The following is a 54,784-nucleotide window of genomic DNA, read 5'->3' as shown; positions in this document are numbered from 1 at the left end:
GGGACCTGGTTGCCAAGCGAGACCCCTGGAAGTTCCTAGAGGCGGGGCTAAGGTTAGAGCCTGTCACACAGGTTCACGGAAGCCTGGGAGTATCATGCTCATCAAATGCGTTAATACCCTTGCTAGAGCCCTGTCCACAGGCCATCATACTTAAAACTCTGAGTCTACAAACCTGTGCGATAAACTCTTTTCCATTGATTCAGTCCTTTAGGTCTTTACTTTTCCCTTTCATTGTTTTATTGATGTTGCTCTGCTAGAGGAAAGCTATTGAAAAGTATTTAATTAGGTCCTTCTGTCTGGAAACCTTGCTGAACTTTAATATCTGTAAGTTCGTTATTTTGGACTTAAACATAAATAATATTTCCTGTGCATTTTTGTTATTATACTATTCATGAGTCGTTTATTTTTCTTCTTGTTTGTGCAGGGCCTCCTAACTATAAGTCAGATAAGAAAGAAGGTATTCTTGTCTTGGTTAATAATAATCACCAAGGTTCCCATGTTAGCTGTAGTTTGTGGCTTTTATCAAGTCCTGTTTTGAATCTGCTTTGTGAAGACATTTTATCAGTAGTTTTGATAAATATTATACAATGTATATGAAACTATTAAGTTCATAATAGTTTACTCCAACTTGATTTATGATGTCATGTCTGTAAGAAACAGACTCTCCTGTCCAAACCTAAAGAATAGATTAAGAAACAAAAGGTATAGCCAAAAGAAGCAAGGAATGTGTTTTTCCTGTCCCCCGAGGCCAGGTAGGGCGGAAGGCAGATTGCTTTTTAGCAAAGAAAGCATGTGGAGAATCAGTACAGTGAACTCATTTTATAGAATTATTCTCTGAACCTTGTGTTCCCACCATCTTCATCTATTTGTCCCCTTACAACTTACATCTAAATCTGTCTGTCTCCTTGATATAGGACAGATGTGGCTGGACACCAGAAGTCAGGTTTATTTTAGCTGCAGCAGTCCAGAGGAGGCTAATGCCTAAAAAGCTTTGGACCCTGAATCTGAAAATTCTTTTAGACTTATACTCAGTGGGGTGGTTACATGTCACTGGGTGGGTACATAACAGTTACTCTTTGTCCCACATTTTTAGGCTAGACAGAGGTTTCACAAATTTTGTCTGCAAACCTGGCATTTATAAGAAAGAGGAAGCTACAAACCACAGAAATTTTTGCTGATATCCTATTGACACCCTTGGTAAAATTCTTTCTGACAAGGAAAGAAGCTTAACTGTGGCAAGGGTGTTTTGGATGGGGGTAACTGGTCTGCTTCACCCTTACAAAACAGTAAAGAAAATTTTTTTTCAATGCTAGGGATCGGACCAATGTGTTGTACATGCTAGGCAAGTGTTCTACCACTAAGCTATACCCCTACCCCAGAACAAATTTTATTTAGGACAACTGCAGTAGGGGAGTAGAGACCTCAGTATATAACTGGACTCAATTCTGAATTCAGCACAGATAATTGGAAATTTATATGCCAAGGAACATGGTGGTGGTCTAGGTAGACCTGAGCAGTGGGAACAGGGTGTTTAAAGGGTTAATTCTATGTATAAGTGAAGAATATGGAAAACAACATTTCCCTGGAAAAGGGAAATGACAACCCCCAGGGCTGAGGGAGGACAATGGGTCCTGGGAGAGAAAAGGCAAACAAAGTGCCTTGTGCTCTCTCTGGTCTTTCCTCCTTTCCCAGTATCCTGGAGGGGAAGGCAAACAAATGGGCTCTGGGCTCTGGATTATTATCCCAGTAACAAAGAGTTTCAAGCTTTTACAACTGTTTTCCTGACTTAGATTTTTAACCTGCACAGCTAGTTTCCTGACTGTCCAGTTTAGCTAGTCAAAGTGTGATGTTTGACCTGAGGAGGAGGAAACATTTCTAATGGACCTTCCTCCATCCAATGTCTACTTCAGAATTCACTAGTGTATGGTGCATCTCTGCTGGGTTATAACTAAAGAACACAGATTGAACACCCCTCTCCTGCTTGGAGCCCATTGAGTGCCTGCTCAGTCCCTAAGATTGCTATCAATTCAGTCTCAAATAGGAGCTTCCTGATGCAGAACCATGGAAGGAAGAAACATGATCATGGAGCAGTGGATCAAATAGATCAAGCTGAAGGGCTACAGACTGATAATTGACATTCATATGACCTTGGAGGTTCAATGCAAAAAGCTCATAATTAGACAAATTGATCCGTTTTATCTAAATCCCGAATGATTTCAGTATTTCAATATTGAGTATTGTGATGCCTCCAGCTCTACTCTGCTTTGGTTATTCTGCATCTGAGTTGCATTGGCTATTCTGAGTCTCTTGTTCTTCCACACAGATTGTAGAACTGTTATTTCCAGTTCTTCTCAGAACTATATTTTGATGAGTATTGCATTGACTCCTGTAGATTGGTAACGTGGCCATTTTAACATTATTGATTTTTCCTAACTCTGAACATGGGAGGGCTTTACATTTTCTGGTGTCTTCTCTCTTACTTTTTCCAGCCTTCCATACTTTTCTTTGAGGAGGTCTTTCATCTCTTTGGTTAAATTAATTCTGAAGATCTTTTGAGGCTAGTGTGAATGGAACTGTTTTCTTGGTTTCTTTCTCAACATATTCATTATTGACATGTAAGAAAGCACCTGGTTTTTATGTGCTGATGTTGTATACTACAGAATTGCTCAATATGTTTATAAGCTCAAGAAACCTTTCCTCAGCTGCTTTCTCAAGGCATTCCCCACCCCAACCCTGCCACCCCTGCCCAGTCTCACTGCCCATCTGCTTATGCAAGATAGGATTTGGACTGCTGTCCCTTGTATGGGCATTGCAGACTCTCTCTCTCTTTGCTATCCAGGCATGTCCTGCCACCTGGACTTCTAGCTCCTCTGTCCATCTTCCCTGGAGAAGCCTGAGCCAAGCGTGACTCAGGAAGCGATTTAGCACTACCCCTGGGTTCAGCTGGCCACTTTCTTTCTCTACTACAGCAAACACCATCTCCACCATCTTAGCCTAAAGAATCAGCCTGAGGGGGCTGGGAGAAAAAAATTGACACAGTGAGCAAGGAACAGCTTTTAGCCAGAAACCCCTGCTCTGAGATCTCATCTTTCTTCATCTTTCCCATTGATGGCTTTCGGCTTGACCCTTCTCCCATGGGGGCAGAATTCTACGGGAATAATTCACGGATCTTTCCCTCCATTTTACATTGCTAATAATGGGTGATAATCTTGAATCTTTCAGCATCTCTTCCATTGAATTAGAATGGTTTCTCATAGTTTATTTTAGAAAGATATTCAATATACTAAAGCAAACCAAAAAAAAAAAAAAGAAAAGAAAAAGAAACCATTAGTGCAGTTTTTAGGATCTTCTAAGAATAGGATTATATCATCAGCAAATAGACAATTAGACTTCTTCCACATGATTTATGTTTCTTTATTCTTCCTTCACAAATTCAAGAACAAGGCAAAAATGTACACTTCCATCACCTCTATTCAATACCATCCTTGAAACATTTGTTAGAGAAATTAGGCAAGAAAAATAAACTGTGGTAAATTTAAATCTCAAAACCATTACAGTTTTTACCATTTTCAAGTACACAGCACAACAGCCTTAATTACACTGACATTGTTGTCAACCTATCATCATCATCCATCTCCAGAAATTTTTCACCATCTCAAAGTGATACTTTGTTCCCATTTTGAAAACTCCCCAGACCTCCTTTCCCAATCCTGATTACAACCATTCTTATATGAAATGTGATGAGAAATTAAAGTCATTAATGTTTTGAAGGAGATGAGATTGAAAGGACTAGATGTCTGACTTCACTACATTTTCCAAAATACCCTGCTGCTGGACACCAAACGTCCTGGGTTTAGACAGTCCTGCTGTGCAGCCTCCTCAGAACACTTTTAATGTCCCTGTTTCTCAGGCTGTAGATGAAAGGATTCAACATGGGGGTGACCTCAATGTACAACACTGAAGCCACCACAACTTTTCTGGGAGAATGTGACACAGCTGGTCCAAGGTACGCTCCAAAGCCTGTCCCATAAAACAAGAAAACAACTGCCAGGTGAGAGCCACAGGTGCAGAAGGCTTTGTACCTCCCCCCTGAGGATGGGATCCTCAGAATGGAGGAAATTATTTTATAGTATGAGAAAAGGATCCCTGAGATGGGGAAAAGACCATATATGGCACCAAGAAAATAGTTAAGGATGTTATTAGAGAAGGTGTCAGGACAGGCAAGGTTAAGAAGTTGAGAAGGGTCACAGAAGAAACTAGAAATTTCTACACCTTTGAAGTTAGTAAATTGTAAGACGATCAAATTGTGCAGTTGGGAGTCCAAAAGACTAACCAAAAAAGACACAAGAACTAAGAAGCCACAGAGTTGAGGGTTCATGATGACTAAGTAATGCAGAGGGTGACAGATGGCCACATATCGGTCATAGGCAATCACAGTCAGAAGCAGAGCATCCATAGATCCAAAAATGAGAAAAAGAGACATCTATGTCAGGCAGCCCACATAGGAGATGGCTCTGCTGTGAGTCTGGATGTTCACGAGCACCTTCAGGATCGTGGTGGAGATGAAGCTGATGTCAGCCAAGGACAGGTTGGAGAGGAAGAAGTACATGCGGGTGTGGAGGTAGGGGGTCAGAACTGATGGTCAGGATGATGAGCAGGTTCCCCAGCACTGTGACAGTGTACATGCACAGGAACAGTCCAAAGAGGAGGGGCTGCAGGTCTGCATCCTCTGAGAGGCTAATGAGTTGGAATTCAGAGATATGTGTTCTATGTTGTGCTTCTGTGTTGTTTGGACACCTTTCAAAAAAAGAAAAGAGGTTGAGGAAAAGGGGACACATTAATAAGCACGTAATATATTTGAATTCATGTATTTGCAAGTGAAATATTCTCACTTGAAGTCCCCATAAATTCAACAATAACTCTCAGTAGTGAAAAATCAAACTCCCTGAAACACTGTCATTGTTGCTTTATGCATTATTCACCCCTTCTTTCTATATGCACTTACAGACTTTGACAAGAACTTTAAGCAGAATGTTAGATGTATAGGAGCAGTAGACAGAACAGTACGTGAGCACAATAAAATGCAGTCTACTCTTTCTGGAAAAAAATACAGAATAAGTAATAGCCTTCCTCATTAGGAAAGCATCACTTTCATACAAGAAAATTAAGAAGCAATCTAACATGCCTTATTTTCTAGTGGACCTTGAGACAAATTCTTTTGTCCTATAATATTTGAATCAGTGTGTGAGGACTCGCTGAATTAAGGTAATTAGCAGAAGACATTTTTACAAGCCTGTTGTTATCTGGAGTTTTCATCTGTCTTTGGTTTTCTGATTTTCTTCCTTTGTGGATTTAAGTTTTTCCTTTAAAATTATGTAAAATACAACAGGTAAGTGGAAAAGAAAATGTGGCATATATACACTGTAGAGTTTCACTCATCCATTAAGAAGAATGAAATTGTGGGATTTGCTGGTCAATGGGTGGAACCAGAGACCATCATGCCAAGTGAAATAAATTAGATTCAGAAAGTCAGGAGTCAAATATTTTCTCTCATATGTAGAAGCTACAACAAAATAAAAAAAAAAAAAGAGGCAGGGCTGGAATCCCAGGAAAATAGAAGAGATATCAATGGAGTTAAGTGTTTGAGGGGGAGAGAGGAGGCATGGGAAATGGGAGGAATGTTGGAGTTAAATTGACCAAACTATCCTAGTACATTTATGAATATACCACAGTTAATTTCACTATTGTCTACATTTTGTAACACACTAATTTTTAAAACTATAATAAATAGAAAAAAGACCAGTGTGAAGGGAATAGGAGGAGGGAGGAGAGGAAAAAAAGGGAAAGTACTGGAGACTGACTTGGAGCACATTGTATTTCATGCTTGTATAATTATGTCAAAATTAACCCCAATATTATATATAACTATAATATACTAATAAAAATTTTAGAAATCAAAAAGCTATTTAATTATTATTTCTCAACTTTTTGCTATTGTTTTAAAGTCCAGTATTGCATAAAAGTGTTACCTTATTTAACTCTTCTTCTCAATGCTTTTAGTATGATTCATTATTTAACATTTAGAGGTAGATTTCAGTTGTCACTTTACACTTTATTCCTCTCTTTTTTTTTTCAATTTTTTGAACAACATAAGCATATGTTGTTTAAATAACAATAAATCATGGCCAGAAGTCAAAAAAATCATGTAAAATAAATCAATTACCCTTGGCTTCGTTGAATTTCAAATATTGATAACCATCATTAAATGCACATAATCAATATTATCTCTGACAAAATATGTGGAATTAATGTACTCAGTACCTCTCAAAGACATAAAAATAATAAATGATAGAAAATTTCTTTGAATAGTTTAATTTTATGCTGGTTTATTTGCATATATACATACAATACTAATCCGTACACTACCAATAAAGTATCTGGTATAAGGCACGCATTTGTTTCTTTTCTTTTTCTTTGGTCTGTATTCCATTGTGGCATGCTAATTCTGCTACTATTTTTCTAATATTAACCCATAAAATGTACAGTTAACTATTTTAGCACCCGTGAAAACCCCAAAGCTCAGTTTTTGTCCCAACCTTCTTATTTATACTTCATATATTTTCTGGTCAATCTTTCCTGATACATGTATTGCATATTCTCTTACTTCAGCCACATGAAGGAAACTCAGGTTCATTAATACAGCTATGTGATTGAACTGGAAAACAATGTAAAAGAGAATAGAACAGGAAATAATGTAAACATCATTGGATTGCCTCATCCTATAAAATGGGACTGAAACTTACCTACTTTATATGGCTGTTACAAAAGTTTCTTTAAAATTCTTTAAATTGTACAACAAGTAGTTCTGTCTCACTTATTAATATAAAATCATTTACTGTCCAAGTACCCTGATCTCAGATCAAAAGCAATTGTGTCAGCATATCTGTATTTAAAGTTCTTGATGGTACATTCTTATACCAGCTTGGAGATTCAGTGCATTAAAATATTTCTTGGCACTTAAAACTAGGATAATGATGCCAGGCTCACACCTGTAATTCCAGCATCTTAGGAGGCCAAGACAAGAGGATTGTGAGTTCAAAGCCAGCCTCAGCAGAAGTCAGGTTCTAAGCAACTCAGTGAGACCCTGTCTCTAAATAAAATATAAAATAGGCTAGGGATGTGGCTCAGTGGTTGAGTGTCCCTGAGTTCAATCCCCAGTTCTCCCACACAAAAAAATAGGATCATGATATTCTCTTATTATATCCATATTGAAATAACAGCATTTGATAATACTTGTCACCACTTGAAAGTTACCTGAATAATTATTGATGAAATTTGAGTTCTTTGGGTATCACAACATAATTCCATTCTCCTGCTCAGCTGTCTTCCAAACACAGGTACTGCCATGAATAGGAAGGGTATTATTTCTTGTCGATATTTTCATATTAGTATTAACATATCTGGAAGCTGTTTTCCTTAAAATTGGCCTAAAAATACTTAAAGCACAGCTAAGTAGATGACAACACAATGTTTACTGTGTCTGAAATGTACTAGTTTACAAGAATATGTGATTTTTAAGTCTGGGATGTACTTTCTTCTACTTCAAAGGCTTTATCTGATTAAACATTACCTAATGGAAGGACATCATTTAACCTGTAAGTTTATTATATAACAATCCGTTTTAAATACACGTGCCTCTCTCTAATAAGAAAACTCAATTTAAACAAGACTTTAGAGTTTTCAACCTAAAATCCTACCACAAATTACATTAAAATATGTTTTTTTAATTTTATTTCCTATAAAATTAAAATATTTGGCAGTTTTAACATTGAGAAAACTATGGAAAGAAATGAATACAATCTCTATAGAGTGCAGTATCAAAGCCTGGGACTCAGAAATCTCCCAATAATGGTTCATGATTAGAGGGGCAAGGGTCAGAAGAAAGGAGGAGGGGTCTTCAGTGGAGGTAGGGGGGCAACGAAGTTGATCAAATTATGCTACATGCATGTATGAATATGCCACAATGAAACCCACTACTCTGTGTCATTAATATATGCCAATAACAATATTTAAAAGGCTAATACTTGAGTCAGGTAGACATGTATTTGAATCCTGGATATTAATTTTTTTCCATTCTGCCAGAAGGGTTAATTAGTTATGAAGATTTTATCATTTAAAAAGACTCAGCATGTATAAAATGCCCACATTTTATACATGACTGGCACACAACAGTGCTTAATTATTATTTTAATAAAGGTGAATTTCAATAGTAAATTTAATAAAGCTGAAAATTTGTAATATTGGCTCATGATGTGATAGACACTATCCTAATCCTCATCATCACCTTCATAAATGTCTTGGAGAGCTTAGGAAAGAGTTCAGTGGGACCTACTTTCGGTTATGGTCTGAGAGCTGTCCATGGGAAGTAGAACCAGGGTGGGAGGAAAGCAAGACTCTGAATGAGATTTCTAGGACCCCTCCACAACCAAGATCATAAACTTCACAATCCTCCTAACTGAAATTTGACCCATTCTTTTTCTCCCATATGGTTTTCCCAAAATGCATGTCTGTCCTGGTGATGAGGAAACAATGCTTCATAGAGTTCATACTCCGTCATTTGCCTCCCTCAGCACTTACTGGTTTGCACTGGGACTCTGGTGGGTAATGGCCAAGGAGTGAAGATCCAGAGCTCATCCCACTGGACTTGGAGCCATCAAACTGAAAGGCTGCAGGCACAGACTGATTGTTGACTGTTATATGACCTTGGAAGCCCAATGCACAGAGCTCCTAATTAGCCAAATTGGTCCAGGTTACCACAAACTCTAAAAGTCTCCTCATATCAATGCCAGCTAAGGAAGAGAAAAATCAGTGTCCACAAAAGCTCTTGGGCTCTTCCTCTACACCAGAGGAAGCTCCTGGGTATTATCATTTCTTTCATTATTTTTTTTTCCTTTGCCTTGTTCCATTTTTATGATGGTGAAATTTCATTCCCTCTAAAAATGGCAATTTTCCCCATTGCCAAGGGCACAGATCAGCAGCATTAATCACACTCACACTGTGGTGCATCCATCACCAGCATCCATAGCCAAACTGAAAATTTCTACACAACGTAAAAAACTTGCCAGTCCTCCCAGCCACAAAATTGGCACCCAATATTCTCCCATCAAAAAGGATGACAAGTTGAAGCCATTATACCACAACAATAATGTGAGCAAGAGGCAGGCTAGATTTCCAGGTTTATTTTCGTAGTTCTATAGCCTTTTCCACCCTACATTTAAACTGATTGCTCATGTCTTCATAGTTCTGCTGTGGAGTCTCCTTAGGACACTTTTTAGGTCTCTTTTCCTCAGGTTGTAGTTGAAGGGATTCAGGGTAAGGATGAACAAGGTGTAAATGACGAAGATCACCAAACACTTTCTGGGATATTGACATAACTGAACCAAGGCACATTCCAATGATGATTCCACATTATAAGCCAACAACTGACAGAAGAGAACCAGAGTTACAGAAGCATTTATACATCCCACATGGTGATGGGATTCTCAGAATGGAGGAGACAATATTTTAGAAAGATAAAAGAATCCCTGATGGGAAAAACACAAATATGCCACCATACTTGACAATGATATTAGAGAAGGTATCAGGACAGGTGACATTAAAGAGTTGAGAAGGATCACTGAAGAATTGGAAATTTCTACATCCATAGAGTAAAAATATTATGATACAATCAAATTGTGCACCTTAGTGTCCCAAGGCTAACCAAAAGACACCAAACTAGAAACCTGGAGTCAAGGGTTGTTGATGATTGGGTAATGCAGGAAGAAATCCATGGCCACAACATGTCCTAGGCAATGACAGCAACATACCATCTCTACTTCAAAAAACAAGAAAAGAAAAGAGCCTTCTGTGTAATGCAGTCCACATGGGAAATGATTCTATTGTGATTTTGGATGTTCACAATCATTCTTGGGACCCTGATGAGGTGAAACAGAGTCAGCCAATAACAGGTTGGAGAGAAGAAGTACATGGGAGTGTGGAAGTGGAGGTCGGAGCTGACAGCCAGAATGATGAGCATGTTTCCAAGAACAGTGACCAGGTACTTGGACAGGAACAGTCCATAGAGGAATGATTAAACAGGACCACGGGAGATGCCCAGGAATAAGCATTTCATGACATATATAAAGTTTTCTAATATATTGTTTGGAAACATTCTGGGAAAATAAAGAGTGTTGGATAAAAGAACAAATAAGCAAGGGAGGAAGATTACCTCTAGATAGTGGATAGGGGTGGGAGGGAAAGGGAGAGAGAAGGGGAATTGTATGGATAATGAAAGGAGACCCTCATCATTATACAAAATATATGTATGAAGATGTGAATTTGGTGTCAACATATGTTATATATAATCAGAGATATGATAAATTATGGTATAATAATGTATTAAGAATTATAATGAAAAAATAAAGAAAGAAATAAAAGAACAATAAAAAACACCCACCACTCCGTATATATTTTGAATTCAGGTATTCAAAGTAAGATATTCACTCTTGAGGTACACACACCTTCTGCAATACTTCTCAGTTGTGACAAAACAATTTTTACAACACTTAAGTTACGTATTCTGTGCTATTGTCTATGGAAACCTACTTTAGAGACACTGAGTTGAGCATGATATCATAAAAAGCCAAGACCATTAGAGATAAATTCATGGTAACTAAAATAAATACAATTCTTTGAAGAAAAATATAGAGAATAATAAATATACTTCCCCTTTTAATAAAAATCACTTTTAGAACTGAGATGTAGCTCAATGGTAAAGTGTTTGCCTCTCATGCACAAGGCCCTCAATTTTTTATCCTCAGTACCACCAAAAAAGAAAAAGAAAGAAAAGTCACTTATTAAGGAAAATTAAGAAACAATTCAATATTATTGCTAACTTTATTCTACAAAAATGGCACTTGCCATCTGTGTTTAGAATGCTTGTGAACTTAATCCTAGTGGCTCGGTTAGCTGAGGCAGGAGAATCATGAGTTCAAAGCCAGCCTCAGCAACTTAGCAAGGCACTGCAACACAGCAAGACCCTATCTCTTGATAAAATAATAGAAAAATGGCTTGGGATGTGGCTCAGTAGTTCAGCACCCCTGGGTTTAATCTCCAGTACAAAGAAGAAGAAAAAACAAAGAATGCTTGTGAACACTCTATAAGAACTAGGACTACCTTATCCAGACCTTAATTTATGATCAATAGTTAAAGACTATAAAACATTGTGTGCCAGTTATTCCAGCAGTTTTTCAACATTTTTGGGTCTTCCAATTTCTCTTCTTTCTACATGAAGCACTCAGTCAAATAATATTTATCTTTTAAAAATCATTAAATATATGACTCATTTGCCATGGTAAACTAAATATTTTAATATAGTTTAGTTAAATCTACATAATCATACATCACTGACCACAAATGTAGCATTAGCATACACTATACCTCTCAATAATTAAAACATAATGAAGTTTTAAGTAACATTTTTGAAATTTTTATTTAATATGTTTTTTCCATATTTTTATTGGTGCATTGTAGTTGTACATAATGGTGGGATCTGTTATTACATATTCATATATGCACACAATATAACAACATAATTTGTCCAACATCACTCCTCAGCATTTTCACTTTCCCTCTCCCCACTCCCCCGGTCCCTTTCCTCCATTCTACTGATCTCCCTTTGATCTTCATGAAACCCCTACCCCACATTTCTTTTCCTTTTTTCCTCTTAGTTTTCACATATGAGAGAAAACATGTGACCCTTGAACTTCTGAATTTGGCTTGTTTTACTTAACTAATGATCTCAAATTCTATTCATTTTCCTGCAAATAACATGATTTTGTTTTTCTTTATGGATGAATAAAATGTGTATGTGTGTGTGTGTGTGTGTGTGTGTGTGTGTGTGTGTGAGAGAGAGAGAGAGAGAGAGAGAGAGAGAGAGAGAGAGAGGGGTTGTCTTTATCCATTCATGTGTTGTTGAACACTAGGCTGGTTCCATAGTTTGGGTATTATGAATTGTGCTGCTGTACACATGGGTATGCATGCATCACTGTAGTATCATGATGACTTTAATTCTTTAGGATAAATACCAAGGAGTGGTACAGCTAAGTGTTATGGTGGTTCCATGCCTAGTCTTTTGAGCAATGTCCATACGGTTTCCCATAGTTGTACTAATTTACAGTCCCACCCAGTATAAAATTGTTCCTTTTTCTCCACATCCTCTCCAACATTTACTATTATTTGAATTCTTCACAGCTGCCATCCAATATAGGTTTCTTTTTATCAGCCCATTAAATCGTAGTAAAATATCTCTTGTGTAAGACATTTCTTGGCATTTTCCCATTGACTCTCCATTTTACAGTAGTCTGGTAATACTTTTCCTTTTTTCTTTATTTTTTTGGTTGTTTTTGTTGTTGTTGTTAGTTTATTTTTCTCCCCATAAACCCTCCATTTTGTAGTTGGAGACTTTGACACCTGGGAATGTGCTAAGCCCCAGAGTTTGGGTGCTAACTTTCATACACCTACTTAATGGACTTTCTGGTCAATACGTCCTACAATAGGGACTGCTACTTGCTTACTTGAGAGACCTGAAGGCAAGTCTAATCCATTATTTTGCCAGACCACACTCTGATTCAACTGGGGGGAAAAAGGCAAAAGAGAAAATAACAGGAAATAGTATAAACACACCTGGGCAATTTGCTCATGTGTAAAAGGAGAAAAACAATTACTTAAGTTATATGACTGTTTTAATTTTTTTTTATTAATTTTGTGGTTTGGGTGGTGCATTATAATTATACACAACACTGAAACTCATTGTGAAATTTTTTGTACATGCACATAGCATAATTTTTTCAGTCTCATTCCTCAGGACCTCACCTTTCCTTATCCTTCTCTCTCACCTTCATCCTCTTCTTCTACTGGTCTCCTCTCTGTTGTTTTTTTTAACTAACACACTATAATTATACACAAAAGTGGAATTCATGGTGGCATATTTGCAATGAACATAGTATAGTTTTGTCAATTTTGTTCCCTCATACTGCCCCTGTCTCTCCTTTCTTCCCTCCCCTCAATCCCCTTCATCTACTCTTCCTCCATACAGGGAAAGAAGAAAGTTTTTATTAAATCTCTTAAATTGAGTACAGTAGTGATACTCAATCTTTTTTAACAACATATTGATCTGTCAATATTTGAAATATCTAGGTACTTTGGCTTCACACACTAACAACTTAATCATAACATCTGCTTGTGAATTATTTTGTTTGATTTTTGGTTTTAGGGGTTTTTTGTACTATAGATTGAACTCAGGGGCCATAACCATTGAGCATTTTTTTATATTTTATTTAAAGAGAATCTTGCTAGGTTGCTTAGGTCCTCCCTAACTTGCTGAGGTTGGCTCTGAACTTTTGATCCTCCTGTCTCAGCCTCTGGAGCCCCTGGGATGCCTGTGAAGTTCTTTTGGTCCATTCTTATACCTGTGTTAAAAATAATGACCTTAAAATATTTATGTTATTGAGAAACAGCCAATTAATATTACTTATTACTGATATTAAGAAGACCAGATATATATATATATATATATATATATATATATATATATATATATATATATATATAATATGCTTATATGTACATTTTATGTGTGTGGGGGTGTGTATGTATGTTATATATATATATATATATATATATATATAGAGAGAGAGAGAGAGAGAGAGAGAGAGAAGCACCACCATGTCTAGCCCAAATACCTATATTAAATGTGGAAGTTAATTCATATTTGCATCAAAACTAATATTTTGTAGATATTTAGATAATTACCAATGAAATTTCAGTTCTTGGTATCTCTGCATGATTTCATTCTCCTACACACCTCTTCTCCAAAGGAAAATAGTATAAGGAATTTTGTAAGTGGATTTTCCTCACAATGTTTCCATGTCAATTAATTTATGTATCCATAAACAGTTTTTATAGAATTTTTCCAAGAAATATCTGTCTAGCTATTATACAACATATCTATTGCCCCCAATATGTACTGGTTTACATCAATATGTGTATTTAATTCTGTTTTTGAAGTACATACCTGTACAATAAATGCTATAACTGAGCAAAGCATTTAATTTGAGGAAGGGATATCATTTAGTTTATCGGTTTATTATTACAACAATCCTTTAAAACATCTTGTCCCTCTCTTCATATCACACAAGTGAATTTCCATATAATATGTAGGAGGATATTTCTTTAACTTTTAACATTTTGTATATTCAATTTTACTATAAAAAAGTTACATTTGTTGTCCAAATTTTTAAAAAATCAGTCATTTTCCATCACATCCTCTATTCTGATGACCTATTATGGCAGTATCACTGCAGTCTGTTGATTAATAAAATTCCACCATAAATCACCAAGAATTTTCCTTTGGTGTTATGAACATTATTTCTATTGGCTTCAGTAGAAAAGAGAGCAACCGGGGATGAGAGGCAGGAAGTGAACATGTTAGCCCTGTATCACTGACCTGACATTATGTGCAGAATGTGTGCAAGTCTCTCCACCTCTCTGTACCCATACTGCTTAATGGAAATTGGGAGAATAGCACTCATCTCAACAACACAGCACCACAGGTGGTGTGGATCTTAATGAATATTGGGTCATTGTGGTATTATTCAAATAAAAAACCCCATCACTATGGAAAAGATGAGTTTAATGATGAATAAATTTTCCAAATGTCACTGCAGTCTGGAGTAATGTGATTTCTACAATGTGCCTCAAACCAAATCATAATTTTTGCCTACACCCTTCTCTTTGTACTACATTTTCTTTTTATATTCATGTTAATCGCTTTTTATAAATTCAAGATCTGTCCAATATTAATTTACATTTTCTATGGTGCTGAAATATACTAAAATGTATAGTTTTAGTCATCATTAACTTTGCAGTTCAATATCATTAATAACATTAAGGTTGTTGGAAAACTATCACCATCATAAAGGGCTAAAATTTTTCTCATTTCCTATCTGAAATTTTATACTCAATTCTAAACTCTCCATTAGTCTCTTCACAAAACCATATAAATACAATTCCACTGTGAAACATGAGAAATTAAAGCTATTAAATTACAAAATAATGTAACCAAAGAGGCAAGATTTACAGGTACCAGTGTTAAACTTCATTGGTTTTCCAAATTAAAAATGAAATATATGTCACTGATAATGAGATTAGACTACCCTACCAAGGAGCTTCTTTAGGGCATTTTTAATGTCCCTGTTTCTCAAGCTGTAGATGAAGGGATTCAGCATAGGAATGACAGCTGTGTACATCACTGAGGCCATGGCACCCTTTCTAGAAGAATGAGACAGAACTGAACCAAGGTACACTCCAATTGCTGTTCCATAAAACAAACAAACAACTGCCAGGTGAGACCCACAGGTGGAGAAGGCTTTGTACTTCCCACCTGAGGATGAGATCTTCAAAATGGAGGAAAAAATTTTATAATATTAGAAAAGGATCCCTAAGAGGAGGAAAAAGCCATATATGGCACCAACAAGATACATGAAGGAGTCCCAACAGGAAAGACTGAGGACTTGAGAGGGATTACAGAAGAAATTAGAAATTTCAACATCTTTGAAGGTGGTAAACTGTAATGCAATCTAATTGTGCAGCTGTGATTCAAAAAGGCTAATCAAAAAAGACCCCAGAACTAAGAAGCCACAAAGTTGAGGGTTCATAATGATTGGATAATGCAGGGGGTGACAGATGGCCACAAACCAGTCATAGGCCATCACAGTCAGAAGCATGTCATCCATACATGCAAAAATAAGAAAGAAAGACATCAGTGTCAGGCAGCCCACATAGGAGGTGGCTCTGCTGTGAGTTTGGATGTTCACAATCATTTTTGAGACTGTGGTGGAGGTTAAACCAATGTCAGCCAAGGATAGGCTGGAGAAGAAGAAGTACATAGGGGTGTGGAGGTGGGAGTCAGAGATGACAGCCAGAATGATGAGCAGGTTCCCAAGTACTGTGACTAGGTACATGGACAGGAACAGGCCAAAGAGTATGGGCTGCAGGTCCAGATACTCTGAGAGGTTCACAAGTTGAAATTCAAAAACACATGTAAGATTTTGTTGGTCTATATTGATTGGACACCTTTTGAAAAGAAAAGAGGATTAAAAAAGAAATATATAAATGGGCACCCAGCACTCTGTATACATTTGAATTCAAGTCTTCACAAGAAAAGTATTCATGCTTAATATCTATGCAACTTCAACAATACTTCTCAGTAGCAAAAAACCCGGTCTTCCTGTACTCTTTGGTTATTGCTTTCTGCATTATTCATTGCTTCCTTCCACACCATTAGAAGTCCAGTGGCAGTGGAGGGAACAAGTTGTGATCACAGTAAAACGCAGCCTACTCTTTAAGGAAAAATGTGAGAAGGTAGTAAGCTTCCTTTTTATTAAAAAAAACAATTTTAATAAAAAGAAATTAAGAGGCAGTCCAAAGTATCTTGTTTTGTTCTAAGACCTTGGGACTGATTTCTTTGATTTGCAATATTTAAATGCTGTGTCTCCCCAAGCCAAGCAAAGAATAGGCTCTGGAGAATTGAAAATGAGAAAAGGAGATTTTTCTTCCCAAATACAGACCATATACATCTAGAGGACTGAAAATAAAATGTCCAATAAAGAAATAGGAAAACAGCAATGTCAGGTGACTGAAGTTTTAGCTGAATAGCATGAAGAATAAACTTATTATTAGTAATAACACATTTATTTTTCCCTAAATTTATATATGCATCACATATTATCACATACAGAGGAGTAATAACACATTTATTTTTCCCTAAATTTATATATGCATCACACATTTATCACATACAGAGGCCCTATTATCTATTTAATCCTTCCTCATTGGAGTTATCTCAACTAGAAATCAACTCAGATAACACTGCTGAGTCTCAGATACCAACACTTCCCCCACATCTCAGAAATGATAACAACAGTAGAAAGATTAAAAATATAAATGGTTAGACTCTGAGTTGGGTCCACTAAATGTTTCATTATTTCCCAGCTGTCAGAAAGTTTTTAGCAGAGGTCTTAACCACAGGTACAATTCAAGTTATATTTTTAAAGTCTTCCCAGTTCTGTGAGTAAGAATAAAATCAAGACCTGACATAAGGTGACCTTTTGAGATTGACTGGGCTATTTACAAGCATGGACAACCATGTAGTCAGCTGTAAGGATGTTCCAGAGTGGGTACAAGACAGATCTGTGCTGAATGATCATGAGTCTCCCCTAATGTGACCTGTGGCTGTTCTTCCATAGTGCATGCAGCAGGCACCCTCACTGCTCTGCCCTGTGATCCTCGGGAATCCCAAAAGAAAGAACACAGTGGACAAGGCTCTCTTTCTGCTGGTAAGAGAAATGGCTGATTAGCTTGTTGATGGGACAGCCTGCAAGGATTCTCCTGCATCATGCCCTGTGTCCATGGTCAGACAGCCCAATGTAAACATGGCTTTAATATTTTCTACCTATAAATGAGTACAAGTTACATAAATATAATGCACATTTTCAATTTGCTTTTTAAAATATTTTTATTCATGCAGTAGTTATACATAGTAGTAGGATTTATTTTGATAAACCTATATATGCATGAAATATAATTTGCTTCATTTTAGTCCCCATTACTTTCTCATTTCTTCCCCATCTCCCATTCCCTTTCCTCTACTCTATGGGTCTTCCTTCTATTTAGTTATTGTTTTTAACTGGTGATTATAGATATACATTAAGATGAAATTCACTGTGGTGTACTCATATATGTGCACACCATAATTTGCTCAACTTCATTCCATGGTTCTTCCTTTTCCCATCCCTCCACCCTCCTCCTCTATCCTCTTCCTCCACTCCAGTGAACTCCCTTCTACTTTCACAGGATCCCTCCTTTTTTCCCTATTTTGCTCTAGCTTCTGTTTGTGAGAGAAAATGTACACTCATACATTGTTGGTGGGACTGCAAATTGGTACAACTACCCAGGAAAGTAGTGTGAAGATTGGCCAAAATCTAAGAATGGAATCACCATATGGCCTAGCTATCCTATTCCTTCGTATTTATCCTAACGAACTAAAATCAGCATTTCATAGTTATACAGGAACATCAATGTTTCTGGCAGCTCAATTCACAATATCCAAATTATGGAACCAGCCCAGGTGCCCATCAACAGATGAATGGATAAATATATACACAATGGAGTATATATACACAATGGAGTTTTATTTAGTCATAAAGAAAAATTAAATTATGGCATTTTCTGGTAAATGGATAGAACTGGAAAACATCATGTTAAGTGGAAATAAGCCAGACACTTTTCATTTTGTATAAAACAGTAATAAAGTGGCCTACTAACTAAAGTGAGATGGTACACATGAAATGAAACAAATGACAGAACACATTGTTCAGCACCTGGAACCGGAGAAGCCCTGTGTATCAGTTCATGATCCTCTGGCTTCTATCATCCTCCTCATCGTCCTTATCATCACTATCATAGTCCCTTTTCAGTGCTTAGGAAATACTTTAGAAGGACCCATTTTGTGCTGTTGTGGGTGAGATTTCTATGAGAAATAGAACCAATGTGGGTAGAGAGCATATTTTGAATAAGATTTCTGATATTCCCACCTTAAACCAAAATGTAAACTTTACAATCCCCAAAGCTGGAATTTTCATATGGTATCCCCCCATCTGGCTCTCCAAAATGTGATGTTCATCCTCATGGTGAAAAAACAATATTCCAATAATCCTTCCCACATCCACTGGCCCCCTCTGCACTTACTGGGTTAGGCCGCGTCTCTGCTGGGTCATGACCAAGAAGTACAGATCCCAAGATCTACCCATGACTGGGGCTCAATTAGACTCAGGCCCTGTTCACGGCAATCATATGGATAAGGTATCAACTACGAGCTTCTTGATGCATTCAAGCACAGCAGGAGACACAGTATGCAGCTCTCTGGGATGGACCATCAAAGAAAAACACTAAAGCCATGGGCTCTTTATTGATTATTAAAGGACCTTGGATGTTAAATGCACAGAGCTCATAATTAGCCAAATTAATCCATGTTGTCCCAGTTTCTGAGGACTTTCTAACATTAATGCAGGAAATGAATGTCCACAAAAGGGCTTGGACTTTCCCTCTACCTTGGAGGAAGTTCGTGTACTATTTGCTTCTTTCACCTCTACATTTTGTAAAGATACGTCTGCTTTTTTTATCCATTTTTATTGAGGTAAAGTATAAATAACAAAAAATCACCATTTTAACCATATTGAGTACCCACCCACCATGGTGGATATTTAATATGAATTCATAGTTTTAGTTAATTGGGCTCACATAATTATGCAATCATTGCCATCATCCAAATCCAGAAACTGCCTTATTAGCCAGATTGTGTCTTCCATCACTGCTTCCCTCAAATTTTATGGAGTCCTGAATGGTGACATGACAGAATTCCAGTCAAACCTATCCCCACAACCACTTTCCTCTAACCTCATGTGCACCTGTCATCTCTGCTGAGAAAGCCTACCATGAAGAGCTTACTGTAGCAGAGATCACCATTGCTTTTTTTGAGCCAGCCAACCTGATGGTGAACTGTGACCCTTGCCATGATAAATACATAGATTGCTGCCTGTTTTAACTTGATGATGTTGTCCCCAAAGATGTTAATGCTGCCATTGTTGATATCAAAACCAAGCATACCATCCGGTTTGTGGATTGGTACCCTAATGACTTCAAGGCTAGCATTAGTCATCAGCCTCCCTCTGTGGTATCTGGTGAACACCTGGCCAAGGTACAGCAAGCTGTGTGTATGCTAAGCAACACCACAGCCATCGCTGAGGCCTGGGCTCACCCAGGTCACAATTTTAACCTGATGTAGGCCAAGCAGGCCTCAGTTCACTGGTACATGGGCAAGGGGTTAGAGTAAAGAGGACATGGCTGTCCAAGACAAGGACCATGAGGAGGTTGAAACAGTCCTAAGAAAGAGGATGAGGGTAAGAGTATTCATCTTTCTGCTGCAATTTTACACTCTGTTGTCTTATATTTGTCTTATTTCTGCTTTTTGTAGACCTGGACCATCAAAAATAGTGTTTCCATTCAAAAAGAGAAAGATTAGTTTCAGGCAGCCCACTATGGAGATGAGCCCAATGTGAATGTTGATGTTTATAGTCATCTTTGGAACTGTGGAGGATGAGATATAGAAGTCAACCAAGGACAGGTTGGAGAGGAAAAGTGTGTGGCTTTGTGGAGGTAGGAAACAGACAAATGATGAGCAGGTCCCAAGCACCATAACCACACACAGGGACAGGAATCATCCAAAGAGAAAAGGCTGCAATTCCAGAACACCTGTGAGCCCAGAGGAAAGATTCTGTCCCATGCGTAAGATTTTGTTCTTCTATATTGTTTGGACACCTTTTGGGAAATGTAAACAGGGTTGGGTCAAAGACATGAAAAAGCAAGCACCTACAACTCTGTTTATATTTTAATTCACACATTCACAAGTATTCACACCTGAAGTCCATACAACTTCAGCATTACTTCTCAGTTGTGACAGGCCCAGTCTTCTTAGAACTCTTGCATTACTGGTTTCTGTGACATTTATCTCCTATACACACCCCCTTTAGAGACAATCAACTGAGCAACATTAGTAGACTAAAAGCAGGAGAGATAACAAGTCCTTGATGGCTCTGTAATATATTCTATTCTTTGAAGAAGAAAATACAGAATAAAAAATGTCCATACCCTTTAAGGAAAGCCATTCTCGTTAAGATAAAATAAGAAGAGTCAAATATACCTCACTTTATTCCACAACAGTGGTACAAAACTGCATTTAGAATGCTTGTGAACTCTCTGTAAGAGCTAGGACTGCCCTATCTGAACTCTAGGTTAAAGTTGATAGCTTGTCATGTGCCATTTGTCCCAGGGTTTTTCATCATTCTTGGTTTTCCATTTTCCCTTCTTTGTGGATAAAAGTGTTCAGTCAAATATGATTTATCCTTCTAAAATCATTTAATATATGACTCCTATTATTAATCTTGATAGATTTTAAATTTTGATAAATACACTTAGATTCCAAAAATCATATGTTATGGTTTGGATGTAATGTGTCCCTCAAAAGCTCATGTATGAGACAATGCAAGAAGGTTTAGAGAACAAATGATTGGGTTACCAGAGCCTTAACCCAATCGGTGAATTAATCACCTGATGTGATTAATTGAGTGGTAAGGCAGGTGAGGTGTGGCTGGAGGAGGTGGGGCATTGGGGGTGTGGCTTTGGGGTGTATATTTGTATCTGGAAAACAGAGATATATCTCTCTCTCTGCTTTCTGATCACCACGTGAGCTGCTTCCCTCCCTCTTCTACCATTATGTTCAGCCTCACCTTGAACCCCAAGAAATGGTGCCAGGCTTCTGTGAACTGAGACCTCTGAAACCATGAGCCCTTGAATAACTTTCCTCCTGTACAGTTTTACCTGTCAGGTCTTTCAATCACAGCAGCAAAAAACCTGACTAAAATAACATACAACATTACTATCTACAAATGTGGTATCGGTACACACTACACTTACCTGTCAATGAGTAAAACATAATGAAATTATAAGTATAAAATCTTAAGGTTTTCATTTAATATAGGCTTATTTCTATCAACCTATTAAATCTCACTATAAAGCAGAGGTAGGTTATGAACCCTGACCCTTCCACAATCCAGAAAGGAGGCAGAGGAAAAACAGCTTACCACAAAAGTGGATGACAGAGTCAATGCTCTAAGAGTCAATACTGGACAGTCTGAGGTTTGGAGAGACTTGAAGTTTGGTTACTGGAGAAGAAAACAAGGACAGAGTTGCTTAACCCAAACCCATACCAGGGAGAGGGGCAACAGAGAGAGAAAGAAAGAGGAACAGCACATAAACTCACCTCCTTAATAAGAGGCAGAAAGAAAAGCAGACCAAATCAAAGCACAGCAGAAGCAGTGGAGGACAGCAGTTTAACCCAATTTGTGAGCTGAAAGCCATGCTGGGCATGGAAGTCATTTTGTGGAATTCACAGCTGGTCAACATTCCTAGAAGGAATTAAGTCAACATAGCTTCTCCCCACCTTCAGATAGCAACAAATAAAACCAGAGGGAGAACCTCTGCAGTGGAACGTCTCAATCATCTGTCTGGAAGGAATTTATAGAGGAATGGCTACTAGATGAAAGTTCCTGCAAATCCCTCCCCGTCACTGTGGATACCAGAGTGGGGATCTGAGAGCTGGTCACTCCCAGGAGCTGCTAACCTAACCCAGAGCTTCACACAACCTCTGCAGCAGCTTGGGAAGAGATGGGAATAGATGCCTGAGATTCACAACCCCTGGTAGTTGTCCTTGACGGGACAGCTGACTCAGTCCCAGGCAGCAGAGGGCACTACACTCAAGATTTGCAGATACAGGCCACAGCTCACGTGATCAGCATTGGTCAGGGCAGGGACACTTCTACACCACAGACTACCATGGAGAGCCCACAACCACAGGTCCTGAGCTTGCAGACAGCCAACAGGTTCTATGCCAATTTGAAGAGGGCCCTGAGGAGGGGAACAGTGCATGGTGTCCCACTGCATTCAGAGCAACAGCCCTGATTCCTGTATCCTATACTCCTGCACCCAGTAGAAAGAGCCAACAGGGGCAGCTCAGCACCCTCTGAGCATCCAGCCTCAGGCCCCTGGACTGACAAAGGAAAACTGTGAACTGGCTGATGAGGAGTCCATAGCAACCATGGGAGTAGCTCCTGTGCCCTGGCACCTTTGGGGAATAAAAAGCTGAAGAGTAATGGACATCTTCGAATGGCCCAAATCCTAATGAGGTCCAGAACAATAAAACTCACTATGAATTACCTTCTCCTTTGCACAGTTTACTATAAACAGCTCTAAAATCAACTTGGACCATATCTATATTATTCATTTTGATTTGATAATTGTTACCTTCATATTCAATATTGTGTCCCTGACCTATTTGATTGTATTTTTCTATGTTTTAAAGCATTGAGTGGAATCATTCCATACACCCACTCCTCTTAGCCCCTCTTTTCCTTTTACATTACCAGCTACTACCTCAAATTTTGCCCCCCATTCATCTTTTTCTTCTTTTTTTTACCTTGGTTTATATTATTCTTTTCTGTCTTTTCTCTTCTTTTGCCCAATTTTTCTCTCTTCCCCTTTAATACTTTATATAATGTGAGAGCAATTTTAATATCTTTAATAATTAACTTTTCAATCTATTCCAGAGTACTACTACAAGTTTATACCTGGATTAGAGGAACTGTGGAGAACACCATCAACAAGCTTTTGTTTTTCTGAAGGTTGAATAGTATGTGGCTTTTCTCTGAAGTGATTGTACTTAAGGGTTTAGTGTCATCTCTCAAAGTGGTGTGATCCTGGGAACTGCAGAGGACAAACACTGAGTGGAAGTGTCAATACATGGATATTCACCCAACCTAGGGCTTTTATGGGAAGGTCACTAAATAGTCCCTTACACAAAACAGTAAGCTCACCTAAGTAGTTTACAACACAATACATATGGCCCTGAAATGTCTTGTTTACATCAACAGATGGATTTGATCCTATCTTTGAAGTACATCCTTTACAACAGGTGCTTTAACACATACACAGACTTTAACTGGAGGGAGCAACATCATTCAATCTGTCAGTTTATTATTACAACAATCCTTAAAAGGTCCTGCCTTTCTCTATATCACACTAAAGAATTTTTATATGATATGAAGGTGGACTATATTTGTTTCACTTCCAACAATTGATGGATATTCATCTTTACTATTAGACATGTATATTTGTTGTCCAAAGGAAAAATCAGTCATTATTTAAAACATTCTCATATTCTGAAGTTCTACTATTGAAACATCATTGTAGTCTGTACAGTAATAATCATGCCATAACAAATCACCAAGAAATTTTATCTGGTGTTATGAATAATATTTCTATTTTGTACCACTAAAAGAGAGAATGACCTACAATGGAAATGAGAAAATGAACATTTTAGTCCCATATCGATCACCTGCTTCTATGTGCAGTAAGTATATAAATCTCTCCACGTCTCTGCTTATACTCATTACTCAAAGTGGAGAGAATAACACTCATCTCCAGGCCATGTTTGCCACCTAATGGAACCTTGGCACTTAATGAACACTAGGTTATTATGGTGTTATTCAAATAAAGAATTTCATTACAATGGGGAAAATGAGCTTAATAATGAATAAAATTTTCAGATGCCCTAGAGTCTGGAGTGATGTGAATTCAAAAATATGTCTCAGGATGAATCATATTTATCTATACCCTTCTCTTTCTGCTTTTTCTTTAGCATATCCATAGAAATAACTTTTTTAAATTTATGAGCCATCTGATTATTATTTATACTCTCTGTTGTGGTAAAATGCACATAATAAAAATTTGTCATTTCAACCATGGTTTAATTCACAGTTTGATGGTAATAATTGCATTCATATTGATAGGAAACTATCACCAAGATCCATTCACAGAAATTCTTCATCTTTCTAAACTGAAACTTCATACCCCTTTTTAAGTTATGGGACCAGAAAATGTATGTAACAGAAAAACTGATAAATAAAATGTGGTATATATTCACAATGAAGTTTTACTCATCCATAAAGAAGAATAAAATTGTGGCATTTGCTAGTTAAGTGGATGGAACTGGAGATATCATGCTAAGTGAAATAAGCCAGACTTAGAAAGTCAAAGGCCAAATATTATCTCTCATGTGTGGAAGCTACAACGAAATATGGAAAACAAATGAGGGTATAAGATCTTGAAAACAGAAAGCAGATCAGTGGACTGAGGTAGGGGATTGAGAGGGAGGGAGCACAGATGGGAAAAGGGAGAAATAGTGGAATAAAATTGACCAAACCATGCCATGAACATATCTTTATGTATATTTGTAAACCACCAACCTAAAAAAAATAAATAACAGAGTACCAAAGTGAGGAAGGGGAGCAGGTGAAGGGAAAAGGGAGGGAAGGTAGAAGTACGTAGATTGAAATGGAACAAATGTATAACTATAATGCAGTAATAAAAACATTTTTCAAATTCCCTTTAATCTCATCCAAAAACCCCAACAACTACCATTCCACAATGAAACATGAGAAATTAAAATTATCAACTACAAAATAATGTAACCAAAGGGGTGGGATTTACAGGTCTAGGTGCTAGCTTTTATTGCTTTTTCAAAACTATCCATCAAATGGACATCAAAGATCCTGAGGTTAGATGATTCTACTGTGGAACCTCTTTAGGGTACTTTTAATGTCCCTGTTCCACATGCTGTAGATGAAGGGGTTCAGCATGGGGGTGACAACTGTGTACATCACCGAGGCCACTGCAGATTTTCTAGAAGAATGTGACACAGCTGAACCAAGATACACTCCAAAGCCTGTTCCATAAAATAAACAAATAACTGATAGGTGAGACCCACAGGTAGAGAAGGCTTTATATTTCCCACCTGAGGATGGGATTCTCAGAATAGTGGAAACTATTTTATAGTTAGAGAAAAGGATTCCTGAGATCGGAAAAACACCAAATAGAGCACAAACAAAATACACTACTATGATATTGCTGAAGGTGCCAGAACAGGAAAGACTGAGGACCTGAGAAGGGTCACAGAAAAAATTAGAAATTTTGACATCCTTGAAGGTAGTAAACTGTAATGCAATCAAATTTTGCAGCTGGGATTCCAAAAGGCTAACCAAAAAAGACACCAAAACTAAAAAGCCACAAAGTCAAGAGTTCATAATGGTTGGATAATGCAGGGGGTGACAGATGGCCACAAAACGGTCATAGGCCATCACAGTCAGAAGCAGATCATCCATGAATCCAAAAATGAGAAAAAGAGACATCTAGCAGCCCTCATAGGAGATGGTTCTACTGAGAGTTTGGAGGTTTACAATCATCTTTGGAACAGTGATAGAGGTAAAACAGATGTCAGCCAAGGACAGATTGGAGAGAAAGAAGTACATAGGGGTGTGGAGGTTGGAGTCAAAGCTGATGGCCAGAACTATGAGTATGTTCCCAAACACTGTGATCAGGTACATGGTAAGGAACAGTCCAAAGAGGACAGGTTGCAATTCTGGATCAGCTGAGAGACCCAGGAGATGGAATTCTAAGATGTCTGTTACATTTAGTGCTTCTATAATGTTTGCACACCTTTAACATAGAAAAGAGGATGGGGAAAAGGAAACAAATTAGCAAGTGTTGAGCACTCCATATATGCATTTAATTCAAGCCTTCACAAGTAGTTATCCACATTGAGGACAATACACATTAAACAATATTTCACATTGTGACTCTTGGAACTCTCTCATTATTATTTTTTCTATCCTTCACTTCCTCTTGTACATACCTACTTTTTTATTATTATTATTCCACTCACAGCCTCACCCATACTAGGCAAGCCATCTACCCCTGAACTACCTCCTCAGCCCCTTTTTGTTTCATTTTGATACAGGATCCTGCTAAGTTACCGAGGTTGGTCTCTAACTTGCCTCAGGCCCCTGAGGATCTAGGATTAATGGGCAACACCTAACCTACCCTCCTAAACACACTCAAGTGAACAATGTTAGAAGGCCCCTAACACCAGGTATAACAAGTTCACAGTCACAGTAGCATACAGATTAACTCTGGGGGAAAAAAAGGGTGAGAAATACTTTTTCTCCTTTTAGAAATAAAGTTCATTTTAATTAAAGTAAAGTAAAAAGCAGTCTAATATACCTTATCACATTCTAAGACAATGGTACAAATTCATATAATGCATACAATGCAGAATTCTTCCAGGATTCTGTCCTTCTAGGTATTCTAATTTCCCTCCTTTGTGGATCTAAGTTCTCAGTCTAATACTGTTTGTCTTTTATGAATCATTCAATAGAAATTATCAAGAGAACAAGCAATAATAAATGTTGGCAAGGACATGGGGGGAAAGGTACACTAATATATTGCTGGTGGGACTGCAAATTGATGCAATCAATCTGGAAAGCAGTATTGAGATTCCTCAGAAAACTTGCAATGGAAACATTATTTGACCCAGGTATCCCACTCCTCAGTTTATACCCAAAGGATTAAAATCAGCATATTACAGTAATGCAGCCCCTTCAATATTTATAGCAGCTCAATTCACAATAGCTAAACTATGGAACCAACCTAGGTGCCCTTCAACAGATGAATGAATAAAGAAAATTTGGTATACATACACAATAGAATATTAGTGAGCCTTAAAGAAGAATGATATTATGGCATTTGCAGGTTAATGAATGGAACTGAACAATACAATGCTAAGCAAAATAAGCCAGTCCCAAAGAACCAAAGACCAAACGTTTTCTCTGTTATGCAACACTAAGTCACAATACGGGGTGGGGGGGGGTGCTAGGGAAGAATAGAAGTACTTTGGATAAGGCAGAGGGCAGTGAAGGGAGGGGAGGTCATACAGGGGTAGGAAAGATAGGAGAATAAATTGGACTTTATTACCCTATGTGCATATATGATTACAAAACCAGTGTGATTCCACATGATGTGCAATCAGAAGAATGAGAAGCTATACTCCATTTATATGTGATGTGTCAAAATGCATTCTACTGACATGTATAACTAATTAGAACCAAAAAATAAAAAAAAAATACACACAATGACATAGATAAAAAGAATATTGTTAAAGATAGATTTTTCAAAAAATGAAATTATTCAGTAAAAGGAAAAAAGAATCATTTATTATATTACTATTATTCTTGGTTTAGACAAACTTAAAAATATGTTTTAGGCAACTACACACAGTCAATGCCATCATAGACCAGATATGTGGCACTAGTGTACCCTTCACCTGACACTGATTAAATAATGCAGAATTTATAATACTTTGGATGGTTTTTTTTATTTTATACCATAACACTGGAATCAACCCATAAACATCTAGTGAGGAAAACAGCTCTTTGCACTTTTCATATTATAATTTACAGTGACCTGATGCTGTGCTTCACTGTTTCTCTAATCATAAATCCTCTCACAGTTGAGAACTTAAGCACCAGGGATACCCCAAAGCCAAGTTTCAGTCCCAACCTTTTTTTTAATCCTTTTTATTTATTTTAATTAGTTATACATGACAGTAGAATGCATTTATGCACTTTGATATATCATACATAGATGAGACATAATTTCATTTTTCTGAGTTTACATGTTGCAGAATCACATTGGTCATGCACTCACATATATACATACAGTAACAATTTATGCTAATTCTACTATCTTTCCTATCCTCACATCACCTCCCCTCCCTTCACTTCCCTCTACCTAATCTAAGGTAACGCTGTTCTTCCTTAGTGCCCCCCACCTTATTGTGAATTAGCATCTGCATATTAGAGAAAACATTTGGTCTTTGGTTTTGTGGGATTGGCTTATTTCACTTAGCATGATATTTTCCAACTCCAACAATTTACTGTAAAATGCCATAATTTCACTATTATTTAAAGCTGAGTAATACTACATTGAGTGTATGTATGTATGTCTGCGTGTATGTATATAACTGAGTGTGTGTGTGTGTGTGTGTGTGTGTGTGTGTGTGTATGTGTATATATATCACATTATCTTTTTCCATTCATCTATTGAGGGACACCTAGGTTGGTTCCATAGACTAGCTATTGTGAATTGAGCTGTTATAAACATTGATGTGGCTGTGTCACTATAGTAATGCCAACCTTTTTACATATACATTTTCACATCAATTCTTTTACTTTAGCTATGTGAGGGAAACTCAAACTCATTACTTTGTCAGGAATCACTGGGATTTAATTGGATAAAAGTCAAACAAGAAAAGTCTGGGGACAGATTTATAAACACATGGGAACAGATTTCCCATATGAAAAAAAACGGGGAAAATAAATACATAACTTATAATGTTGTTATAAGAAATTTTTAAATTTTTGAAATTGCTTAAATAGTGTTTCTTGAATCTCATATATCTGTGTATTTAATCATGTAAATTTTAAAATATTTAGATACCCTTGGATTAGGCCAATATCAACTTCATCAGAATATATGTATATACAGTTTTTGGAAAACTGAAGTTCTCAGTTATGCAAATGTTCCAAAGAAATTGACACAGGTGAATTAAAATAGGTTAAAAATAATAATCCAGGGCTTATATATTATTGTATAAATTATGATTAATGTAATATGATATTATAGTAAATTATATTATTAATATGATATACTTACACTTTTAATTCATATACCATATTTAACTTTTCTACATGTTTCACAACTGGGAATGATGAGACAAAATGGGTTAAACCAGGATAGAGAATCACTGCCTAAGAATAATTTCTGGCACTTAAAAATGGTGCAATAACATTACCTGTAATTATCATAAATAAAATACCAATTTGAAAATATAAACATTGAGCAATCTTTGCTTCATAACTAAAAGCATATTGAGATTTGAATTACAACTGATGGTGAAATCTGAGTCCTTGTTATCTCTGCATGATTTCATTCTCCTTCACAGCTCTCCCCCAATGGCATTCACAGTCATTTGATAGGTAGATGTTATTGTTAATGTTTTCATGACAATATTGATTTTAAAATCCATATATTTTTCTTAAAAACTTACCAAAGAAGCCCTAAGACTCATCTAAGTAGTATATAATGCAATATCTACTGCCCCTGAATGGCCTACTTGACATCAATATGTGCTTTTAAGTCTCTCCCTGTAGTACACACATTTCTGGCACTTTAGCTGATACCTAGCAAGATCTGAGAGACATCATTTAACTTGTAAGCTTATTGTTAATGATAATCCTTTCAAAATTCTTGTACCTCTTAACTTACCCAAGAGAGAACTGTTATATAATTGTAGTTAGAGGACAGTATTTTAACCACAAGATATTTTAGTTGAATATATAAGAAAATACTTACCATAAACAATAATAAGTATTAATTGTACTTGCCTTATTTATATATGGTCTTTTATTTTTATTTTTATTTTATTTTATATAGGTCTTTCACCAACTTTTGTGAGTTTGCTTTTGTGTAGGGTAAAACACAGGGATCTAGTTCCATTCTTCTGCATGTGTGTATCCAACATTCCCTACACAATTTGTTACAGAGTTATCAGGGGCACCATTGTCAAGTATCAGGAACTTCTGTGGGTTTGTCTCTGTGTCTTCAATTCTATTCCGTTGGTCTTCATGTATGCATTAGTGCTGATGCCATAGTGGTTTTGTTACTATAGCTCTGTAGTATAATTTGAAGTCCAGTATCATGATGCCCCCCAACATCAACCTTTTTCTCCAGATCACTTTGGTTGTTCTGGGTCTCCTATTCTTCCAAATGAATTTTAGAAGTATGTTTTTAGTTCTGTGAAAAAATGTTATTGATATTGGGGATTGCATTGCACAGAATCTGTATAGCACTTTTGTTAGTATGGCCATTTTGACAATATTAATTCTCTCTCTCCAAGAACATGGGAGTTATTTCCAGCTTCTAAGATCTTCAATTTCTTTCTTCGGTATTCTAAAATTTTCATTGTGGAGATCTCTTATCTCCCTGGACTTATTCCCAAAGGGTTTTTCCTTGAGATTATTGTAAATGGAAAAATTTTGCTGGTTTTTTTCTCAGCCGATTCATTATTGGCACATAGGAAAGCAATTGATTTACATATTGAGATTCACACAGCCATAAAGAATTATGAAATTATGGTATTTATTGTAAATGAATGACCTAAAGAACATGCTAAGTAAAATAAACCAGTCCCAGAAAATTAAGGGCCAAATGCTTTCTCTCATATGCAGAAGCTAGACCAAAATAAAAAAAGAGGAGGAAATGAAATTAACAAAATTTTGCTATGTACATATATGAATATACCACCTTGAATTCCATCTTAATGTACATCTGTAAAGTACTAATTTTTTTAAATTATGAATAAATATACAGAAAATCAGTACAGTAGTGAGGAGAGGAACGGGGGAGGGAGACAGGAAGGCAAAAGGGAGGTACTGAGGACAGATATGGAGCAAATATTTCATGTATGTACATTAAAATGAACCCCAATATTATATATAATTCATTAATTTTTAAAATGTGTTTTGGGGGTGGAGGCATGCCTGGAAAAATCCCTATATGACTTCCATTCACACATCATGAGCTTCTTTGTCTTATGTGCCCTGGACTTGGTGAATATCCAGGTATTGGTACTTTATTCAACAGGTTTCCTCTGCTCTTCCTAGTACCAGCACCACTTTGAGAGAAGGCACTAAACCCTATTTACTAAATACTTAAGTTCAAAGTCATGTGCTGATCAACCTTAGGGAAAACAAAAACTTGCTGAAAATAGTCTCCATACTTCCTCTAATCCAGGTATACAATTATTGTAACGCTCTGGAATAGACTGATAAATGAGCTATTAAAGACAGTACAATTATTATATACATTTCATAGGGGTTGAAAAGGGGAGGAGGAAAAATGGGCAAAAAAGAAAGATAGGGAAGAATAAAACACACCAAGGTAAAAAAGAAGAAAATGATGGATGGAGAATGGATTTGAGGCAGCTGCAAGTAATTTAGGAGGGAAAAGAGAAACTAAGAAGAACAAGTGTAAATAAACTACTCCAAGAAAATGAAGATAGAGTGATTCCAGTTAATATTTTAAATACAGTTAATACTTTAAATACAGATAAAACATTAGAAGAAATACAATCAAATGGGTTAAGGACACAATGTCAAATACTACTACATATATCAATCCAGAATGAAGAATAACATATGCAAGGTCAAATTTGACTTTAGAGCTAATTATAATAATCCAGGCCAAAGTGGAGAAATTTCTTTTTGAGTTTTCCTCGTTTGGATTTCATCAGGATTTGGGACCTTTAGAAAATGTCCACCACTCTTCAGCTTTGAATCCTGTTAGAGGTGCTGGGGCACAAGAGCTACTTCCCTGGTTTCTATATATTTATCACCAGCCAGTTCTTGTTCATTAGTCCTTCAAGAAAGCAATCATGAGCCTGCATGCTTGAAGGAGGCTGTTCTGTGTCTACTGGCTGTTTCTACTAGATCCAGTGCAGTGGTCAAGGCTGTCACACTGATGGCTATGGGACACTGTGCACCTATTCACCTCCAAAGGGGTTTCTTTAAAGAATCAGAGGCAGGTGGCTGCCTGAAAGTGTGAGACCTGTTATCTGGGGCTGTCTGTGCTTGGTCTGTGGTGCAGAAGCCTTCCCCCTGGCTGATGTGGATCCCTAGGGTACTATCACTTTGATTCAGGTATAGAGTTAGTTGACCCACCTGCATCTGAGTTCCTGGTGCCCATGGCAGTGAATCGCTGGTGCCTGCTGCCCTCTGCTGGGATTTTTGGAGCAGTCATATCAAAGCACTTGGTGGCCTTCTGCACCTGTGGGGCCTGTGGGTGAAGGCTGTCTGCAGCACAGAATCCTCCAATGAGGCTGATATGGGTGAGTAAAGTACTGTCCCTGTGACTGGGATAGACAGTGGGTAGCCAGCCTGCATCTGAGCTCTTACTACCCAGGGTTGTTAATCGTTGACACCTGCTCCCTCAATTGGCACTGACTCAGGGTGATGCAGTTGAAACACCTTGCAGTTGCCTATAGGTTGAGACTTTTGTGAACTATCCATGGCCTCCATTATAAATGGTGCCACTCACTAGGGTTTTAGCTGTCACCATAATGGGGATAGCATATCATTTGGCCCATCTTTACCTGAGCTCCTGCGGAGGCTGTTTGGAGCATCTGGGTTAGGGCTGGAAATCCCTGGGAATCAGCTCCATCCCAACCCTCTTATCTACAGAGAGAGGGAGTGGGGTTCAGTAACTTTCAGCTAACAGTCATCCCCCACAAGATCCCTCTAGATGGATGACTGAGACAACCCATTCAGAGATATGCCCTTTGGTCTCATCTGTTGCTATCTGAAGGTGGGGAGAAGCTGTGTTAATTTAATTTCTCCTAGGGAACCTGGCTGGTTGTGGATGCCATGTCTGGTGCAGCTTCAGTAAACCACATGGGTTAAACTGTTTGATCTCCTGCACTGTCTTTGTTGTTCTTGTCCTATTTTAACTTAGTCTGCTTTTCTTTACAGTTGCTGTAAAGGAGGTAAGCCATGTGCTTTTCCTCTCTTTCTGTCTGTGTTACTCCTCCCCTCTGAACCCACCATTAGTCAAGGTTTAGGATCAAGGAATTATGTCCTTGTTTCCAACTCTGATAATCAAACTCCAAGTCTCTCTGGTCTCCAACTGTCCAATATTGAGTTCTGAAGTCTGTACTCTGTCATCCACCTCTCTGGTCAGTTGTTCTTTAGTGTCTTCCTCATCACCACACAATATGTGGCACATAAGCAATGTTTAGGGCCAAATAAATATTTTGACATTATTTTTTTAAGAATAGAATTTAATCACTAAGGAAATAGTAAGTCTACTGATAAATATAATTGTCAAGGGACACTGGAAACTTAGAATGATATTGAAAGTCTACAATGTGTCTCATACCAAGCAACAAGGTTTTCCTATCTCTTCTCTTTGTATCTCCTTTGATTTTTTTAGTGCTTATGAAAAATCTCTGGCACGGTTGGAATAATTGAATGCTGTAGATGTTTAAGTGAAAGTATAGGAGATTTGTGTCCATGAGACAGGCACAGTCACGTTCAATCTTGCCCCTTATTCTATGGCACATTCCTGAATAGGAGGAAAGTACACTCAGAAATGCACCACATATGTTGCATCCATGCCAATTATGGTCAGGATTTGTGTACAATGCAATGGCCTATTTGATGTTCAACACACATTTTAATTTTTGTTGTCCATGGTCTCACAAATGTTATAGTCTCTGGGAAATCAGAAATTCAAGAGACTTAATCATTTCTCTGCAAATACACAGCATATACTTATTTAAAGACCAAATTAAAGAGCAACATTATAGAAATTGGAATGCAATAACTTCAGATTGCAAGACATTTTAGTTAAATGATATGATATCACTTATTATTAATAATAACTATCTCACTTACATTTGTCTCTATTTTATACCTTGATCACATATTTATTACACATCACCCATTATCTTTTTAATCCATACTCAATGCAGTTGTGTCAACTGGAATTCAACTCAGATGATAAAGCTGAGTCTCAGGGACACTAACAACCTGCTCTATGTCCATGAAATAATAAGTTGCACCAACAGGAGTCAAAAGTAAGTTGCTGAATTGAAATTTAATATCTAAAGCACCAAGCAACAGAATCAACGCACCTAGTTTCAAACCCTGCTTAACGGAAAAAAAAAAAGTAAGTTGTTGATCTCAGAGTTAAGATGCACTAATCTTTTTCATTACTTCCCAGACACCAGAATATTTTAAACACAGGTTCATAGATCGTAATTTTAAACTTTTTTCAGTTTCCTAAGTAGCAATAAAATCAAGATCTGATCACATTAATCAAATCAAGTGGGCCAATTACTAGAATGAAGGAGATGTGGACAGCCTCTAGGATATCCTAGAAAAGGAGAAAGAGGGAGACTGCGCTGAATTATTTTGCACCCACTTTTTGTTTTATCTTTTCTTGTGACTCAGCCATTCTTCCTAAATTGGTGCAGACAAGATGTTTAGCTTTGCTGTATTTAAAACATAGGTCTACTAATAAATATAATTTATCATGGGTTGAAATCCTCTTACTTTGGTTACATGAAGATAACCTGCTTCATTACTTTGTCAGGTCTTGCTATGCTTGAATTGGGGGAAATGAAAAAAAGAAAAAAACAGATATAATGAAAACTCACACAGGCAATTTCCACATCTCTAAAGTGGGTATAATATATAACTACCTTATATGGTGTTGTAAGAAAGTAGTTAAAAAACATTTAAATACTCTGACATGTGAATGCTAATTTTGGACTAGACAAAATTAGGGAATGAAGGGAGGGAAGGGGGCTTGTTGGTAAGAAGGATGGGAGAATCAATCAGACATTATTACCCTAGGTGCATATATGATTACATGACCCGTGTAACTCTACATCATGTGCAACCAGACTAATGAGAAGTTATACTCCATTTATGTATGATGTGTCAAAATGCACTCTACTGACATGTATAACTAATTAGAGTAAATAAAAATATTTTTAAATCATTTAAATAGCATAATTTTTGGTTCTCAGTCTCATTAATTTATTTACCTGTGGGTATTTTAGAATATCCAGATACCCTAGCCTCACACTAAAATCAATTTAATCAGAATTGCATTTGAAATTTGGAGCAGTTTCTTCTTAAAAAGCCTTGAGAATCCATGCCTTAGAATATTTCCTGGCAGTTAGAACATTCCCTATGAATCTCAACAATTCTTTTGAATAATACACACTGTCTACATAAAAGTACAAACATTTGATAATATTCACATCAGGACTACCATTTGATATAGTCATGTATAATTACCTAAGAAATTTAAGTTCTTGGTATCTCTACAGGAATTCATTCTTTGTACACTTGTCCCCAAACACAGCTACAGTCATGAGTTGGGTGGGTATAATTTCTTATCAGTGTTTTCATGTCAATATTGATTTATACATTCATAAATTGATTTATTTTTAAAATTTACCCAAAAAGTACCTAGTGCTCATCTAAGTAATCTAAACACAATACCTATTGCATTTGAAATATACTAGTTCACATTAACATGTATTTTTAAGTCTCTCTGTGAAGGTCATTTAATCTTGTCCTTGAATAAATCTATGATCTCTTTGATGAGAGACTTCTAAATAAATAAGTAATAATTACAAATTTCCATTTGCCCTTTTTTATACACAATTCACAAATTAATTCCACAGGGAGCACCCATTTTCTGTTCATTCCATACTTGATGCAGTTGTGCCAACTAAGACACAGAGAGGATTCAAATTTAAATTGTCAGGTTTTGGGTCCGATCCATTAAATGTCTTTATTTTCCCAGCCAACAGAAACTACTGAGCACAGGGTCAGTGGTCTTAACTGCAAGTATGTTTTTTAATTCTTTCCAGTTTCCAGCATAGGAATGAATCAAGACCTGACTTTGTGTCTCCTTTAGATTGAGTGGGATAAGGACATACATGGAGGGGGATGTGGTCTGTTATATAAAAGTCCTGCAAGGGGGAGCAAGAGAGAGATCTGTGCTCAATTATGGTGTGCCTATACTTTGTGTAAACTTTGCCTGTAATCTATGGTTACCTTTCTTATAATGGATGCTACCCTGCCCTCTGATCTACCAGAAAACCCCAAAAAAGAATGGCAACAATAGACAAGAGGTTTCTTCCTGGATTGAAAGAACATGAAATAACTGGTGGGTCATCAAGGGGACAATCTGCCAGGATCTTCCTGGTATGAAGCCCTGTATCAAACATGGCTCAACTCAAATGACCCAATCAAACCATGGCCTCTTTCTTTTCTACCGAAAAAATTAGTACAAGTTACAAAAATATAATGTATTCTTTCATTTTATGTAAGGTAATAATAATGTGAGCATATGTAACTAGAGTAAGACTGTGCCCATGAAATTAAACAAGTGAATCCAAGCATGTTGCTCAGGACCTGACACTTAGGAAGCCCTCTACATCAGCTTATGATGTTATGGTTACTTTGATTCTCCTCAACATCCTTACATCACCTTTATAATCATTTTGGAGTGCTTAACAAACAATTTAGAAGCATCAATTTTTTACTGTTGTTTGTAATATTTCTGTGATATGCAGGACCTGTGTGGTTGGAAACTAAAAATTTTAATAAGATTTCTGCTATTTGCACCATAAACAGGCATGTAAACTTCACAATCCTCATAGCTGAAACTTTGCATATCCTGTCATCTGATTACCAAAACTGTCATGCTTGTCCTCATGATGTGGAAAGAAGAGTTCCAAGAGCAAGGAGTTTCTTCCTGGAGTGACAGGGAAGTGAAAAGATGTTAAGAGGTCCAAGGGACAACCTGCCAAGACTCTTGTGCCCAAGTGCTCTGTGTCTCTAGTCACACAGCTCAATTCTAACAGTTTCAGTGCATTCAACCCAAACACCCATTACAAGGTACATAAAAATGTTGAGCTCCTTTAGTTTCTGTAAAATAAATTAATGTGGCACTAACAGCTTGGGAAAGACTACAGAGATGAATTCAAAAAATCTACATAGAACACATAGTTCAACACCTGGCTCTCTGGAGTATTTTAATAATGGTTTGTGATGTGGTTAATGTCATCCTCATGATGTCCATCATAATCTTTTGGGGGTGCTTAAGAAATAGTTTAGAGGAACTAATTTTCTGCCATAGTAGATGAGATGTCTGTGGGAAATAGATTCATTGTATACAGGAAGTAAAATTTAGGAGGAGATTTCTAGGACACCTACTACAATCCCATATGTACATGTCACAGTCCTCATAGCTAAAATTTTTCACATACACATCCTCCCTTAGGTTACCCAAACTGCTTGATCGTCAAAATAATAGGAAACAATGCTTCTGACAAACCTTACTCCATCCTTCATCTCCCTCAGTACTTACTGGATGATGATGCTTCTCTGCTGGGTCAAGGCAAAAGAGTGCAGATTTAATGCCCCTACCCTGCCTGTGGCCCACGGAGTACTTCTCTGTCTACAGGACTGGCATCAGTGCAGTCTCAGACAGGAGGCTCCTGATGCAGTTAATTGTGGGAGGAGGAGCCACAAATGGAGCCAACTGTACCAGAAACATCAAACTGAAGGGCTAAAAGCATAGCTGATTATTTACTACTATATGACCTTTGAGGCTCAATGCACAGAGCTCATAATTAGCCAAATTGGTCCAGGTTATCACAAACTCCAAGGACTTCCTACTATTAATACAGGAAGAAAAAGAAGAGAGAAATGAATATTGACAAAGGAGGAAGATCATGTGTACTATTCATTCTGTCAGTTCTTTTTTAATTTTTTTGTAGTTGAATATGGACAGCATGTCTTTATTTTATTTGTTTATTTTTATGCAGTGCTCAGGATCGACCCCAGTGTCTTGCAAATGCTAGGCAAGCACTCTGCCTCTGAGCTACAGCCCTAGCCCTGTCACTTCTTTTTTTAAAAAATTCATTGACTTCTAGGTTGGGGTTGTGGCTCAGCAGTAGAGTGCTCACATCACACATGTGAGACCCTGGGTTCGGTCCTGAGCACCACATAAAAAGAAATAAGTGAAATAAAGATATTGTGTCCAACTACAACTAAAAACAAATTTAAAAAGAAAAAATCATAGACTTTTTTAAAAAATAATTTCTATTTGTGTTAGATAAAATTTAAATTCCAAAGATACATTACAATTCTCACCATTGTTAAGTTCAGAAATCAACAACATTCATTAAACCACATTGTGCTACATCCATCACCAACATTCACCTCTAGGAACTTTTTATCTTATCAAACTGAAACATTGTATCAATTAATAACTCCACATTCCTCCCACTCCCAACAATGATTACCATTATCAACTATGAAATATGATGAGAAATTAATTCATTGTACTATATAAATGCACATGAGTGATGACATCATAGAACACAAGTGTAGTAGTAGTAGTATACATTTCACCTACCAATTATTTCTAAAATCAAATGCTAACACTAAAAATTTATAATATGCAAACCACACGTTTTTCCCTTACTTTGCTCTAGTTTCTGCATATGACTCTCCACATATTTAAAATTCAAATATTCACAAGTAATTTATTCACACTTGAGGTCCATAGACTACCAGCACTTCTCAGTTCTGTTATACAGATTTCTATTAACCCCATACAATCTCAGTGAAATATGTGAGGTATAAAACACCTCTTTGACTCATTCTTTTAATCTACTTTATGTAGTGTCCTGACAGTATGGTTTTATTCTTTTCTGATCATAAACCCTCTAATAAGTTGTTGAGACCTTTAGATTCAAGGAAAGCCCCAAAACCCAGGTGTCAGTCCCAAACTTCTTATGTCTAAATAATTGTTGTTCACATCAAAACTTTCAAATTCACAGATTGCAATTCTCTTTCTGTACCTACCTATGAACAACTTGGGTTTGTTATTCAATTAATGATTTAACTAGGGAAAAATTCAAATACTACAGGAAATACTATAGCATATGTACAATATTTTCATCTGAAAATGAGAATAATTATTATCAAGATTATTAGTTGTAAGAAAAGCATTTTTAAATCTATTAAATTACATAAACTAGTACTCTAAGTCCCACTAATCAATACACTTGCCTATGGATATTTTAAAGTATTCAGATGCCTTGGTCTCAAACCAAACCTATGTAATCAGAATATCTGCATATGGCATTCTTGGTGATCCTTCTTTACACTGTTTTTGAGGACCACTGCTCTTCAGTCAGCTTTCTCACTGCTGTGACCAACAAACATGACAAGAACAGTTTTAAGGAGAAAAAGTTTATTCAGAACTCACAATTTCAGAGATTTTAGTCCATAGATGGCCAACTCAGTTACCATCTGTTAATCCCTATCAGATGATTAATGCATGATTAATGTTAGGTTAAGGCTCTTATAACCCAATCATTTCACTTCTAAATCTTCTACCATTGTGTCACAAAAGAGGTTTGGTGGGATATCTAACATTCAAAACTTAATATTCTGCCCCTGGACCCCAAAAGCTCATGCTTATCTCATGGTACAAAATACATTTAGTCCACATTCAAGAGTCCCCATTGTCTCAACAGTTCCAGGATTGCCCATAAGTCCAAGTCCAAAGTCTCCCCTGAGACTCATGGTAAACTCTCATCATGAACTCCTGCAAAACTCAAAAGCAAGTTACAAGTATCCAATATATAAAGGTACAGAGTAAGAACTTGCATTCCACAATGGAGAAATAGGGGCATAGAAAGAAGGGATGGGACCAAAACAAGACTGAACTCCAACTGGGCAAACAAGCCCTGTAGTTCTATTTCCAGCAACTGGGGTTCTCTCTGAAGGAGTGTGTACATCTGCCCCTGTGTTTTTGCTGGTTGCATCCCACATGGTCTGTCTGTTCTATTGTCTCTGCTCAAATCCTGTAGCTTTCCTCTGCAAATGTGCCACGATAATGGCATTTTTTAATCTTGGGGGTCTCCACTGCAACTCTGGCTTTCTCCTCACATCTCCACACAATGCCCTCTCAGGGGCAGCCCACAGGGACTCTAATCCTGCTGTACTTTGCCTGATTTCCAAGGCCTTCCTTTGAAATCCTTTTCCTTTGAAAATTCCCCTAACTCCAGCATCCTGCTTTTCTACAGAACCAGCACCACATGACTGATGCCAAGATCTGCTGTCATCTTGAGTAGTAGTCAAGCCTCTAGGGTCCAAAGCTGCACCAGCCTCTGAGTGCCTGAGCACCTGAGCATGGTGAAACAACTTCATAGGCTTCCCTGTGCAAACAGGGTGCCCCACTGGTCTCTTCTCAAAGGAATATTTACTTTTACTCCCTAGAGCCGGAGATGAGTGTGATATTGCCAATTCCTGGGGTGCCTTCAAGACATCTTTCTTATTGTCTCTTGCAAAGTCTTTAGCATTCCTTTACTGGCAGTAATGTCTTTAACAACTGCAATTTCTTTAGCCCCAGTTTTACTCCCACCTTTCAAGTCCAAAATTTTCAAATCTCTGCTTTCTGCTCCTGAATACCACAATAATTTGGCTAAAATCTGCCAGAAATACCCATTCCACTGCCTAAATACTATGCTGCCTAGAAATTTCTTCTGCCACATTAAGATGTCCATCACTTTTAAAATCAGCCTCGCAGAAAATCTTAGGACACAGGCAAACAGAACACAACATGAATGGCCTCTAGTCCAATTTCCAGTAGAATCCTCTTTTCCTCTGAAACCTTTGGAGCCTGTCCGTACTATCCACAGTTATACCAGCATTCTGGTCTTCTGAGCTCCCACAAAAATTTCCCATTTAGGTCCACTTACAACATTCAAAAGTTTTTCCAGTTTATATTGCTAAACTTTCCAAAATTCCCCCTACAAATTCCAAAAAGCTTCAAAAAGTTCTGAACCATACAGTCAGGTTAGTCACAGTAATGACCCACTTCTGGTACCAATTTCTGTTTTAGTTAGCTTTTTCCTGCTGTGACCAACAAACCTAAAAAAATAATTTTAAGGAAAATGTATTTATTATCCGAAGCCATAACAACTGCCTTAGAATATGTCTTGGCATTTAGAAATTTTATAATACATTAAAAAGACATAAATCATGATCAAGTTGGTTTCATTCCAGAAATACAAAGGTGGTTCACATATGCAAATCAATAAATGTAATTCACCACATAAATATAATCAAGGATAAAAATTAGTCATCTCAATATATATGGGGAAATCTATTGACAAAATTCAATATCCCTTTATGGTAAAAGTTCCGAAGAAATTATATAGAAGTAGTTTACCATATCATTATAAAACATACATGTGAAAAACCTATAGCCAACAGCATACTAAATGGGAAAAAATCTGAAAACATTTCCTCTAAAATTAGAAATGAGATAAGGATGTCCACTCTTACTATTTCCTATTTGATATGGTTAAGACATGAGGTGTTCCCCCCCCAAAAGATCATGTGTGAGAAAATACAAGAAAGTTTAGAGGCCAAATTATTGGGTTATGAGAGCCTTAACCTAACCACTAATATGGATTAATTGGATAGAAACTGTAGACAGGAAGGGTGTGGCTGAAGGAGGTAGGTCACTGGGGTGTACCTCTGGGGTACATATTTTGTCCCTGGTGAGCAGAATTCTCTCTGTTTCCTGGGGCCATGCCCAGAACTGCCTTCTTCTGCCACACCCTTCCACCATGATGTTCTACCTCACCTCAAGCCCAAAGCAATGGAGTTGGCCATGTATGGACTAAGACCTCTGAACCCATGAGTGCCAAATAAACTTTTCCTCCTCTAAAAATGTTCTTGTGAGATCTTGGTCACAGTAGTGAAAAGCTAACTGAAACACTATTCAATATAGTACTTGAACCTTAGCCCAGAGCAAATAGGCAAGATAGAGAAATAACATGATACAAGTAGGAAAGGGAAAAATCAAACTATACCTCTTTTTAGATGATATGATCTTACATTTAGGATATCCTAAAGACAACACTAGAAGACTTTTAGAGCTTATAAACAAATTCAGCAAAATAACAGGATACAAAACCAACACTCAAAAATTTATAGTTTTTCTATACACCAATAACAAATCTGCTGAGAAAGAAATCAGCAAAATGATTCTATTTGCAATGACTTCAAAAAATAAAATAAAATACCTAATAATAAACTGAACCAAAGAAGTGAAAAGACCTGTACAGTGAAAATTACATAAACTGAGGAAAGAGATTAAAGAAGACACTAGATGATGATAAATCCTCCCATGTTCATGGATAGGCAGAATTAATATTGTTAAAATTGCCATATTAACCAAAAGTGATCTACAGATTCAATACAATCTCCATAAAAATACAAATGACATTTTCACAGAGCTAGAAAAAAACAATCCTAAAATTCATATGGAAATAGAGAGAGATCCCAAATAGCCATGGTAATCCTGAGCAAAAAGAGCAATGCTAAAAGCATCACAATACTCGATTTCAAGATACACATAGCAACAAAAACAGCATGGTACTGACATAAAAACAGACACATAAATCAATGGAATAGAATAGCGGACCCAGAGACAAACCCGTAACAATATAGTCATCTGATCCTTGACAATGGCACAAAAAACATACCTTGAAGAAAAGACAGACTCTTCAACAAGATGCTGGGCAAACTGGATATACATATGTAGAAGAATGAAACTTGAATCTCTATCTCTCACACTATATAAAAATTTAACTCAGAATTAATAAAAGACCTAACTATGGACCCAAAGTGCAAATGTTAGAAAAAAAGAAACACAGGGTAAATATTAAGACATTGGCAAAAGCAATGAGTTCCTGATAATTCAGAAAATAATAAGAAGAAATCAACAAATGGACTGTTTCAAATTAAAAAGTTTCTACATAGCAAAGGAACCAATAGAGTGAAGAGATAGCCTATAGAATGGGAGAAACATTTTATGGGCTACTCTTCCAAAAGGGATTAACATACATACTATATAAAGAACTCAAAAAAATTAATATCAAAAACAGAAACAACCCAATAAATAAATTGGCAAATTAAATGTACACATACTTATCAATGGAAAAAGTATGTATAGCCAACAATTACATGAAAAAATAATGTTCAACACTTTTACCCATGAGGGAAATATAAATCACAACTACACTAAGATTTCATCTCATCCCAGTCAGAATAGTTATCTCCAAAAATACCAAAAAAATGCTGACTAGTACATGAGGATAAAAGTAACCCCTGTACACAGTTTTGGGAATGTAAATTAGTTCAGCTACTATGGAAATCAGTATGTAATTTCCTCAAAAAACTAAAAATAGAAATACCATGTAATCCATCTATAAGATTTGGGGCATATGACCAAAGAAATTAAAGTCAGCATACTATAAAGACACTTACATATCCATATATATCATGGCACAACTCATAATATCCAATTTATGGGATGAGCCTAAGGTCCTATCAACAGATGACTGGATTAAGAAAATGTGGCATATATACAGAATAAAGTATTATTCAGCCATTAAAAAGAAAAAACTCATGTTATTTTCAGGAAAATGGATAAAAATGTAGATCAGAATGTTAAGTGAAATAAGCCAGACTCAGAAAGGCAAGGGGTACATGTTTTCCCTCCTATGGGGAACAAATGGTGGGGAACATATGAAAGTAGCAGAGTGATCATTAGAGAAAAGGGAGAGGGAGGAGTGTAAGGGAGGTTAATGAGGAGGTGGGTATGATCAAAGTATGTTATTTGCATAAATAAACCTAAAAAAGAATATGTGTATATGCCACAATGAAGCCATTTATTCTACATAATTAAATGTACTAATAAAAAGAGAAAAGAATGTATGCCTAAAAAAAAGAGAATATTTAATTTTTTAAATTATTTTTGTTTGTTTTTGGTGGACACAACATCTTTATTTTATTTTTATGTGGTGCTGAGGATTCAAGCAAGCGCCCCATGCATGCCAGGTGAGTGCGCTACCACTTGAGCCACATCCCCAGCCCCTAATATTACTATTGATTCACCCTTCTCTTTCCCCAGGTCCAATACAAGCTTCAAGACAAAATAATGGAAAATATTACTTATTTCTGTGAATAATACACACCTCTTTATTAAAGTTCAAAAATTTAGCAACATTTGTTTCATACTTAATATTTTATACTGATTTGATAACAGTGTGGGAAATTTGAATTCTGGACATCTCTGCATGATTACATACTTCTACACACCTGTCCTCCAAAGGCAACCACTGTCATGGAATTGATAGGTAGATTTTTCCCGTCAGTGTTTCCAAGTCACTATTGATTTATGTATTAATGGGTACAGTAAAAATAATCTACCATATGATTTACTTGATCTAGCTGTTTCACTTCTTTATTCAAAGGAAAGAAAATAAACCCAAAAAAGAAGAAACCATAATACCAAATATATACCCTCATGCACATGTTTATTGCAGCACAACTCTCAATAGCTAAGATACAGAATCACCCTAGGTGTCCATTAACAGATGAAAACATGGTACATATATCCACAGTGTAATATTATTCTACCATAAAAAAGAATAAAATCCAGTCATTTGAAGCAGAGTGGATGGAATGGAGGACATTATGCTAAGTGAAAGAAGCCAGACAGAGAAAGACAAAATACCACATGTTCTCCATCTTATGTGGAAGCTTAAAAAATTCAACCTGGAATTATAATAGTGATTACTAGACATTGATAAAATTTAGAGGGTTGGAGTAAGGGTGATTAGAATTGATTAGTTGATTAGTGCACACTGTATGCCTGTAAGGAAATATCATACTGAATCCCATTAATGTGTACAATTATTTTGCATTAATTAAAATTTATTTCTTAAAAACTTACCTAAGAAGTACCTAAAGCTCATCTAAGTAATCTACTACACAAAATCTATTGCCCCTGAAATATACTAGTTTACATCAACATGTGGTGATGTAAGCACATACATCAACTTCAAATGCTTTAACAGGTACGTGCCATTACCTAAGGGATACACACTATTTGTCAGTTTATTAATACAATAATCATTTCAAAATTCTTGTGCCTCTGTTCATATCTAACAAGTGAGAGTTTTCAAATACTGTGTGGGTAAAGGATAGTTGTTTGAATTACAACAGTTGATGCATGCTCAATTTTATTTCTGATCACCTATATTGTCATAATAAATGATCACTCATTTTCAACTACATCCTTATTGTATACCATAAAAATATTTATAGAGTATATTAATAATCCTTTCATGACAAACCATGAAGAAATTGCATCTTCTATGGGGAATATTACCACATGCTTCCAGTAGAAGAGACAGTGCCCTGGAATGAGAATTAGGACATCCACATTTAAGTCTTGTATTATTGACCTGCTACTACACAGAATGTGTGTAAATCTCACCACCTCTCTGATTACTGGAAATAGAATAACACTCATCTCTACAACATGCATGGCACATAAGGGAAGGTTGGAGCTTAATTAATATTTGGTCAATATAGATTTTTCTTAAATGAAGCATTCACCTAGGCTCAGGGGTGCACACCTATAGTCTCAGTCACTTGGGAGGTCTAGGCAGAAGAATCACAAGTTCAAGTCCAGCCTTAGCAACTTGAAAAGACTATGTCTCAAAATTTAAAAAAATAAAATAAAAAGGGCTAGATACTCAATAGAGAGTGCCTCTGGGTTCAATCCTCGGTACCTCAAAAGCAGATAGATAGATAGATAGATAGATAAGATAGGATTCAGGGAAAGGAGGCTGGATGGGAAAAGAGAGGAATGGTGGAATGAAAATGATCAAACTATGCTATGTACATATAGGAGTGTTCTACAGTGAATTTCATCTTTATGTATACCTATAAAATACTAATTTAAAAAAGAAACTATAAATAAATACAAGAAAGACCAGTAGAGTAGAGAAGAGGAATTCGGGAGGTAGGAGGAAAGAAAAAGGGAAGTAATGGGGACTGAATTAGAGCACATTATAATCCATGCTTATTTGATTATGTCAAAATAATCTCCAATATTACATATATATCTAATACACTAATAAAAAAAATAAAAAATAAAGCAGTCATTATGAAAAGCGCAAGTTTATTGATGAATACAATTGTCAAAAGGGACTGGAGCAACTAAACAGACACTTCACAGAAGAAATACAATCAATAAATATATGGAAAAATGTTCAACATCTCTAGCAATTAGAGAAATGCAAATCAAAACTACATTGAGATTCCATCTCACTCCAGTCAGAATGACAATCATCAGGAATACAAGAAAAAATCAATGTTGGCAAGGATGTAGGGAAAAAAGGTACACTCCCACATTGTTGGTGGGACTGAAAATTGGTCCAACACTCTGGAAAGCAGTATGGAGATTCCTCAGAAAACTTGCAATGGAACCACCATTTGACCCAACTATCCCACTCCTCAGTTTATACCCAAAGGACTTAAAATCAGCATACTACAATAATGCAGCCACATCAACATTTATAGCAGCTCCATCTACAATAGCTAAACTATTAATCAATCTGGATGCCCTTCAACAGATGAATGGATAAAGAAAATGGAATATTACTCTGCCTTAAAGAAGAATGAAATTATGGCATTTGCGGGTAAATGGATGGAACTGGAGAATATCATGATAAGCAAAATAAGCCAATCCCAAAGAACAAAAGGCTGAATGTTTTCTCTGATATACAAATTCTAATTCACAATAAGGTGCAGGGGTCACAATAGTGGTATTTTGGACTAAACAAAGGGAAGTGAAGGGAGGGGAGGGGACATGGGGGTAGTAATGATAGTTGAATGAATTGGACATTATTACCCTTGGTGCATACATGATTACATGACATGTGTAACTCTATATCATGTACAACCAGACAAATTAGAAGTTATACTCCATTTAAGTATGATGTATCAAAATTCTACTGTTATGTATAACTAATTAGAACAAATAAATTTAAAAATATATAAAATAAATAGGCTTAAAACACACAAAAAAAAGGAACTGGAGCCAAAATTATGTGAAACTCTAAAATGTCTCTAAGTTCAAGAAATAAAATGTACCTGACCCCTTCACTTTGGGCTTGATTTTTTTTTATATCCCATGAAGATTTCTGCAATGGTTCTTGAATAACTGAATGTTACCAATACAATTAAGTGGGATCACAGGCACTGTGTCTCAAACTCTATGGGATATTCATGAAAGGGAGGAAAGTATAGACAGTCTGGAAAGTGCTCAGTGTACAGAAGCCACACTGATTATGGCCACTGTTTGAACCAAGGAAGGGTATATTCAATGTTTAACAGAGATTTTTATGTTTGATGCCTTCTCTTGGCAAGTGAAGTGTCAGTTCTTGGAAATCAGAAGTAAAAGAACCAGTGTGGAAGGAACGAAACAGTTTGAATGAGATTTCTGGGACTCCATGACAACCACAACATAAATGTTGCAGTCCTCACAGTTGAAATTTTATGTATTTGTATCCTGCCACCTGACCACACAAATTGTCATTTTTGTCCTGATGATGATTAATAAACAATCTGCCCTGGCTGTTCCCTCTATGCATTCTCTCTCTCTCAGCACTTACTGGGTTAAGTAGTGTCCCTGTGTTTCAAGGACTGCAGGTACCATGTCCCTTGGTTGTATGATGCCCAATGAAGGTTCAGGCTCCATCCTCAGGATTGATATTATCAATGTCCCAAAAGACTTTCATAATGCAGACAACTAAGAGAGGAGAAGGCACAGGCATGGAATTCATGGGACTTGAGCCATCAGACCAAAAGTCCCAAAGCATAGACTCATTATTGAATATTATATACCCCTAGAGGCTCAATGCACAGAGTTCATCTTTACCCATTTTGGCCTAATTTATCCCAATAATTAAGGACTTGCTAATATTAGTGATGATGATGATGATGATGATGAAGAAGAAGAAGAAGAAGAAGAAGAAGAAGAAGAAGAAGAAATAGAAAAAGAAGAAGAAGAAGAAGAAGAAGAAGAAGAAGAAGAAGAAGAAGAAGAAGAAGAAGAAGAAGAAGAAGAAGAAGAAGAAAGAAAGAAAGAAAAGAAGAAGAAGGAGGAGGAGGAGGAGGAGGAGGAGGAGGAGGAGGGAATCAATGACCATGAAAGAATTTGGACTCCTCTACTAATGAGTAAGCTCATGCATAATATTTATTCATTTCTTTCATTTCTTTTTTTTTCCAAATACCAGTGTGCCTTTTATTGCCATTGTTTGTAACTGTCAAATATACAGAACAAAAAATTGATCATTTTAACCACTGTTAACTATGCAGTTCAGTGGCATGAATTACACTCATGTGTAACTCATTACCATCCATCTCCAGAAATTTCTCATCTTCACAAACTGAAAATGTACCCATTTTAAAATCTCCTGTGGGAGGCCAACCTTATGGGTGACTGAGTTACACTCCCCAGCCGGGTGCTGAGGCACTCAGTCACAGAAATGGGTGTGTCTTGCTACAGCCCCATGGGTGAAGCTATGCTCACCTATTCCTTTGTAATATAACCCCTTGCCCTGTTTAGGATAGAATCTTCCATGGAAGTGTCTTGTGTGTGTCCCCTCCTCTTACTGTGCCCTTGGGTGTGGCCTACCCAGGTGTCAGTCAACCTACTGACAGTGGACATCAAGAAGATAGACTCAGCCCCCTGAAACCTGACCCCTTGCTCATTTGAATAGCTTCTCCTCAATAAAAGGGATCAGCGTGTGCTCTCTCTCTCTCTCTCTTTCTGCGGACCCTTAAGGTCAGAGGAGCCGTCACAGCAACCCCAAAGAAAAAGGTATTTGTGTCTCTTGTGTGGTTATTTCATGCAGCCCAGTTAGCCCAGTTTAACTAGCGTGACCCCTGAGCCTTTTAGTCGCGAGAACAGAAACCCGGCAATTGGTGCCCAACCTGGGGCGAAAGGTCTGCGTCTTTAGGCTGCTGGGACAAAAGCGACAAATGCTGGCTCCTAAGGGGTCTCCAATTTAAATATTAAAGAAAGTTAGTGAAGTTGAAAGTTCTCTCCAGAAGTTAAGCATGCTTAGGATTGCAGAGTATTGTGGGCAGAATTGTAGAAAGTAAGTGAATTAGACAAAAGGAAAATCTGTGACGTTAAAATTTTTAATATTGGGGTATAATTGTAGAGACTCTAAATAAATATAGTTATTAAGATGATTGATGGGCTATGTTGTTGAGTTGAGTCCTCTCCATGGAAAGCGCACTTTTGTGGATTTTTTAAAATTGTTTTTATAAATCTTTATAAAAGATTTTTGGGGGGCTAGGATTATTGCTCAGCGGTAGAGTGCTTGCCTAGCATGGGCGGAACCTGAGTTCGATCCTCAGCATCACATAAAAAAAAAAAAGCTTTAAAAAAAAAAGAGAGATTTTTTTGGCCTTTATGTTCTAGAAGTTTGCGCTAGGAGAGTGAGAAAAAAGGAGAGAAAATGTGATGTTTACCTGGAGAGAAATAAGTTTCAATTTTCTATTGTTTTTGTCAATACTCAATAAGTATGTAAGGGACCTTTTTACTACATGATTGTCCTATGAATCAGAATGGCTGTAACTCAGCTGCTGGAGACAAGAGACTTTAGCCTCTGCTGCTTGCTGCTCACTATGGAGTCCTAGACCCTGCGGCCAGCAGTGCTTTTAACCCTTGAATTACTTGACCTAAATGCCAAACACAGACTAACTTAAGATCTGATAGTAATGCTAGTATTTGCTGCTAAAAAACCTTTGGAGCACCTACGTGCCACAAAAAAAAAGTACAGGATGTACACGATCTGCAACCGCAGGTCGCAGAGACAAAACAAGCTGCTACCGCAGGAGGATCTTGGCCAGGTGGGGGAAAATGCAGACAAAATCAAACAAAATGCAATCCGCTAGGAAAACTTGGGGAACTTTTGCCCCGAGGATGGGCAGCGGACTCCATGTTGTTTGCATCACCATGGTAACCACGGGGTGTCTGGCCGGAAGAGCAGGCTTCCTGGTCCCACCTCCCACACTTTCCCCGGCTTCCAATTGGTTCTTCCACAGTCACTCAGACAGGACTTCTAGTCCCGCCTTCCAGCCACTAACCTGTACTACTGTGTTTTAGATTTCTACCGGAGCTGTTCAGAGCCTGTATTTTTAAGAATGCCTACCTGTAAATGCTAATGAAGATATCTTTTTCAGACAAAATTTAATTCCACAGGTTTCTATGTTGCAGCCCTAAATTTAAGTTAGTTCTGAGTTAAATAACCTGACTTTTCTCTATACTTGTGTTACTAAATAATGTTCTATTGATGAGAGATATCAAACATGCTTCTTTATATTTTACTTTTAATTTTGGAGGTTATGAGGATGCATTTGCTCACCACAGGAACAAAGCTGGCAATGTTCCTATGATGACCAAAAAATCCTTATTCTCATTCCTAACTATAAAAAATAAATATGTATACTCAAGGATCTTATTTCAGTTACATCAAGTGACGTCACATAGAAGAGTGCACTACTAGTTAAAAATAAATTAAAATGGATCCAAATATTTTAAGACCATGTGGTTACATAAAGTTAATACAATTATAAGTTATGTTCTTATTCTTAATATATATATATATTTTTAGATATTTAGATAAACTATATTTGTTAATCTATAAAATAATTAGCACATGCATAATTGATTAGTTAATATATATTTGCCTAATTGTTTTTCTTCAACAGAAAACCCATAATTTATGTTTTATATCTACATTTATTAGATACTCTGCCTTTTCAGTTACAGATATTTGAGATAAATGTATTTACTATAAATTTGCTTTTAAGTGAAAATACAATATTCAAGTAGTTTCTAATTCTCAAAGTTACTGTTCAAACTCATAAGATGATAAATAATTATAATTATGTCTACAAAATATCTAAGGATTTTAACTATATTTTCATTGATATTTCTTATCAAAGTACAATAATTTGTTTATAGATTTTAAAGTTTTCAGAAATTGTTCCAAAGTATAACCAAAAAAATTTTTTTCAACAAAGAAAAAGCACACATGGATCCTAAAAAGAAAAAAGAAATCATCTTTGGGTAAAACAAGGTCTTTATATTCATATTTCAATGATAAAAGTATTTTCCTAAGTAATAAAGATTTTTATATTGTTATCTAAACAGATGATGTAAAAAGTTATAATGATTAAAAAAGAGATTTATATATACTAAACTGACTATACTTAATGTAAGGGTATTAAATTAGGCTATTTTCCTAATTTAACTATACTAATGTGAGCTAAGATTTTGTCCATATTTTAATATGATAAGCACCTATTAAAATGTAAGTTTATTTCTTTAAAAAAGATCCTTATTGCCTAATAATTCTTACTGTTTAAGACAAAGATTAATTTTGGTAAATAAATTCACATTGTTGATTAAACATTAAGTATATTGAACTACTAACTTAAATCCCGATTTTAACAATTGTCCTTAGAGACTAAAATTGATTGATTCTAAGACATTGAGATACTAATTTTTACATATTTTGTTTGTTAGATAATTATAAAATTAAAAAAACATTTTATTAAAACTAAGTTTCTCCAAATTAAAGTTATATATTAATTTTAAACAATAAAGGTTACAAGCTTAAAAAAATTCATTGATATTATATAAGTTCTCTGACTAGATCTATTGTCCATAAAAAATACAGTAAGATTTATACAATGCTTCCTACACAAAAAATAACCTTAATCATATTTTTAAAGGCAATTAAGAGATACCTATTTAAAGGATAATATTCTAAAATATAGAGATTTTGAGACCTTCTCTCAAAAAGATTGAAGATTCTTTCTAAATTGTTCAGATGGATTGACTAGTCTATATTAAAAAAATTTAATAATCAATAAAAGGTAAATCTATTCTTAGTCATTTAAATACTTGTACTATTATCTATAACTTAAACTAATAATACTATGACTTATGCCAAGCCTTTACTCAATTTTATTAAATAAGGAAAAGGGGGAATACAGGATCCCAGAGAGACACTAGATTTTACAAAATACTTTAAAAGTTTTTTCTTAAATTGTAATATTGAGAGTCTTAATGTTACTGAATATGATCCAGTAAATTAAATCAGATATCAAAGGAGAGTTTAAACCAGTCATCATTATAATGACAGAAACCTGGCACAGGAAGGTAAATTTTCAGCTACAGAGTTTATAGCCATGCAGCTTCACGAGCTTGTCAGGTAAATAAAAATTATGAAAAGACTTGTATGGACCCATTTCCCAGGTCCACCTTTAATGTGTCTTGCAGTGTGGACTGGAAACTCTACCCATGAAACTAGATTAATTGTCCTCACTGTAATGGTCAGTTATACCTATATATTGATTCTATGGTAAACAGACTGTCTGGAAGTATCTTTTGAGAAAAAGACATTGTTGAAATAATGGATTGTTCCGCATCCGTATGGATGGTGGCTATGGACCAGATGTGAGTAACACCAATTAAGGGCCAGTTCTGTATGAGGGATCTCTCTTCATCTGTCTCTCTCAACTTTGTCACTATATTACTGTTTGTCTGTCTGTGGCCTTTCTCCTTCCTTCCTGAACACATCCCCACCAGCCCAGTGCTGTGAGCTGGGCCCTCCATGGAGAAGAAACCTGAGTTTGCTGATCCTAGGGTAAATGCTGGCGTGGAGGCCACGGGGGCATTATCTATCAAGGAGACAGAGAGCCCTCTTGGGGACGATGGCATGCACACTCCACATCACCCTGTTTGGCCCCGGAGGATGGCTGGTTAGCCAATGACGGGTAAGATTCCTCAAGGGAGGGACAACCTAAGACAGGCACAGTTGCAGAGGGGCCATCAGGAGAAAATTGGGGGGCCAACAGAGGTGAGGCAAAGAACCTCACCCCCCCACTGGTGCAAAGGCCTAATTCTTCTCCCCTTCTGAGAGAGGTCTCCTGCCCCATGACTGCTTTGCTCCCCACATCCAGCTCAGATCAGAACCCTAGTGACAGAGACCCAGTCAACAGTGACTGCCTGCTCACCACAGCAGGAGACAAATGCAGCTACAGGAATGGGCCATGTCTGGATGCTTTTCTCTTTCTTGGTACTCATTTTTTTCTATGCCTTTCCTTTTCCTTTATTTTCTCATCAGGGTTCTCCTTTGACAATAAATTTAATAGAAGAGGAGAAAATGTTAGAATAGCCTTCAGTTGCAACTAACAGCTAGGAGCATATAGAGTTTCCTCACAGTATGGTTACATTAGGCAGAAGATGATTGGCTTATGGATATTATCTTGCTAATGTAGATTGAAAGGCACACGCCACTCAAACCCTATAATAGTTGTGTACATTCCAAAAAGAAACTGAGCTACTGGACATTGACTTGAGGTTTGTCACCAGCCAGTTATCACCAGCTCCCAGGACTGAGGTAGCCAAATAGCGGAGCAACAAATTGACCACACCAGTGACAGAAACTTATGCTAGACAGCAGATAAAAAACTCAAGCCAGCCAATTTTGCTGGACTTTAGTGACTAAGACTACATTTACCTTTATGGACAATTGTTGGAAAGATTATTAAAATAAATTTTTCCTAGGGTATTTGTATTACTGACAGACCTAATTAACTCCTTAAATATGAGAGTGAAGAGAAAAAATGATAAATATCCTGTAGCCTATAAGAATACAACTTATTGCCTCATTAATTATTGCCAGCTAATATTTCAGAACTATAATATGCTGAAGTCAATATTCAGGCTTTGAAACAGGTGTATGTCTATTAACCAGACCTAGACAAACTGCTGGTCTCATAATCCCTAAAGTAACTACTTTAAATATTATTCCTTGCTTATTCAATTTCAGCCTTTGTGGCTATGTCTTAAAATTTACAATGTATGGATTTTCTTAATGTTTGACTTAAATTACATCCAACTTCCTTCATGGTCAGATAAGTGCTGATGGAAGGATGAGAACTAAGTAATGATGTTCTAGAAGACAAGGTAATGAATAATGTAAGTGGGCCCTTTGCTCTATGGTTTATGGAGAGGCCTAAATGCCATGGCAATGAAAATGTCTGTTACTATGGCCAAAAACAATGCATCCCAATAAAATTGGGAAAAGATTAAAAATCTTCTGATGAGTGTTTGGCAAGGTAATAATAATCCAGATTATTGTGTTGACTGTTATGAATATAATATGTTTTCTACTAATTCTTTTTGTGTTTCAATAGCAGATTGTGATGACCTTGGACCAAGAGCCAAGTGACTGAAAGAAAATTTCCCACATTCTTTTTTTTTTATATTAAGAAAGGGGGAATATGTGGGAGGCCAACCTTATGGGTGACTGAGTTACACTCCCCAGCCGGGTGCTGAGGCACTCAGTCACAGAAATGGGTGTGTCTTGCTACAGCCCCATGGGTGAAGCTATGCTCACCTATTCCTTTGTAATATAACCCCTTGCCCTGTTTAGGATAGAATCTTCCATGGAAGTGTCTTGTGTGTGTCCCCTCCTCTTACTGTGCCCTTGGGTGTGGCCTACCCAGGTGTCAGTCAACCTACTGACAGTGGACATCAAGAAGATAGACTCAGCCCCCTG

At 36.8% G+C, this 54,784-nt stretch overlaps 2 pseudogenes; one reads left to right on the top strand and one right to left on the bottom strand.

Annotated features, from left to right (window-relative positions):
- Window positions 1-3,853: 3,853 nt before the first annotated feature.
- On the bottom strand, window positions 3,854-15,359 carry LOC139701434 (putative gustatory receptor clone PTE01; annotated as a pseudogene).
- Window positions 15,360-19,404: 4,045 nt separating this feature from the next.
- Window positions 19,405-25,506, top strand: LOC114107683 (tubulin alpha chain-like; annotated as a pseudogene).
- Window positions 25,507-54,784: the final 29,278 nt, after the last annotated feature.

Source organism: Marmota flaviventris, chromosome 1 (genome assembly GCF_047511675.1).
Source record: "Marmota flaviventris isolate mMarFla1 chromosome 1, mMarFla1.hap1, whole genome shotgun sequence".
NCBI lineage: Eukaryota > Metazoa > Chordata > Mammalia > Rodentia > Sciuridae > Marmota > Marmota flaviventris.
This window is presented reverse-complemented; position numbering and strand designations above follow the sequence as displayed.